The 72,089-nt window shown below is 40.5% G+C and overlaps 1 protein-coding gene and 3 long non-coding RNA genes across 4 annotated transcripts; all 4 read right to left on the bottom strand.

Moving 5' to 3' along the window:
* Window positions 1-20,172: 20,172 nt before the first annotated feature.
* On the bottom strand, window positions 20,173-22,534 carry LOC146735851 (uncharacterized). The gene is made up of 3 exons (XM_085505553.1): window positions 22,160-22,534; window positions 21,723-21,879; window positions 20,173-21,296 (listed from the first exon to the last, which is right to left on the bottom strand). The coding sequence occupies exons 1-3, from the start codon at window positions 22,433-22,435 to the stop codon at window positions 20,173-20,175; spliced, it is 1,557 nt and encodes a 518-aa protein (XP_085361679.1). The 5' UTR covers window positions 22,436-22,534.
* A 1,293-nt stretch (window positions 22,535-23,827) lies between these two features.
* On the bottom strand, window positions 23,828-25,122 carry LOC144349576 (uncharacterized). Its single transcript, XR_013420018.1, has 2 exons — window positions 24,885-25,122; window positions 23,828-24,257 (listed from the first exon to the last, which is right to left on the bottom strand). It is a non-coding gene; the product is annotated as an uncharacterized LOC144349576 (long non-coding RNA).
* Window positions 25,123-27,511: 2,389 nt separating this feature from the next.
* Window positions 27,512-29,152, bottom strand: LOC144349575 (uncharacterized). The gene is made up of 2 exons (XR_013420017.1): window positions 29,087-29,152; window positions 27,512-27,716 (listed from the first exon to the last, which is right to left on the bottom strand). It is a non-coding gene; the product is annotated as an uncharacterized LOC144349575 (long non-coding RNA).
* A 3,003-nt stretch (window positions 29,153-32,155) lies between these two features.
* On the bottom strand, window positions 32,156-35,404 carry LOC146735850 (uncharacterized). Its single transcript, XR_014930880.1, has 3 exons — window positions 35,317-35,404; window positions 33,323-33,381; window positions 32,156-32,373 (listed from the first exon to the last, which is right to left on the bottom strand). It is a non-coding gene; the product is annotated as an uncharacterized LOC146735850 (long non-coding RNA).
* Window positions 35,405-72,089: the final 36,685 nt, after the last annotated feature.

Here is a 72,089-nt window from a genome sequence, read left to right as displayed (position 1 = left end):
ATTTTTGGTCCTATATCATTTAAGTGAATACTATCCTGATGATAGTATTTCTTGGCACTGTACAACTTTCTATGGTTGAAAAAAATATTGTCTTCATTTACTATTTGCGATTGCACTTTCACAGTAACAGGTTTAATCTTTTCATTTAATTTTGGATCTCTTTTAGGTAGGATACCGAAAATGATGACAGTACCTGATTTCTTCATGTCAGATTCAGTATGGTGTACCAAAGTAATGATCTCTTCAGCAACCTGTTGACTTTCTTTGTTGTTTGCAATATCATTACTACTACCCACATGAAAAATTATCTTGTCGTAATTTTCCATGGAGTTTTGTTCAATTATATTTTGCAGTATCAGCAACTGTTGGTGATCTTATCTTGGTGATATTCTGTTAAGGAGTCACCTATCAGTAAGATATTTTTACTTGTTGACTTTGATTGGTATTTGCCTTGAGATTGTTCACTTTTCTTAAAAGTATCTTTTATCTCAAAATTGTGTTCATCTGTAATGTTATTTGCTGGTAGAAGTAATGTCTCCTTGTTGTCACTGGCTATCTCACATCTTTTTTCTGCTTCTTTCAACGTTTCTTTAGATGGTTCTCTTACTTTCTTGAAATCTGTTTGCAGTCCTTCAAGTTGAATATTTAGAGAATCATATTTCTCCTCAAGAATCTTGATTTTATTGATCAAGCTGTCATTGGACACTTTTATTAGGTGTTCGTTTTCTTCTCTCAACTCAGTATTAATTCCCATTATTGTGTTTATTTGTGTTGCTTGTTCCATTGCCACATTCATATACTTATCAGTGTTTATCTCAATTTCTTCTAGCCTTAATGCTAATTTCATTATAACCTCATTAGAGTCGGCTATTCTCTTCTCATCATCATTTACTCAAATATTAACATTCTTACATTTCAATTCAATAGCTGACATCTCATCTTTTTTGTCTCTTATCATGACATCAATAATTTCAACTTTCTGATCATTCAGAATGTCAACAACTTCTGTGTATTTGTCTTCAAGTGTATTTACTGTTGACACTGTATTATTTAATTTAGATTCTAGCTGGCTGAAGTGGTTTTCAAGTGCTTTGTAATGTCCTTGACAAACTTTGCTTACACTCACAGATGGACTATTTGGTGTTGACTCAATCTTTTTCATTAGTAACTCTTCAAAATGTTCCTTCTTCTCTTCCCTGGCTTCTTTTCCACTCTTGCCAACTTTATATGCAGGTTGATTTACTCCTTTGTTGTTAATAGGTGTGATATCAGATTCACACCTTCTGTTAGCCTCAGCTGTAACAGACTCACTTGTTTGTTTTGGTAATGAGTTGCTGGCTGTTGACCTTGCTTCCTCTGAAACTTTATGTTTGAGTAGTGTGAAATCCTTTTCAGTCCATTCCTGAAAATTTGTAGATTGAACTAGAACTCCCCCATTTGAATAAAATTTGATATACAGCATCTGGTTTTCTTTATCCTTTGAGGGATTCAGATGATAGTGAGTCATCCTAGCCACTTCATACTTATTTGGGTTGTCTTCCCATTCAACTGCTACTTTATGTTGTTTTTCATATCCACTGTTGTAATGTTGTTTGCATACAGTGATCCATGCTGAAATCTTTTCCTCTATACATTTGAACTTAACATCACATGGAACTTTGACTCCACCAACTAGCTTATATTCAAAATATAAGGACTCGTTCCTAGGAATATCTTTCATCGGAATGTTAAGTTTCTTACTGTGTTATAAGCTGCATTGTCTGCTGTGTTAAGTTCACCTCCATATTCAAAGTGTGAGAGTCTAAGAGGTTTTGGTATTCTTTTGCTTGGTTCTTCATCTGGTACTCCCTCCATTTTGACTCAGCTGTGTGTTGAATTACTTTTTAGGTCTTCACTGATGATTATATTGTATAGCTTCCTTCCCACCAAACTCTATCCTAAATTTTAGCAGAGCTGATGTAACCACACTGGGGTTGGGGTTGGGGTTGGGGTTAGGGTTAGGGTTAGGTTCATGACAAATGATGCTACTCCAAGTCCCATGTATTACTATGGGAACTCTTAGCTTAGCTTTGTAATTTTTTTGTAATTTACTACTTGATTTTTTTGTGACAGTCACAAATTCGTGTAAAAATGTCAAAGGCCCTTGTCATGTAACATTTTACATGTAATGTGACAACTAAGAAATCCCATAGTAATGCATGGTAGGCACGGACAGCACAATTTGTAATTTGTCTGTAGCTACTTTTCACATTCAAATACACAGCATACAATGTATCAAAATGTTGTAATTTTTGAAGCTAATATTCCACATAGGAATGCATGGGCATGCATGTACGTCTTAGCTGCGGGTAGCAAAAACTTGTAATTTTCTAAAAACGATGTTGTTCATTGGCAAATCATTCTTCATAATTGCGCCCTCACTTTTTAAGTGGCCAATGTGTTTCTTTGTATAAAAATGCTTTAATTTCCAAGTTTTTAGTAAAATATTGTGAAATAGTGGATGCCTAATATGTATGATGAGAGTTGCAATATACACTGCTTCTTGGATACCGTTGAGTCATTGTACTGTGATATGTATTTTTAATATGGGCTTTCCTTCTGGACAATTACATTTGTACATGTATCGATCTTTTTATTCGCATAACCAACAACAAATGGAGTATCTATTTGACATGTTTTTATTGAATGCATAAACTTTTCTTTTATACATGCATGTTGCAATATATAATCAATCGTTTGGTCAATTCATTTGTACAACCATCAGAGAAAATTGTATATATTGCGCATGTTTCCATCTAATCCTCTAATTATTTCTTTTGTACATGAATTTGAGTGTGTACATTCTATTTGATACAATTAATTCAGTTCAAAATAATATATAGGTGTAGTATAGGAATACATCTTTGGTATTCATTTGTTATTCGCCTTGATATATTGCAATCAACAAAAGTTAGCTGAAATATGTTGGTCCATACGCATTGACCATCAACAACATTGCACATTTTCTTTCCTTCGTATGGCAATTCTTCCCCAGACGTTTTCGACATTATAGCACAACAACAAATCATTGTTTTCCACCAACCTTCATGATAAGACCGAATAGATGTTTATGTAATATTGAATCAACCATCGTTTCTGTCAGTATGTATCAAACAACACACAACAAAATCAAATATCGGTCAAACAACATATTTATTTCAATTGAATTATTTCATATAATTATTAATTGTACATTTTCACAAAAAATAGGCTTGATTTATACAATATATACCTGGTCATATGGCAAAGCATACTACAACAGTGAACAGTATATATAACATAATGACATAGTTCTGCCTTGATATTTAATTTGCCAGTTTTTGATAGGTTAGTACAATACATGCCATGTCTCAGGCAATGCATTGTGATTTTATAATTAGTAATAGATAGACATAAATACATATAATGGCAGAGATAGTTTCAGATATATCAGCAGAGACAAATAGTACACATTTTACAAGTGACAATGGGAAAACTGAGTGACAAGTTTAAATTATGAAAATTATCACAATTGTACTAATAATACATTTGTCTACTCCTCAGAAAACCCATCGGTACATAATTAATAAACGATAGTAATAAATAATAATACGGACTGTCTAATCATTTTAAACAAGGGAAAAATAGAAGAACTGACATTAACAAGAAAGTTATACAGCATTTTTTTTATTTTTTACATTTTTTTTGCTACTCCCAGGTAATACGTACATCCATTCCCATGTATTTCTATGGGGAATATTCGCTTAAAAAAATACAAAATTATGATACTGTCTAAACTGTGTATTTGAATGTGAAAGTTATCTTCAGTATATTACAAAATGTCACTACATGTACACATTTTGATGACATGTCACAAGCGATTGTAATGTAACTTTTGTGACAAGCTAAAAAATCATATTGTAATGCATATAGGTTGAGGTTGTACAATTTTGTAATATTCTGAAGATAATATTCCCATTGAAATACACAGTATAGAATGCATCAAATTTTGTAATTTTTGAAGATAATATTTCCTATAGGAATACATGGGTATGCATGGACGTCTAAACGGAGGTAGCAACAATTCGTAAGAATTAAACAAATTATTTGAAAAACATTGCCTCATGTTTCATCCTCTAATAATACCATCATGGTGATGACATTTATAAATTGTGTTGCATTTTATTCTTTTTCAATCGATTGTTATTTGCTGTTATTTATGCCCTCTTTTTTGCTTTTCATCACCTTTATTAAGTGTTGAAGTGGCTTTTTGAAAATTTTGTTTTTCTTTGCAGATTTAGCTTTTAAATGGCATTTCGGACAATTGTATGTTTCTGCTTCCTTTAAGTGCATGAGATTTTACTGTCTCGTGACAAGTCTTCTAACGCGAATATGGCAAACTAAATGACCACAGTGAAGTACTAACATGTTCCTTCCAGTAACTTGCATAGTTCCATCATGCTGATGACATTTATTTTTTGAGTAACGTATATTATTTCCTATTAGCTGGTCTTTTTTCAGCTATGGCTTCTTGTTTGCTTTTCTTCAACTTTATTATACTTGAATGGCATAAACAAATCGCATTGCAAAATCACTAAACATAATAGGATATATATTAGGATAGGTCTATATTTTCTGACTGTGAATTTGTCATCTCCATGATACTTTACACGCATGACAGATCACTTTAAACAATTCGGACATTTTTGTTTACACGCTGCAGTAATCGATTTTAGATTGCTTCTGTTCATCACAATTCTTCGTATGCATGTATAACACATAATATAACCACATTTCATTCCGGCCATTTCTGAACATTTTAGTGAACAATCATGTGTACTGCATTGCATCCTTAACGACATCTTCTTGCTATCTTCTTTCTCCTTAAGCCTGAATGCTTTTGTATTTTCTGCACTCACGTGTAGTTGCATTAACATTCGAAATCTTCTAATTCTGTTTAATCTTTCTTCAACATTTGACACTGACATGCTGCTAATACCAATGTTTGACTAGCTTAGAAGGAAGAACAAATGTGTTGATCATAGATAGTTATAATCATATTCAATAAATATAAATTCAACTTACTTATATATGTCACAAATATTTATGATTGTTTAAATTATATTGCATATCACATATTGCATATGACTTCCTTGAAATATAGATAAAAAATCATTTTGAGATGCAAACAAGGCAAAACACCAAATTATCAATCAACAACAAGATTTGTTGTATCCTGTTTACCCTTTATGCCGAATCCAGCGAAATGATCAACAATGATAGTGACAAATTCATCATTAACAATTGTGAGACAATCCTCAGTTTTCTGAAAACATGTATCCTCATTTATATCAGTTTTGGTACACATTGTTTGTAATTTCCATTTTTTGACTTTGCTTCTTATCCAGCGAGGTATTCTGAGAAAAATCTCCTTGCCAAATGTCAAGCCCTTGGGTCCACAGAAAACACTTGGAGAAAGACGAACTTCATCTGTTTCCAGTGGCATAATATATCGATCCTCATTTGAAATGTAAAGAAAAATTGCTTGCTCTGTATCATCTTTTATTGCTCCTGGTGGAATGAACATTTTGACTGCTGTGCCAGAGAGTAGTAGATGCCTTGCAGAATATACAGCAAACTGAGGGGGTACAAAGTTGGAATAGCCCGGAACTTCAGTAATCTGAATTACTTTTGGACATTTTTTTATAAATAAAGACTGAGTTGCATCGTTAACTGCTGAATGTGTTTGTTTTGATGAATTATGTCCTTCCTCCATCCTGATGAGATGAATAATCTACGCAATAAAACAGAACGAATGATCACATGTTTAACTTAGCATTATGTGATCATCACTTTGTTTGAAAACCAATAAACCAATGAGCCATGTTGTCATTCATTGCCTTACGCACACTATATAAAAGCATCAGATAACTCATCCAATTGCCGGTTAATTGACAAGTAATCAACAACTCATGGGAAGCACATTTTACAATTGTTTCCAAAAAAATATTATTCAAATGAATAAAACACTGAAAATATGCTACAGTTTGTTCTCTCTACATTCATAACCCATTCTGTGCTTTAAGTATGTCAATGTAATTGCATATTAAATGGAAAATGGTATTTACCTTGAGACGTGTCAGAATAGAATTTCTGGAATACAACACATGTTCCTGTAAGGAAGGTCAACGCTATATGTCAATATTTTTTGTATATGAAGCTAGTCTCCTCGTATGTTAACACATGTCATTTGTTGACACATTTCATATATATTTTTGATACAGCTGAAGAGATTACAATATTTTGCTACAATCACATACGCATATTTGAATACAAAATATTAGCATCTTACATATTTATTCTACATCTAAAAAGATTGTACTATTTTGCTACAATCACATTAATGCATTTGAATACAACATATTAGCATTTAACATATTTATAATACAGCCAAAGAAATTACATAATTCTTCTACAATCACATTGATGTATTTGAATACAAAACATTAGCTTCTTGATAAGTAAAGTTTTTATTGTATAATGAACCTGTCACATTTCTTGTAAACATCTCATGGCAAGCACATTTTACGATTATTTCCCAAAAATAACATTCAAATAAATAAAACACTGAAAATATTGTTACAGCCGGTTCTCTCTACATTCATAAGCCATTCTGTGCAATACGTATGTCAATGTAATTGCATATTAAATGGAAAATTGTATTTACCTTGAGACGTGTCAGAACGAGCAGATAATTTCTGGAATACAGCCACAAAAGGTCAACACATGTTCTTGTAAGGAAGGTCAATGCTGCATATCAATAATTTTTGTATATGAAGATAGTCTGCTCGTATGTTAACACATGTAATTTAGTGACATGTAACTCAAATGTGTTAGAATATAATATTTCAGAAACAAAAGCATTAAAGTAATTGTAGCAAAACAATGTAAATATCTTTAGAGATTAAAACTGTCCTTTATCGATTCATTTGATTTTATGTACTATATATTGGAAAGCAGAATCTCTGCCAAATGAGTAAAATAATAAGCATTTTTATTTTTCAATGATACACTCCATAAAACATTGAATAATCTAGTATGAAATATAAAAAAAAGTGACTAGTAACAAAATTGTGAGAGCACATGTCCAATGATGTTGTGAAAATGTAGTTTTCAACAATTAAACCATGAATTATAGGGTTCAGTGTATTCTCTAGGTTCAAGAGACCATTACTGAGCTCAAAGTATGAAAACATATGAAGATTCGAAAGAGAAACTTTGATAAATTCATTGAGTTGGATCTTTTTGACCTTTGGCCTCATTTATCGTATTTCTACGTTTATCATAATAAATCTTTGATATAATAAGTAAAGAATGTTCTCAAGTTGACAAGAACCGTTTTTATATGAACAATTTGTCACTCTCCAATGGTTTAGGATATATTCTTCACTTGCTAAGATTATGCGATACAGTGCACTGAATAGATCTAGTACACAATCAGCATCTACAATATCATTTGAGTGAAAAGTTGATTATGTGTCTCTTATTAGCTAATAATATCTCATATTTGTATATGCAGCCACTTATTTTGAAGATATGTTTATTTCAAACATTGTGCTGTTGTATCATTTAAAATTATTAAACTGCTCTGAAATATTACTATGGTATTGTCACTCTAATTCATGAAATGTTAGGTTTTTTTTCGAAGAAATTGTATTTTCTGTTACGGTATAATACCACGAAGAGCATACATGAAGCTCGCTTAGAGAGTCAAAGTAATGTTTAAAACAGACAAAACAGCAATGTGATCATTAGCTTCATTGATTCTTTTGTTTTTATGCATCATTTACTGAACACTAAAATCTCAGCTCATTGTGCAAAATAATACTCAAATCCAATTCGAAGTGGATTGTCAGTTATCAAAACGCACAATGCTATATAATAAAACCTTAAGATAATACCATCAAATTGAATGATTTAATAAATAATACGTTTACAGTCGTACATTTCATCTGGTCATCTACAATGTTCGTCGGTATCATCCACAAACACTTGAAGGGAGTCTGTGATGTCTTTACCTTCAAATTTTGGGTCACTGTCTTCGTCCAAAAAAATCAAATTCGTCATTTAGCTTCCCCAGCTAACACCTGAAGTTTGAAGTTTGCTGTTCAGTGATTTACTTTCAATGACTCCACCATTAGCGGCTTGGTATTCACAGCAGTTTTTGTTTCCTAAACGGCGACACTCACAAAGGCCCGGTAAAGGATGTTTCCCAAGAAGGCCGACGACGCATTCATTACGGAAGTGGAAAATATAAACAGACCAGAAAAGTTCGACCGAAGTGGCCAGTTCGCGGCAACAAAAAGACACTTCAAAGCCCCTCCTCATAGCCATAATAACAAACCACGTGGGGTTGTTTAGTGTCTGTCAATATTTTTGAACACTATATTTTTATTGGTCGAATTACGAAGAAAGAGTCGTCAATTGAAACAAATTACAGCCTCTTGACAGTGATTGATCACTCTGATCATGAGCGGAAAAGAAAAAAAAGTTGTTATCCGCAATGTACTTGCTGTTGGGATGCCACACTATGGTAGCTCCCATACCGAGATTGCCAGAATCCGCACAATAAAGACGCAGTCGTTGTGACTTTTCGTGGAAAAAAGTGGCAAGTTTAAAACGTGATGCAGCTCGGTTATTGGCGAACATAATGGACTTGAATTTAGCTGCTATCAAAGTCAAACCAAAGTCCGTCGTACCTGCAAAAAGAGTGTATATAAATGTGCTGTAAGACGTACACTTGGGTGAGGCGGGCGGCGTTCTCTTCGAATTCGTCTGAAACTCGCTTTAGACTTATCCAGGTAAAATAAAAACTAAACTTACAGGAACACTACAAAAGGTCCGAAAATAACATGTCAAACAAAAACGGACTCGCCGACTAGCAGATTTACAATATTTTCGTGTTGAAAATTGACTGTACATTTCCCCAAACCCACACTTAAAAAGAACTTACCCGACAGCCGTAATTTAATTTTCTATCGTATTCTGCACAAGTTTGCTCGCGGGAGTCTGATAATCAGTGTCGAAAGGTGTTCTTCTGTCTCTCGAAGACTTTGAAACTCGTGAAATACTTGAGAAAATAAGTTTGCAAACAAAACGGCCCAAAAATAAATACACTATATTGACAAACACTTCAACTGCCTACTGTAGTATTTGTGTTGTCTGCTACCAGTAAACAGAACCGCCTACTTTGCATAATCCCAGCTGTAATGAATGACGTCACCGTTCGTTATCAGCACAGGCCGTCAAAAAACTCCAAACGGTCAAAAATACAGTTTTTTTACAGATATAAATGTCGATTCATGATTTTTCTTGAAAACAACCTTCAAAGTAATTTATTTACTATTAGCCCATATACATTTTGCTGCTAAAACGGTTAACCTTAATTGAAGTTTAAAATCATAAAAGTGCCGATTTCTCGGTGTTCGGTTTCTGGCAATTATCGTTGACCTAATGGCGTTTCAGTGAGTGGCACTACGATGTCGCCATTTAGCTTTTCGTACTCTAATATGTTGGCTTCGTATCCGTATTTACATTTTTGCGAAATTCTATCGCATTTTTTCACAAACCTCGCGCAAACTACCGGTATACACTAACTTTAACACCAAAAAACGTGCTTGAAATTTGTGATTTTTGGAGAGGCAAAAGAATGTAAAAAATAGAAATACGGATTTAAACTTCATGACCCTTGATTCAAAACAGTGTAATGTTTTTGGCTGCATGAATAATCGTAAAGCTGACATTTGAAAATGTATTCCCATTAGTTAATTATCAGTTGCGCCGATTTTTAGAATCACGTGACGCTAAAACAAACACAATGTTCACAAAATATTAATAATAGAAAATTACAAGTCAAGGGCTTTCCAAACATATATAGATTGTATGGTTTCTTGTAAAATTTATTATGAAAATAGGTGTTTACATTTTCCATGCAAAAAACTATGCTATGCTACCTCAATATAAAGGTCAGTCCTCATTAAAAAATGAGAGTTGGAGGGACTTTATGTGTTTTGCTCTTGCACGTTTAGTGAGCTTGTCCCTGATTGTTCGTTCGAGTTTCCACTTAGCCTCTTCCTCTTTAAGCTTATGCGTGTTTTGCCCCATCAAATGTCGCAATAAATGCGACTGTCTTGTCGCATGGTTTGCAAAAATCCTTTCGCCTCTCCTTTGTTTGACCTCGGACTTCTTAGGTTGAATGTTCACATAGTACTACTACTTCCTCTTTTTGCCTCTTTCTACTTTCAACAGAAAATGTAGATCTTTTTTCTGTTTTACTCCTCTGAGTGCCGCCTACCACGTACTTCCTCTTTTGTTCACTCCTTTTTTCTGCCGATAGGAGATGCAGAAATTTGATTTTCTGCTCCACGTTTTTGAATGCCTTCCACATACTCAACAAGTGCATGGCTACCTGCTCCAATCTGGTCTCTTCTGTCACCAAACACATTCAATTCTGTATCATCCCCTGAACTGTCATTATCATCTTCAACTACTTCCTTATTTTGTGGATTGTAGTCTCGATCTTTCTCTCTTTCCTCTTTTTCAGTTTGAGCCCCATTCATCTTTTCCAATGCCCGCGTGTCTTTATATGTGAAACATGGTGGTGAGGATTGCTGTCTTTTCAAGTGAGCATCTAATGATAGGGCTCGTGGATATTTTTTAAACCCACTCATAACGGTTTTGTCTTCTTCAAAGCCTTCACAGAGGGCATACTGGGCGAAACAATTGAGCATATTCAATTATGTGAAGACATTCCGATTGTCAGATTTTTCAAAGAATGCCTTCACACCTGGCCATCGAGCTTCAACAAACACTTTCCATGGATTTACATAATTAATCATAATGTTTGCTAGTTCAACCACTGAAGCTCTTCTTAAGTTTACTATGTGTAACGTCGTAATAATCTTTGTTTGTCCTTAAAAACTTGTTAAATTTCAGTATTTCTCTCTCTGCAGATTCTTTCTCCAGACGATCCATGATGCTGCAAAGTTAAGTACCATTTTGTCAAAGAAAGTATATGAAGTTTTTTGTTGATTCTGCTACCTGCCATTAGTTGAGAGAAAAACAAATTGCAGCATTACCTTTAATTCAGCAAACTGTAGTAAAAATGACCAATTAGAACTGAGATAAATCTGAAAGCAAGCATAACACCTGTTAGTAAATGATAATTAGTGTTTGTCATGAGCAAATACTAGCTATGCACATAGTTGCTTAAATTCCATGACAATACAGGTAGGGTTGAAGCAAAAACATTCTATCTTTCCATTTATCACTAACTAACTAAGTAAGTGTTGATTTTATATTATGAACCCCATGATTCTCAAGGTAAATGATTGTTGTGCCAATGCTTGTTGTATAGGAAGCTAATCTTCATGTCAGGTGCTGGGAATCAGCCACCCTAAATACCAAATAGCAAATCGTTGTCGGCCTAAGAGACAAGAGATCCGTGGTCGGGTATGAGGAGAAACTACACAAGTCCTAGTGCGTATTAAATTAACAAATAAATCAATTTAATCAACAGAATATAGATATCATAACACGTCTTAAATCTATACTTATGCACACAAGTTAAAGCCCCGACTCTACTAAATGTAACCTTTTATAATAACATACAGGAATTTATACGATGTCAGCTCTGGTAATGAATATAGCAGAACAATTAATTTATATAATAGCAGTTCTGGTAACAAGTACAGCAGTACAATGTTCACTCTCTATGACTAGTGGTTACTGTTAACACAATGCAGTGTCACTTAGCTATGTATCACATTCACGGCGAAACAGTTTCAATGCAGATCAAACTCCTAGATTGACGTAGACTCGACGATCCAGAGCATATGATGAGTTCCATACAGGGTAGTCTGGGAACTGTAGTCTTCTTACATCCAGGGAGTCAAGAATACCGGACTTTAAGTCACTGGCTGGTTAGTTGTAAGTCTTTAATCTAATGGACGAGAATTCTTTCACACACTTCACACTCAGCAACGGAGGGTCTAAAGGCCGGTTCCACTGAACCCCACCTCGAGTTATCCCCAGCAACACCACACCACCACGATGGCCACACCCAGTACTCAGCCACGCTGCCTGTGTCAAATTGACACAATACTGCTTTTTGGAAGTACCGAATTTACTTCCACTCGAATAGCAGAAAACTGGCTCAGAGAGCACTAGAGCGTAATACACCAATATATGGATACATCGACTGCCCAGAAAAGCTATGGTTCGGAATTTCTTCTAACCCACTGAGCAGAGTAACCTGACTTGTTGCTTCTTCAAAGTCCAAAACGAAGTGCGCTTCTAACAGCACTACACTGTACTGGCTAAAACAAAGCCCTACTCATTAGCATAACAATGCCTAATACAGCTTCCACCTCAGCTATGTGGGCACCAGTAATTCCAGTGCCACCCATAATATGACACTCCACTAATGTTAACACATGTAATTTCTTGACATGTAACGCAAATGTGTATGAAGATAATATTCCACATACAAATACATTAAAGTGGTTGTCACAAAACAGTGTAAATATCTTTACATATTAAAAATGTCCTATTTCTAGTGTTTCTTTGACCTCACCCTTTCTTCTGGAGTGTGTCTCGTGAGAAAATGAATTGCATATTGCTGATAGAGGTTATGACTATTGACCTCACCCAGTTACATACAGAATATATACATATTTCTTTACATAACTTGAAAAAAGTATTACTGATAAATTAGTTCTGTTTTCAGTATTTAATAGAATAAATTTACCCCTACCATTTTTAACAATCACCAATTTCCGATCTATATGGATTTTTTGATAATTTGTATACAGTATACTATTATTAGTTTTATATTTTTATAATATTTAATTATAATTTGTATAATTATTAAATTTGTATAATATTCCACTTACCAAATTAGACTATATTCGACTAGAATAGTCTATAGTAAAGTAGACTAGAGTATTTATTATAGACCTATTGTGATTATTGAGTCTGGATGAGCAAGAATGAATGAAATGGATATGTCATTACTTGTCGATGAGAGGGAGAATAATCCACTATTATTTCCCTAATTATTACTGTGATATTCGTTTGTATTATTGATTCAATATTATTCAATTGTGTTTCAGTTCTTTCTTATATTGTTATTGTGTTTATTCAATTCAACCGTCTTTATTACATGTTTATCTCGAAGAGAACTAGCACAAATAATGATAGCAGACGCCATTTCAAATGCTATTCTATGGAAAGCCATTACTGTCTTATCCTACTCATTTACATTACATGATAGGCATTCACCATTACATGATAGGAATTCACCATTACATAATAGGCATTCACCATTACATGATAGGCATTCGCCACAACGTAATAGGCATTTATCACAACGTGATAGGCATTTACCACAACGTGATAGGCATTCGCCACAACGTGATAGGCATTTACCACAAGGTGATAGGCATTTACCACGTGATAGGCATTTACCAGTACATGATAGGCATTCGCCACAACGTGATAGGCATTCGCCACAACGCGAAAGGCATTTACCACAATGTGATAGGCATTTACCACAACGTGATAGGCATTTGCCACAACGTGGTAGGCATTTACCACAACGTGATAGGCATTCGCCACAACGTGATAGGCATTTACCACAACGTGATAAGCATTTACCACAACGTGATAGGCATTTACCACAACGTGGTAGGCATTTACCACAACGTGATAGGCATTTACCACAACGTGATAGGCATTTACCACAACGTGATAGGCATTTACCACAACGTGATAGGCATTCACCAGTACATGATAGACATTCGCCACAACGTGATAGGCATTTACCACAACGTGATAGGCATTCACCATTACATGATAGTCATTCACCACAACGTGATAGGCATTCGCCACAATGTGAAAGGCATTTACCACAACGTGATAGGCATTTACCACAACGTGATAGGCATTTACCACAACGTGATAGGCATTTACCACAACGTGATAGGCATTTGCCACAACGTGATAGGCATTTGCCACAACGTGATAGGCATTTACCACAACGTGATAGACATTTGCCACAACGTGGTAGGCATTTACCACAACGTGGTAGGCATTTACCACAACGTGATAGGCATTCGCCACAACGTGATAAGCATTTACCACAACGTGATAGGCATTTACCACAACGTGGTAGGCATTTACCACAACGTGATAGGCATTTACCACAACGTGGTAGGCATTTACCACAAGGTGATAGGCATTTACAACAAGGTGATAGGCATTTACCACAACGTGATAGGCATTCGCCACAACGTGATAGGCATTTGCCACAACGTGATAGGCATTTACCACAACGTGGTAGGCATTTACCACAACGTGATAGGCATTCGCCACAACGTGATAGGCATTCGCCACAACGTGATAAGCATTTGCCACAACATGATAGGCATTCACCATTACATGATAGTCATTCACCACAACGTGATAGGCATTCGCCACAACGTGAAAGGCATTTACCACAACGTGATAGGCATTTACCACAACGTGATAGGCATTTACCACAACGTGATAGGCATTTACCACAACGTGATAGGCATTTACCACAACGTGGTAGGCATAAACGTGAAGCTAACGTCGGTTTATAACTAATACGAAGTTCGCAAACACCATTCAGTCTTTAGAAGTCACTCTCCTCGTAGAGTGACTGTGCTAGGACGTATTCTGCTGTTACATTTATTATTTCCAAGCGTTTTGCGATATCATTTTCTAGAATGAAGCGTTTCCTGTAAATGCTGGAAAACGAAATGGTAAATATTTACCTAAACTACATTGTGTTGACCTTCATAACAATATTCTTCATAATGCAAAACACTAGTCATGGTGAGTTATTTAAATATACGACTCCTAATCGAAAAATATGACCACAGTCCAGAATTTCAGACGGATATTAAGCAACCTAAGAGCATATCAGAAGCATTTACTCTAAAATATAAAAAAAGAACTGCAGTCAAAAGTCAAGAATGCCAGCAAATAGAGGACTCTGTCCCACAATCCTTTGTGCGCGTTATTACGGACACGCGCAAAAAACTGTACCACGCTTGTCAAATCTGGGTCAAATATACAGTACGCTACTATCTTGCCACAGATTGTTTAGCAGTGGAGTCTTCGGTGACCATTGAATTAGCCCGTGATTCATATTTTATGTGTATTAATTTATTCATCAATTTTCGTGACTGACAGTACTGCCCAAATTTTAGTAAAAAAAACGCAACTGGTGAAACGGAAGAGCATCGCCAGGCGATGGACGCAAGGCTCTTTGGCAACGACCGCATAGAGGTCACAACACGCGCTCTATTTTGACACGTTAAATTTGGCTCTTCCGTTTCGCCCCCTCCGGAATGTTCTACTTTCGCAGCCTAATCGCAGGTTTTTCGAAAAACGTCGAAAAAACACAAGAATTAGTAGAAATGTTACTGTTTTGGGTGGATTATTGATGGAGAATAATGTCTTTATTACAAAAATGCTGAGAAACCGTGAGTTGTTGCCTTAGTTATTTTTTTATTGGCGAAAAACTGCGAACTCGGCAAATTTGGTTGCACAACTTCCCTTTATCATATACACCCAGCGACACCGATGCCAGCTGACTGTGTACAAAACTGGTAGGAGGTAATACATTTGGGGCGAAAGTATTCAAAAATCAGTTTTTGAATGTTGCAATGGCAGTGGTGGGCCAGGATTGTTTTCCAATTAGTGACGGCACGACCTACCTGTGAAGTATGAACAAAACCAGCCGAGCCGTTGCTGGTGAAAAGTTACCCCAACTTTAGGGTAAAATTTCTCGGTAATGAAAACAGATATCAAAAATTCAAATAGTAACATTGTGCCCACACTCAAGCTGAGTAGAATGAGTTATGTCTGAAGTGTTTTATCCCAAATTTGTAGGAGGAGATACATTTGGCGCGAAGCTATCCAAAAATCAGTTTTTTGGCTGTTGCTATGGCAACGGTGGACCAAAGCTTTTTTGAGATTTTTCCTAATAACTAGGGTGAAGGTGTGACCTACCGGACAAGTTTGAACGAAATCGGCCAAGCCAAAAAAAATTACAGAAGAAATCATACGTGAAAACACTGGAAATGTACACACACACAGACACACACACAAAACGACAAGCCGGTAGGCTGTTTGACGATCCGCTCCGCTCAAAAACAAGCAACATGTTTTTGGTTGTTTCCATGGTGTGACATAAACGTGAAGCTAACGTCGGCTTATAACTAATACGAAGTTCGCAAACACCATTCAGTCTTTAGAAGGCACTTAGTTTACTACTAGGACCACAGTCAATCTCCTAGTAGTGTGACTGTGCTAGGACGTATTCTGCTGTTACATTTATTATTTCCAACCGTTTTGCGATAGCATTTTCTAGAATGAAGCGTTTCCTGTAAATGCTGGAAAGTGAAATAATGAAATAACGAAATGATAAATATTTACCTAAAGTACAGTGTGTTGACCTTCATAATAATATACTTCATAATGCAAAACACTAGTCACGGTGAGTTATTTAAATATACGACTTCTAATCGAAAAATATGACCACAGTCCAGAATTTCAGACGGATATTAAGCAATGTAAGACCATATCAGAAGCATTTACTCTAAAATATAAAAAAGAACTGCAGTCAAAAGTCAAGAATGCCAGCAAATAAAGAACTCTGTTCCACAATCCTTTGTGCGCGTTATAGCGTAAGTTACAAATGACGTCACAATCAATGATGTCATTGCATAATATTCATGAGGCTATTTACCCGGATGTCACTCGGACAAACAAACCAAAAATATGGCGGCTTCGCAAGCGTTTATACGTATTGCCTTAACTGAAGACGATGTACCAGGAGCAAAACTTTTGCATTCCGACATACTTGAAAATTCCGTGTACAGGTTGAGATGATGGTTGGAATGTCGTGGATTGAAGATTTCCGGCAAAAAACAGGATCTGGTTAATCGGTAAGTAAAAATTTTCGTGAGCGTCTGACGTTACCCCTGGCAGCCGTGCCTCATAACGTAAATATTACTTTGACGTGCATGAAGTGGTGTCGCACTGTCAGCGATCGACGTAATTCATATTTGAAAGTTTTTAATTAGAATCATTTGTCGTTTAGTCGTCTGTCGAATGATGCTTCGTTTATATTGAAAAATTGTATGTGAGTGAAATGAAACTGCTACAGCGAGTTGCGAAAAAAAATATCGTACGATCACGACGGTCGGAACACTTTCACTGACTTGCATGATAATATTGCACGAATGACTGATCGGAAATTAATATTGAGGCCTCTATGATTCACATATTCGTCAAAGTTTGTGTTTCCCCCAGTTTTACTTGCCAGAGGCGAAGTGACCATGGTTAGATCGTTGCAGATTTCGTACTTCCTGTCAGGGTGCTAATGTGGCCTTTTACGACGGCTGACAAGTGTGAAATGTCCTATTAAATGCGTCATTGTTTCGTGTCTTTATGGTGTTTATAGTGTCTGTCCCTTATTAAAAGATTATTATGAAGTTCTGGAAATTCTCAATTTTAAAAATAAGTTTAAGTATTCGGGGATGCTGTGCTGTGATTTGTTTGTTTGGGAGAGGGTGTGTGTAAAATTGTATATTTTATTTTTAATTCTGATTGCTCTATATTCCAGTCAAAATTCCCTGAATTTAAGCAACTATTAACTCAAAAAAATAATTTGAATTGTCAACATTTAATAATTTGTACGATGAATGTTACAGAAAATGATTATTACACACAATAATTTGCATATTATTTTTACCAGTCTTGAGCACAGTAAATATACATGTATTCTAATTTATTTCTGAATTTATGTATTTTTAACAGAATAAACAAATGTATCGAAGCAAATAAAGGCAGTGAAATTAGTATAACAGTGGATAACGGGAAATGGTATGAAATCAAATGCAGGGAGACAATGCAATCAATACCAGCAAGGGACAAAGGGCCACCACTTTTGCCCATCAATGGATGGAAGCCATTTCCTAGTCAGCACATCCCAGGATGTTTTAACAAAGGACACATCTATTATCACTTAGTGGAGTCAGCACAATTTGTGGAGAATGGTATGACATCAGCTATTGAATATGACTGCCAGACATCCAAGCCAATGCGACGAGGTCAACAGTTTTTCAGAAGTGGTAATGTCCAGGATATGAAGGACTGTAAGAGAGATGGTAATTACCATATAAAGGCAAAAGTCCTAGCGTCAAAGACATCTGTCATGTATGCCGTCACCATCACTATTTCTAGCGAATCTGGTTTTGTGCAGGATGCCAGCTGTAATTACAAAGCATCAGCTATGGGTCGCTGTAGCCATGTATCAGCCCTGTTGTATGCTTTGCTTGATTATACCAACAACCATGGCTATGCTCCGCCATCCAGCACAAGCCAGACTTGCAACTGGAACAAAGGCAGACAGAAAAAAAGAAATCCAAAACGTGTAACTGAAGCTAACTACCCATCCAAAGCAAAGAGAAATGTTAGTGATGTTTCAAATTTTGACCCTCGCCCACCATCAATGCAGAATTCTAGACTAAACTCTCAGGACATTAACAAATTTGTAACATTACTGCAATCTGCAAACCAAAAGACGCAGTCAGTTTCCATGTGGCAGACTCTATTATTTATTACATATGAGAACTATGAACTTGATGATACACGTATGGACATATTAAGGAAAAAGAGGACACAGATACTGGAAAACTTGTCAGTACCATCTCATCAGCCATACATGTTGGTAAAGCAGCAAGGTACTGATGAATGGTTCTCCCAGAGATTGTTGCGTATTACTGCGTCAAATTGCAGAGAGATTTACATGGCCAATTCTGATAAAAGAATAATGGATGTCCTCAGAAGAAAGCTATGGGAAAAATCCCCAACAACATTTGCCTTGCAGTATGGAATTGGAAATGAAGATCAGGCCAGAACAGACTTCATCAAGCTGATGGAAGATACTGAATCAAATATGAAAGTCATACCGACTGGTATGTGGGTAAATCCACTTTTTCCAGAACTTGGATGTGATCCAGATGGATTAATATATCAGCCATCTCAACCTAGCAATAAATATGGTGTACTGGAAATAAAATGTCCAAAGGTGCTGGAAGATATTGACCCCAATAAAGCAAAGTCAAAGCTCTCTAAAGAAAAGTGGTCGTCATTATGCTTAAGAGAACATGATGATGGGGTGCTATCCCTGAAAACCTCGCACCAGTACTACTTTCAAATACAGATGCAGATGGGTGTGACTGGATTGTCTTTCGCTTACTTTGTTGTATGATCTAAGAGGGGCATTTTCTATCAGCGAGTGACTTTTGATCATGAGCTATGGGGGAAACTAAAGCCCAGGTTACTACAATTTCATCACAGTTTCATCTGTTCAGAATATTTTGAAATGAGAATTCCACGAGACCTGGAACCAGTACATTTAGAGTAAACTTTATGTATGGACTGAATCTGTAGATTCTGGATTGATTGTTCGTTGCGGCAATGAAATTTGTTGTTTCTGAAAGGTCTGGACTAATTTTTATAAATATTTACAAGATTCAATGTTTTCACCATTTTTTATTTACAGTTTTATTATAAATATTTAAAAAAAAATTATTTACAGTATTTGATAATTAAGGGATGGGTCAATTGAATTTGAATGAGTTGGGAGTATTTATTAAGGCAAGGACAGTTTTGCAATATTGCTCAGCTATTACTGCTAAATTATTTTGTTGTAAATATGCAACATTACATTTACATTGCACCAACAGTAAAAACAACAAATACTTCAATTCAATATTGTGTCATTTTTTATTTACTAATTCTGTCATGACAAAGAAAACTTATTTATTCACTGAAAATAAAGGTACTGATAAATAAAATGCATTTCCCTTGACCTTTGTAGTGTTTTCATAAACACACGACAGATGCAAGTTTACACACAAATAATCTTGATCACAAAATCATATCCATTCCTAATTTTTGTTTATTTCTTGGTAGTTTACAGATCATACAAAGTGAATTTCAAATCTTAAAAAAAATTGGGGGGTAGCCACACTCGTTTCCATGGAAGGTAAATTAGCTAACCAGTGGCTCTTGAAAATTCACAAGACAGCCAACAACAAACATTTGAGAAACTACTGGAGCAAGCGACAATGGAATTGTCCTCTGAAATAATCTGTATTTCTTCAATCTCTCAATTGCCCTCTCTACATGAATTCTGACTTTGGCAATCTGTTTTGTTTCTGCCTCCTCCTGCACAGTAAACCTGTCACGCCCATGAAGAAAAGGAGGTATATTCAAGTCAGCCTTCTTATCAAACAGTACATCCCTAATTGTAAAGCCACGGTCAGCTAGAATAAGATCACCTGGTTCTAATTTGTCTAAAAACCCTGACTCAATTACTATGTTTCTATCTGACGCAGCACCTTCAAATAAATCTGACAGGTAAGTGACTGCCCCATTTGGAGTTATCCCAACTAAAGCTTTAAACGTTGGGTGAGATTTATAAGTACTATACAAATTGCCTTGTTGCTGAAAGTTGGTTGCTGTTTGGACAAAAATCTCTGTACAATCTATGATTGACCTGACATTTTTATACTTTTTGAAACACTTTGGCAAAGACTTCTTCAAAATATCTCGTGAAGGGAAAATAGAATCTTTCAGTGTGCTGAATTGAAGAAACATGCACTGTACCCAAGTTATCACAGTACTAGAGACTTTGCCTTTACTAATTCCAAAACGATAAGCCAAATCTGAATGTAGCAATCCTAAACGAAGTCTAACTAAGGTTAAAAACAACTCGTTCATTGGTACTAATTTCCGTTTTGGACCAGGTGGTTTTGACGGTGATTCCTCATTATGTTTCATTGGTCTGCTCCATAAAGACAATTTGTTTGTTGCTCGACCCAAAAAATCCCACAAACAAAGTAACTGCAACCAAGTAAGCCCAGTATAAAATTTACATTTCACATCATCATCACTGACATCTTCTACAGAGAAATGTTTCTCTTTACTGGAATTGTTTTTCTTACTTTTCAAGTCCATAAGTTCATTTTTTAAGCACAAATTCTCAATTTTGAGAGCAACAATATCAGCATCTTGACTGCGATCTGTCTGTGTTGATGCATCGTTCATTTCTGATATTGATTGAATGCCTATTGAGTTAGTTGGAACAGAATGCTGCCATCGCACGTCACAAGCTATAATAAATACATAAATGAAATGAATTATTTTATGAAAATTTTCTGTTTAAAATGTATTATAATAGAAAAATAATTTACAAACCAGGAACATATTATTGAAACTCTTGCTCGAAAAAACATCAACTATTATCACTAATTATGGGAAACAAAATATCAGACATTCTAGGGGCATAATTAATTTGTGTAAGGGTAATGGGGAGATAGCTGGGAGATTAACTAAACATGCCATTAACTCAATACTGTGATAAAATATGTCTGATCATTTATTTAATTAAATATGAAAAACATTTCATTCAAAAAATCTCAGATTTTAATTTCCACATCTTAATTTTCAGTATTCTGACCCCATCAATTTTTCTTTGTACAACAAACAAAATATTGTTTGCCAAGTAAACTTTTAAGTGGTGACATAAAAATACCTACATGCTGAAGTATCCGAAAACACAATCTCATTTTGAGCAAGATCAAGAAGTGTATCAGCCATCTCGTTGTCAATTCCATCTTCAACAACAGTCTTTCTTTTCCGTGGTGGTGCAGCCTGACGATCCGTGGGTGCCTTTCTCTTCTTCATTTGTTGGACCTATGCCAATATATGGAAAAATGTATAAGCACAACGAAAAACCGTAACGGATATTAAATAAAATTTTAGAGGATTTTTCATACGCGCAATATCTGCAAAACATAATCGTGGTTTCGCGGTGCGTTTAAGGATCCGTGCGTCTTTTTCAGGTCGGTCAGTATATTTATATTTTATTGGTCTGCAAATATACCAGTCGATCTGGCGTACGGAACCTGAAACGCTGCTAGCGAAAACAAGATGGCGGACGAAACTAGTGGTGGGGAAACATATGTGTATTTACCTGCGTCGAAGTGGCTGTGGCTGGAATGGGATCTGGATGTTCAGCTGTAGGCCCCTTTCCACCAATAAAATGCAGCGAACAAATATACGTGTCCTTGGTTATGTTGCTGACCGTAACATTTTCGCGACGACATGCCCTTCCCCATCTTAGGGACTTTTCCATTCCAAGGTGTGGTTTTGGAAACGGGATAAAATACACTCCTTTCATCGATTCTCTATATCCATACCGTGAATCAGAACGGCCCAATCCATAACAACAATGTCGAGTAGCCACCATAGTAAAATTATATTGATATTGTGGAAGAAAAGCGATTAAAAATATCCACAGTAACAGGCGCACAGCTTTGGTTTGTTTGTCCGAATGTGTTTCAATTTGCCGCGCGTGCGTGGTAGCCAATTACGTCATTAGTTATTTTTAGCAAATTGACAAAATTGCAACCAACGCTATTACGGACACGCGCATAAAACTGTACCACGCTTGTCAAATCTGGGTCAAATATACAGTACGCTACTATCTTGCCACAGTGGAGTGTTCGGTGACCATTGAATTAGCCCGTGATTCATATTTTATGTGTATTAATTTATTCATCAATTTTCGTGACTGACAGTACTGCCCAAATTTTAGTCAAAAAACGCAACTGGTGAAACGGAAGAGCATCGCCAGGCGATGGACGCGGACTCTTTAGCAACGACCGCAAAGACGTCAAAATACGCGTTAAATTTGGCTCTTCCTTTTCGCCCCCTCCGGAATGTTCTACTTTCGCAGCCTAATCGCAGTTTTTTCGAAAAAACACAAGAATTAGTAGAAATGTTCCTGTTTTGGGTGGATTATTGATAGAGAATAATGTCTTTATTACAAAAATGCTGAAAAACCGCGAGTTGTTGCCTTAGTTATTATTTTATTGGCGAAAAACTGCGAACTTGGCAAATTTGGTTGCACAACTTCCCTTTATCATATACACCCAGCGACACCGATGCCAGCTGACTGTGTACAAAACTGGTAGGAGGTAATACATTTGGGGCGAAAGTATTCAAAAATCAGTTTTTGGATGTTGCAATGGCAGTGGTGGGCCAGGATTTTTTTCCAATTAGTGACGGCACGACCTACCTGTGAAGTATGAACAAAACCAGCCTAGCCGTTGCTGGTGAAAAGTTACCCCAACTTTTGGGTCAAATTTCTCGGTAATGAAAACAGATATCAAAAATTCAAATAGTAACTTTGTGCCCACACTCAAGCTGAGTAGAATGAGCTATGTCTGAAGTGTTTTATCCCAAATTTGTAGGAGGAGATACATTTGGCGCGAAGCTATCCAAAAATCAAGTTTTTTGACTGTTGCTATGGCAACGGTGGGCTAAAAAAAATTTTTCTTATAACTAGGGTGAAGGTGTGACATAACTGCCAAGTTTGAAAGAAATCGGCCAAGCCAAAAAAATCAAAGAAATCATACGTCAAAACACTGGAAATGTACACACACAGACACACAAAACGACAAAAGTGATTATAAGGGCAATCCTAGCGGAGCGGATCGCCAACAAAAGTGATTATAAGGGCAATCCTAGCGGAGCGGATCGCCAATAATAACATCTTGCATATTCAGAGGACATTGTGAAACTTGGAAACATTACTACTACAATCACTTAGATGTATTAGACAGAGAATATTGGCGCATTATATAGTTTTGATAGAGGTAAATATATTACACTATTTTGCTACAATCAGGATAAAGTATTTGAATCCAAAATATGAGCATTTTACATATTTATGATACATATTTACATAATTCTGCTACAATCACATTTATGTCTTTGAATACAAAATATTAGCATCTTGATAATCAGTACATGTTTTATTGTATGATGAACATGTCACACTTTCTTGTAAAAGTGCCTCTGCAAGCACTTTTAGATTAAAAAAATACAATTCCAATGAAAACAATCTCTGAAAATAATGCCACATCTTCTCTCTCCATTCATAAACCATTCTGTGTTTCTAGTATGGCAATATAAGTCTATATCAAATGGGAAACTATTTACCTTGAGACGAGTCAGAAGGATCTCAACCCTTTTGGAAAACTGTCAGAAAAGGTCAAAAGCTGTTCCTGTAAGAAAGGTCAATGCTACATGTCATTAATTTTTGTATATGAAGATAATATCCTCAAATGTTAACCCATGTAATTTCGTAACATGTAACACAAATGTGTGTGAACATAATATTTCACAAACAATACATTGAAGTGATTGTATCAAAACAGTGTAAATATATTTGCCGACTGCAGATTAGTTTCCTAACTAGCATCAATGGTATATAATTTAGAATGTGTCAAATAAGATTAGATTATAACTATTTTTTGGCTGATCAACATGATTAATGAGCCATTAATAAAGCAGATTAGATGACATTAAGTAATGCCTGCTACAATCATTATGATGAAGGTGGATGAGCAATATTAACATCTTGCATATTTGCATATATGTATGCTGTGACATGTAGCAAGACCTTGTAATGTAATTCAAATTGTAATTTGTGACAGGGTAAGAAGTTCTATTGTAATGCAGGATAAGTTGGGTTAGTAACATTTTGTAATATTCTGAAGTTAACTTCACATTTTAATACACAGTATTGACAGTATCACAATTTGGTAAATTTTGAAGATAATATTCCCATTAAAATACATGGGATGGATGTAGCACAGCTCTTTTAGTATATAAAATATAACACTTCTTACATGTTTTTATTGAATCTGCATCATTATATCTTCCTCTCTTTGAAAATAGTTTGTCCGAACAATAGTTCTATTCGCTCTGCAGCGGATCACAGTTATTATCACTGCAAGAACTAGAACCAGTATAACTCCACATACTAAAATAATTATTTCAGTCACAGTATTTCTCTGCAAATAAAATTTCAGGCAAGTGTGTACTATTAGTACTGAAAGGCAAGTCCGAAATGATAATGTCCAACCACAAGCTTTAAACATCAAGTCTTTAACTGTAGATTTCACCCTTTATTTTGGTAATTTGGAAAAGATCAATGGTATTGCCCTCAGTGATGTAATACCGCAGTTCACCATCATCTTCATCATCATCGAATGCTTGGATGGTTGTGACATGATGTCCAACATCAGCTGATAGTGGTACATATATTTTAGACTCTTCCAAAGGGTATGTGATGAATGGCCAATTATCATTTTGATCAACAATATCGATGTGTACAGTAGCACTATCTGTGTACATTGTGGATCCATGATCACTTACCATGACCAAAAGGTCACAAGAAGTTTCGTTCTCATAGTTGAAGGAAATATTTGTGAAGATTTATCCTGTACTAGAATTAATTCGTAATTGTTGAATCTTCTCTCCATGTAGAGAATATGTTAACCGACTGTTATCAGCAGTATCAAGATCAAAGGCTATAGTTTTTCCAACTGATGTTACAGGAGATAAATTTTCAGAAACTGAGAATGTATACGTTCTTTGGGTGAAAAAAAGGACTGTGGTCATTCTGATCTAAGATATTGAGTTGAACAGCAGTATCACTGCATTGTTGAACAGTTCCGTGATCACATGCATAAATATCAATCCTATAAAGATATTGTATCTCATAATCCAACACTGTTTTAGCAGTGATCTCTCCTGTATCAAAGTTAATTTTAAATTCATGCTTGTAATTCCTTGTTGCATACACGACTTCTCCATTTTTTATCCAAATCGGGGTCAATTGCTTTTACATTGACGATAAAATCACCCACATAATTATTTTCTGGAATGTCTGCAGTATATACTTGTTCGGTGAAAGATGGAGCATTATCATTGATGTCTTCAAGTTTGATAATAAAGAATGCACAAGTTGTTTTAGAGTCTTCACCCATGTCAGTGACTTGCAGAGTTAGATTGTACTCAGGTATGTTTTCACGATCAAGGGTATGTTGAGCAGTGGTAAAATTGTAAAGTTTGTTGATGTAAGCCTATTCTAGCACGAAGTCATCATTTGATCCCATCAGTTGCAGCATCATCTTCCCATTCATTCCACTGTCCTTATCAGAGATGGTTACAAAAGCAACTGTGTAACCTTGCAAAACTGCTTCAGATATTCGGGCATCTGCCGCAGGAGATGAGGTAGAACTCAACTTGATATATGGAAAATTGTCATTAACATCAATGACATCTATTATGACAGTGGCATATTCAGGTATAAATGGTGATGGGCTGGTTGCTTGTAAAACAAATAAAAAATGCTGGTCAGTTTTATAGTCTAAACTTTGTAACGTTTTAATATTACCATTAACTGAATCAACACCAAATAGTTTTCGACTGTGGGATGGTGTTCTGTGAGTTAATGAATAAACTACACTGCCATTCTGCTCGGCATCCAGATCTTCATCATGTAGAGATATCAACTCAACTTCATCGGCCGAATTTTCATAAATTTCACCATAATAGGTATTTTGCTGAAAGACTGGTTTGTAATAATTTGCATCTATTAGACGAATATTAGTGTAAGCCAGTCCACGTCGCATATGGTTTCCAAAGTCACTCGCCATCAGTGTAAGTTTGTAATAACTATTTTTTTTTCACTCTTGAGTGTTTTCAGCACCACTATTTCGGCAACAATGACTTCTTGAACTATACTGAAATATGTGGTGAGGCCAAAAGAAGAGAGATATGTTTTGAATAGGTCATACATTTGTACAGTGTTGTTACCCACATCAGGGTCAAAAGCAAAGAGTGATACAACCGTTGACCCAATGGCAGTTGTTTCTGAAATATCTACCCATATGACATCGTGTAGAAATGTTGGGTTATGATCATTCATGTCTAAAATTTCAATGTTAATTCTAACAAATTCGAAAGACTGGCTTTGAAATGTGATAATTATTTGATAAATGCATAGTTCCTGACTGGCGCAAATTTCTTCTCTGTCAACAGCTTGGTTGGTGATAGGAACAACATCACTTCGGCTAAGTTGTATGAATGATTTGAGACCATTGGATAGTTGAACAAAATTGTGTGAATGACAGTCAAGGTGTAAGTCAACCATTAGGTTTCCAAACTGTATCCTAGGTGGCTGCTCCCCAAAAAATAGAATAGCAGATGTGAACTGGTGAAAGATTAGGGTTAACATAATAAGTGCATTAATTAGATAACATTTGATGTTCATCTTTATTCTCTGCACTGTGTGATGCTGAAAAGTGTCCCTAAAACACATACAAAAAGAAAAAATCGGTCATAACTCATTACATAATGACAGTCATGTAAAAAAAATTAAATCTGCTAAGAAGCTTAGTGCAAGCACATGTCTTACTTTTCAAAACAAATAGCTTTCAAATTAATAAAAAAAATAGTACATGGTAACTAAGATAGAACAAGGCATTTGTTTATTGCTGGTTATGTCTCAGACGACATTTCACCACTAACATGAAAAATATCGACATCAATTATTTCGTGCATAACTTCGGGCAGAAGTACCATTGAGAAGTACCCTTCACAATACCATTTGAGACGTATCAGAATGAGCTCAACCATTTTGGAAAACAGTCACAAAACTTCAACTCGTGTTCCTGTAAGTAAGGTCAATTATTACATATGTACTGCAGTATATTTTGATTCTCCCCTGAAATCAAAATCGGTATTTTCACTCCCCATATGCAAATGAGCTATAAGAATAAACGAAGTAGTTCTATCAGAACTGTAAATTTTTGAAAATTTATCAAAATTACAACATTTTTATCTTGTGCTATATAAACATACTCGGCTGGGCTGGGATGAAATTAAATTTGACAAACGAAATTTCTACTTTTAGGCCGACTATTATTTTCACCCAAACTAATTTGCATATCACCCATGCAATAATGTTTTCTGTATTTTCACGGGCGATATGCAAATGAGTATCATGTACGGCTTGCGAGGCAGTTGTTTAGAATGCGTTTAGTAGTCGTGTGGTACATGTACGGTGGTATCGGAACTCCCTTTTTAGATTTTAACCTTATTTTGTTAATCGAAAAGTTAAAATGAATTTTGATTATTGGTAAAATGTTAAAATACTACCAATTTTAAATATTATGTTGCTGAATGAGAGCCTAACAAGAGTAAAGACGCATGATTTCTCTGAAATCAATGCTAAAAGTGCAACTTGAGTAGCCGAAATGTCATAAAACAATGTCATGGGAATTGTTATATTGTTGTCAGTTGGAAATTGTATTGAATTATTCACTATTTACTACACAAATACTGTTTTTCGATTTGTATTGTTGTCGTTATAGCTGCCGCTACCCTATGCCGCTGGCGCCCGCGTTATAGCGTACTGTTTGATTTGCCTATGAATACAATGGACCGCATGATTGACCAATCAATGCGCGTAATCTAAACTAGGTCAATGTCCTTGCGCGCACCCGTACGTAAGTAAACAAACGCGCATCGGTGACGTGATTGCGATTTTCTCGAATTATGGGAACATATGTAATAATAACAGAAGGGTTCTGTCACAATATTACTTGTCAAAACTATTGGTATATGAAGCTAATCTCCTTTATTAAGATGTGTAAATTCGTGACAAATGTTTTTGATACAACTGAAGAGATTACAATATTTTGCTACAACCACATAAGTGTCTTTGAGTACAAAATATTAGTATCTTACATATTTATTCTACATCTAAAAAGATTACACAATTTTGCTACAATCACATTGATGCATTTGAATGCAAAACATTAGCTTTTTGATAAGTAACATTTTTATTATATGATGAACCTGTCACATTTCTTGTAAACATCTCATGGCAAGCACATTTTACGATTATTTCCAAAAAATAACATTCAAATGAATAAAACACTGAAAATAAAGTTACATCCGGTTCTCTCTACATTCATAAACTATTCTGTGCAATAAGTATGTCAATGGAATTGCATATTAAATGGAAAATTGTATTTACCTCGAGACGTGTCAGAACGAGCAGAGAATTTATGGAATACATTCACAAAGAGTCAACACATGTTCCTGTATGGAAGGTCAATGCTACATGTCAATACTTTTTGTAAAGGAAGCTAGTCTCCTCATATGTTAACACGTGTCGTTTGTTGACACGTCTTATGTATTTTTGATACAGCTGAAAAGATTACAATATTTTGCTACAATCACATAGGTGTATTGGAATACAAAATATTAGCATCTTACATATTTATTCTACATCTAAAAATATTACATAATTTTGCAACAATCATTTTGATGGATTTGAATGCAAAATGTTATAATCTTACATATCCATGATACATCTTAAAAGATTACACAATTCTTCTACAATCACTTTGATGTATTTTAATACAAAACATTAGCTTCCTGATAAGTAAAGTGTTCATTGTATGATGAACTTGTCACATTCAAATGAATAAAACACTTAAAATAATGCTACGGCCGGTTCTCTCTACATTCTTACCCCATTTTGTGTTATAAGTATGTCAATATAATTGCATAGCAAATTGTTTTTACCTCGAGACGTGTCAGAACGAGCAGAGCATTTATGGAATAGAGTCACAAAAGATCAACACATGTTCATGTCAGGAAGGTCAATGCTGCATATCAATACTTTTTGTATATGTACCTAATATCTTCGTATGCTAACACATGTAATGTAGTGACATGTAACACAAATGTGTTAGAAGATAATATTTCAGAAATAAATACAATAAAGTGATTGTAGCAAAACAATGTAAATATCTTTAGCGATTAAAACTGTCCTTACTTGATTTGTTTGTTTTTATGGACTATATATTGATAAATACATTCTCTGCCAATTGAGTAAAATAATAATGAAAACCGATTCAAACTCACCACATATTCTATATAATAAAGCTGTAATATCATCAAATATTTCATAAATTATTTTTCATTGATATTAAATGCCATTTAAAATCAAACATTATATTCTTCAATGAAACACTTCACAAAACATTAAATAAACTAGTATTACATTTTTTTTCATTTAAGATCGGTCGTTTGTTTTTATGGACTATATATTAATAAATACATTCTCTGCCAATTGAGTAAAATAATAATGAAAACCGATTCAAACTCACCACATATTCTATATAATAAAGCTGTAAAATCAAATATTTCATAAATCATTTTTTATTGATATTAAATGCCATTTAAAATCAAACATTATATTCTTCAATGAAACACTTCACAAAACATTGAATAAACTAGTATTAAATTATTTTGTTCATATAAGGTCTCTTTTCATTAAAAAAATTAGAGTTGGAGGTGTATAAATCCTAAAAAAATAAGAATTATAACAAATATGTGACTAGTAACAAAATTGAGAAAATGTAGTTTTCAACAATTAAACCATAAATTATGACGTTCAGTATATTATCTAGGTACCGTTGACCATTATCGAGATCAAAGTATGAATAAATATGAGGGTTAGAAAGAGAAATGTTTATAAATACTTTGAGTTGTATATTTTTGCCCTTGACCTCAAATATCGTATTTCTTCAATATTCCTACATTCAGCATAATAAATCGTCAATATAATGGGTGAAGTATGTTCTCAATATGCCAAGGGTTATTTTATGTGAACAAATTGTCACTCTCCAATGATTTATAATATATTCTTCAATTGCCGAGATCGTGTGAAAAAATGCACTGAATGGGTCTAGTACACAGTCAGCATCTACGATATCATTTCAGTGAAAAGTTGATTATTTGTCTCTAATTAGATATTAATATCACAGATTTGTATATGCAACCCTTTTTTATGAAGATATGTTTATTGTTCTGTAAGTATCATTATTAAATGCTTCAGAATGTAAAAAAATGCTACATCGGGACATGTAACAGAAGTATGTAAGAATATAATATTTTCCATACATATACATTGTAACAACTGTAGCATATAAATGTAATAATTAGCTAGATCTTCATCTAATATTTTCTTACTACTCTTCTTTGCTATGTTGTTATTTTGATACAATTAATTTACATTCAGATGGTTGGTAGGTGCACTATATGACAGTTTTTATGGTCATAGAGAAAAACAATTGATGTGAACCTCCTTTCGTGTGAATTGCTATATTAAGCATACAGATATATAACCCAAATGTGTTGATCAACATGTAACTATAATCATCAGCGAATGGACTATTTATTGGACATGTTTCATTCTCATTGTAAGGTATTGCTTTTCATACCTCTCCTAGTGTAGTTGGATATATACATGGCATGGTTTCTGAAGTACTGTAAAGGGATTAATTATTCACTGTGTTTTAATTTTGCTTATTTCGCTGACTGGAAAATGCGCTAAATTAAAACCCAGCGAATATGTAAAATTTAGCATAGAACACATTATCTAAATGATAAAACCGTGAATTTAAAACCCACCGAATATGCCTGAAATGGTAAATCAGCGAAATTTAAACCCAGTGAAAATTAGTCATTTTACAGTATATAGAATTTATAAATAGTTTCCATGATAGTGCTGCAAATTATTCAATGTCACAACACTCTGGATTAGAAGCAATTATTTGGAATAATTTACATATTAAAACAATGAAAGATTTATATATAACTACAATTTGTCCTATATGTAATCTTATTTGTTGTACGTTTCACCTGTGATAGTGTCGCACAGTCAGATATTTTCTTATTAGAGCAAGTATTTTATATAACTTGTGGCTACACTACTGTATCCAACATAAATAATTGTATAACTAACTATAACACTAACTGTATCTTATATTGTTTAATGTCTTCCGTTATCCAATCTCCAACCAGTAATAAGCAGAATGTGTGTAATCATTGTTGCCATGAGTCAACTATTGATTACTAATAATCACTTATTATATTTAGTTAAAATATTATAAAAATCAATTGTTAATTAACACTAGCTGACATTAAACATGAATCTGCTGGCTCATTCATACTCATGTATCTTCCGACTCTATTGTTTATGAACATGAAAGTGTTCATGAACAACATCTATGTTTTTATGAGGTGATGGATGTTACAACAATCACAAAATGCAATAAACGGTTATTAATGATAACATCAAGAATAACATGAACATATTCAAATTGAAAATGAAAAATCACCATGCGCTACATCTATTTACGTCATGGTACTCACCCATCATATAATTCATCACTAACTTGGAACTGAAATATCCCATGGATGATGTACTATATACATTTGTATTTGATATTCATTCTCTTCGAGATGCTTCTATAATATAGCCAAATAGAAAACATTGCAAAATACAGCATGATACTTGTATAAAAGAAATAACACAATTATATTGAATTGATTACTCAGTTTTCAGATAAATGTATAGTCAATTGCGTTACACATATTTGTCTGTTACATTTCTTATATTCGTTACTAATGTATTTGAATGTAAAATATTGGCATCAATATTGGCATGTAGCAAACATGTGTAAGGAGAAAATATTTTCCATATGTATACATTGAATGAACTGTAGCAATAAATGTAATTTCAGATTATTTTATTTTGATACACTTGTATGCATGCATTTGAAAGTAAAATAATAGCTTCATCCTGACATGTAGCTAAAATGTGTAAGATGATAATATTGCGCAAACCAATATATTAAAGTGATTGTAGCACAACATTGTAAACATGGCTTGACACTGTTATTCGTCAATATATGATAATCGACAAGTCTCTTAAGTAACTGTATATCATTAAGCTTGTTATGAATTAGATTAGATTAAATGATTTCTGCCAGATTAAACATGATGTGAGACAGATTAGACAGCATATGAATATTATAAATTTGAAGATATTAGACAATTCAAAGACCAAATTTAACTGTATTCGCCATAGTAGATTAGGAAAGCGTAAATAATGCCTTTCAAAAACTTTCAAAGAATGAATGAGAAAACAAGGAAAGAGAGTACATTATTTTGCTACAATCGCATTGATGTATTTAAATAAAAAATATTAGCTTCTTGACAAGTAGTTTTCATTGAATGATGAACTTGTCACACTTTTGTAAAAATCCCACTGCAAGAACATGTTTTAGAATATTTCAAAGGAAAAACCATTCAAATGAATAAAACACTGTAAATAATGTTCTAATTGCATTCATAACCCATTCTGAGTTTCAAGTTTTGTAACATAATTACATATCAAACAGGAAATTGCATTTACCTTGAGACGTGTCGAAATGAGTTCAGCCCAAAACAGTTGCAAGAGGTCAACAGCACTTCCTGTAAGAAAGGTCAATACTACATGTTAATACTTGTTGTATATGAAGCTAATCTCCACCAATGTTAACACATAGGGTTAGGGTTAGGGTTAGGGTTAGGGTTTAGGTATTTATTTAAAAGATGAGAGAAATCCCAAACTTGAGGTGGATCTTCTTTTTTTCGGGCCGTGACGTATATATTGTTCATGTTAAAATGATGGTGTGAGGCCGGGGATGTGGCAGTTATGTGAAGTGTGGAGAGGGGAAGTCAGATTAGGGTTAGAGGAGGGTTAGGGTTAGGGCTGGAGTGCGAGGGTAGTGGAGATTAAGGGTCATTAGAGAGTTGAAATTCAATGACTATGGTTTTAGAGGTATTTATTCTCATGGTGAGTAGGTTGGGTAGAGGAATTTGTGTAAGGGGTGTGGATGCTGTGGATGGTGGTGGGGAAGGAATGGTTTGGGTAGGGTAGGGGAGAGATATTAGGAAGGAATAGAGAGAACTCGATCTATAAATGTTGAGGGCTGTGGAGAGGGCGTAGCTGTTAATGTGTTGAAGGGGTGGATGGGAATTATTAAGAAGTCGAGTGAAGTTGGTGAAGGCTGGATGGATGCGTAGGGGAAGTGCATTTCTAAGATAATGTAAGGTTTGGGTGCGTATTGATCCAGTCAGATGGAATGTAGGGTCAGTATTTTGGAGTGGGAGAATTGAAGTGCGGGGAGGAGATAATAAGCAGGGTTTCTATAGCAGTTGCTAAAAGGATAGTCTGGAAATATGTGGGAAATACAGGGTCAAAATTAGATTGGCAGTAATTAATTTTGGTATGCGGAAAGGGAGTGGTGAGTTGGAAGAAGGGATAGGGTTAGAAATATGGGGTGAACAAAATTGGGACGGGTTGAAAGAGATGGGATGGGAAAAAACATAATTGAAGAACAAGACGAGTGGATATATAGGGAGATGAATGAGTGTGAAATTTGGAGGGATATAAAGAGATAAGGGAGCAAAAATTGAGATGGTCTTAGGTGCCTCACCAAAATGAAAAGCCGCCAAAAGGACCTAAGAAGTATATACATCAAAAATTAAAAGGAATACCTTCCTACGAGTTTATCACATGCAAGTGAAGAGGAAGACTACATAGGAGGTATACGAATTTAGAGCAGACGAGTGTCAGCCAAAATAGTGAAGATGTGAAGGATGCACTCATCAGGTTTCCCGGACCGGTTTCGCTCTCCACGAGCTCATCAGCGGGAAGGTACAAACAACAGAACTGAGCACGAAGCTCCCCAGGTTGTGGCAGTGGTCATGAAGGTTGTAGAGGGAAGGGAATAGGGAGAGTGTGTGCAAAATAACAAAATTGGACTTACCTGTAAAACAGGATACAGATGGTGATATGCAATGGAATGATAACGACAAAAAGGGAGTGGTAACGCAAAGCAAATGCAATTAAACAAATATATAAAATGAGTGGAGGAAATAAATAACAAACAAACAAAACAAGTAGAAAGGAAGCGAGCCGAAAATAGAAATAAAAATAATGGTGAAATTTATATTTGTGGAAATTAGGGTAGGTGAATGGAGTAGGGACCAAGTGGTAGATTAGGTATTGAATTGGCTAGGCTGGAATAATTGGAGTAAATAAATAATAAACACAATGGCAGCTTACTGGCAGAGATCAAGTTATGGGATTCGCTGAAAAGTGAACTGAGATTAGAAAATTATTTTCTTGTGCATTTTGGGTGGTAAATTGGTTAGAAATGGATACAGGCATTTTGGAAATAGGTGGGAGATCGCAGAAAATATGGTCGGTAGGGAAGGATAATGGAAAATTTTGAATAAAAAACTGGAGACTCGTAACTATGGCCAAAATGCATGAAACAGTATGAAAATTGGTTGAAATATATTAAGAAGGGGAGTCGGGAGGAGGGCAAAATAAGGGAAAAGTAAAGGTAAAGAACTCACCAAGTTTAAATGTTGGTAGGAACTGGGGACTTTGTGGAATTGGGAGCGTATCAAAATGTGATGTTTACAGGTCAAGTAGCAGGCAGCAAAGAGTGAAGGTGGGGTTATCGAGTCAAAGTGGGCAGGGGCAATGACGTAATTTGAAAGACATGATCAGGGGCTATTACAGGCAGATGATATAATTAAGGGAAGGGTGAGTAAGGGTTATGGGAGGGCACAGGAGTTAAAGAAATTATATAATTTGGGGGTGTTAAGGGGTGGAATTGATAGTGTTGTGAGAGGAAGTGTAAAATAAAAAGAGGGGAAAGGGGAGGGCTGCACAGGTTCAGGCCAATGTAGTGAAAGGGGGAACAGATTTGAGAGGCCTCTTTTGTGGGGAGGGAGGGTCAGGGTACTTTCAAAGTTGTAATTGAGGGAAATTATCATGCACATAGGTACATAGATGGTAGGGTAAATATGGTTTGGAAGGAAGGAGGGAGATTGTGTAGAGATGTTATTGATGACAGGGGTCATTAGAGGGCAAATGGTGTAATTAAGGGATGGGTGAGAGATAGTTATGGGAGGGCAGAGAATTTAAGAAAGTGGTTTAATTTGGGGTGTTGAGGGTTGATATTCATAGTGTTGTAACAGGAATTGTAAAATAAGACGAGGGGTGGAAGGAGGTTGTAAAGGGTTGGGCCAATGTATTGAAAGGGGGAAATAGATTTAGTGTAGGACCAAACGATTTCATATGCAGGATATGAGAGTTGGTCTAATGATTGATGTGGGAGGAGTCTTTTGGGGAGGGAGGGTCAGGGTAGTTCCAAAGTTGTAATTGGGGTATATTAGTATGCACATTAGTACATGGATGGTAGAGTAAATATGGTTTGGAAGGAAGCTTGGAGAATGTGTTGGTTTGTTATTGGTGACAGGGGTCATTAGAGGGCAAATGGTATAATTAGGGGATGGGCGAGAGATAGTTATGGGAGGGCAGAGGGTTTAAGAAAATGGTATAATTTAGGGTGTTGTGGGTGGGGATTAATAGTGGTGTGGCAGGAACTGTGAAATAAGACGAGGAGGATGGGGAGGGCTGTAAAGGGTTGGGCCAATGTATTGAAAGTGAGCAGACTTAGGGTAGGGCCAACAGATTCCATATGCAGGATATGGGGTGGTTTAATGATTGATATGGAAGGACTCTTTTGTGGGGACGGAGGGTCAGGGTAGTGCCAAAGTTGTAATTGGGGTATATTATTATGCACATTAGTACACAGATGATAGAGAAAATATGGTTTGGAAGGAAGGTGGGAGAATGTGTAGGGATGTAACGGATGACAGGGGTTATTATAGGGCAAATAATATAATTAAGGGATGGGTGAGAGATAGTAATGGGAGGGCAGAGGATTTAAGAAAATGGTATAATTTAGGGTGTTGTGGGTTGGGATTAATAGTGGTGTGACAGGAACTGTAAAATAAGACGAGGAGGATGGGGAGGGCTGTAAAGGGTAGGGCCAATGTAGTGAAAGGGGTGGAATATATTTAGGGTAGGGCCAATCGAATGCACGATTTGTTATGAGAATAAAGAGGATGATTTTAAAGGGCAACATGGAAATTGTATAGGGTAAGTAATAAGGGTAGGGCAACAATAAAAGGTGTGGGAATGTAACGAGAGAACGGTAATAATGTTGGACAGTAATGGGGCATCAAAAATGGGAATGAGGGGGACCAGTATATAGTGATATGATGTAGGAAAGTGGTCTCCTAAATGGAACTACTAGATCCCTACTGAACAACGCAGAGGGCCATAGTATTAGGAACGTAGTGTAATGATGAATGTGATAGTAGGGGTACTGTTAAATAAGTCCACCCCAAGGATTCAAATACACACCCAAAAAAGAATGTTACTGAATACTAGGATAACACTCGGGGGAATGGTTAGGTATTTATTTAAAAGATGAGAGAAATCCCAAACTTGAGGTGGATCTTCTTTTTTTCGGGCCGTGACGTATATATTGTTCATGTTAAAATGATGGTGTGAGGGCGGGGATGCGGCAGTTATGTAAAGTGTGGAGAGGGAAAGTCAGATTAGGGTTAGGGGAGGGTTAGGGTTAGGGCTGGAGTGCGATTGTAGTGGAGATTAAGGGTCATTAGAGAGTTGAAATTCAACGACTATGGTTTTAGATGTATTTATGCGCATGGTGAGTAGGTTGGGTAGAGGAATTTGTGTAAGGAGTGTGGATGCTGTTGATGGTGGTGGGGGGGGGAGGAATGGTTTGGGTAGGGTAGGGGAGAGATATTAGGAAAGAATAGAGAGAACTCGATCTATAAATGTTGAGGGCTGTGGAGAGGGCGTAGCTGTTAATGTGTTGAAGGGGTGGATGGGAATTATTAAGAAGTTGAGTGAAGTTGGTGAAGGCTGGATGGATGCGTAGGGGAAGTGCATTTCTAAGATACTGCAAGGTTTGGGTGCGTATTGATCCAGTCAGATGGAATGTAGGGTCAGTATTTTGGAGTGGGAGAATTGAAGTGCGGGGAGGAGAAAATAAGCAGGGTTTCTATAGCATTTGCTAAAAGGATAGTCAGGAAATATGTGGGAAATACAGGGTCAAAATTAGATTGGCAGTAATTAATTTTGGTATGCGGAAAGGGAGTGGTGAGTTGGAAGAAGGGATAGGATTAGGAATATGGGGTGAACAAAATTGGGATGGGATGAAAGAGATGGGATGGGAAAAAAAAAACAAAAAAATAATTGCAGAACAAGACGAGTGGATAGATAGGGAGATGAATGAGTGTGAAATGTGGGGAGGGAGGGTCAGGGTACTTTCAAAGTTGTAATTGAGGGAAATTATCATGCACATAGGTACATAGATGGTAGGGTAAATATGGTTTGGAAGGAAGGAGGGAGATTGTGTAGGGATGTTATTGATGACAGGGGTCATTAGAGGGCAAATGGTGTAATTAAGGGATGGGTGAGAGATAGTTATGGGAGGGCAGAGAATTTAAGAAAGTGGTTTAATTTAGGGTGTTGAGGTTTGGGATTAATAGTGGTGTGACAGGAACTGTAAAATAAGACGAGGAGGATGGGGAGGGCTGTAAAGGGTAGGGCCAATGTAGTGAAAGGGGTGGAATATATTTAGGGTAGGGCCAATCGAATGCACGATTTGTTATGAGAATAAAGAGGAGGACTTTAAAGGGCAACATGGAAATTGTATAGGGGAAGTAATAAGGGTAGGGCAACAATAAAAGGTGTGGGAATGTAACGAGAGAACGGTAATAATGTTGGACAGTAATGGGGCATCAAAAATGGGAATGAGGGGGACCAGTATATAGTGATATGATGTAGGAAAGTGGTCTCCTAAATAGAACTACTAGTTCCCTACTGAACAACGCAGAGGGCCATAGTATTAGGAGCGTAGTGTAATGATGAATGTGATAGTAGGGGTACTGTTAAATAAGTCCACCCCAAGGATTCAAATACACACCCAAAAAAGAATGTTACTGAATACTAGGATAACACTCGGGGGAATGGTTAGGTATTTATTTAAAAGATGAGAGAAATCCCAAACTTGAGGTGGATCTTCTTTTTTTCGGGCCGTGACGTATATATTGTTCATGTTAAAATGATGGTGTGAGGGCGGGGATGCGGCAGTTATGTAAAGTGTGGAGAGGGAAAGTCAGATTAGGGTTAGGGGAGGGTTAGGGTTAGGGCTGGAGTGCGATTGTAGTGGAGATTAAGGGTCATTAGAGAGTTGAAATTCAACGACTATGGTTTTAGAGGTATTTATTCGCATGGTGAGTAGGTTGGGTAGAGGAATTTGTGTAAGGAGTGTGGATGCTGTTGATGGTGGTGGGGGGGAAGGAATGGTTTGGGTAGGGTAGGGGAGAGATATTAGGAAAGAATAGAGAGAACTCGATCTATAAATGTTGAGGGCTGTGGAGAGGGCGTAGCTGTTAATGTGTTGAAGGGGTGGATGGGAATTATTAAGAAGTTGAGTGAAGTTGGTGAAGGCTGGATGGATGCGTAGGGGAAGTGCATTTCTAAGATACTGCAAGGTTTGGGTGCGTATTGATCCAGTCAGATGGAATGTAGGGTCAGTATTTTGGAGTGGGAGAATTGAAGTGCGGGGAGGAGAAAATAAGCAGGGTTTCTATAGCATTTGCTAAAAGGATAGTCTGGAAATATGTGGGAAATACAGGGTCAAAATTAGATTGGCAGTAATTAATTTTGGTATGCGGAAAGGGAGTGGTGAGTTGGAAGAAGGGATAGGGTTAGGAATATGGGGTGAACAAAATTGGGACGGATGAAAGAGATGGGATGGGAAAAAAAAACAAAAAAATAATTGCAGAACAAGACGAGTGGATAGATAGGGAGATGAATGAGTGTGAAATGTGGGGAGGGAGGGTCAGGGTACTTTCAAAGTTGTAATTGAGGGAAATTATCATGCACATAGGTACATAGATGGTAGGGTAAATATGGTTTGGAAGGAATGAGGGAGATTGTGTAGGGATGTTATTGATGACAGGGGTCATTAGAGGGCAAATGGTGTAATTAAGGGATGGATGAGAGATAGTTATGGGAGGGCAGAGAATTTAAGAAAGTGGTTTAATTTGGGGTGTTGAGGGTTGATATTCATAGTGTTGTAACAGGAATTGTAAAATAAGACGAGGGGTGGAAGGAGGTTGTAAAGGGTTGGGCCAATGTATTGAAAGGGGGAAATAGATTTAGTGTAGGACCAAACGATTTCATATGCAGGATATGAGAGTTGGTCTAATGATTGATGTGGGAGGAGTCTTTTGGGGAGGGAGGGTCAGGGTAGTTCCAAAGTTGTAATTGGGGTATATTAGCATGCACATTAGTACATGGATGGTAGAGTAAATATGGTTTGGAAGGAAGCTTGGAGAATGTGTAGGTTTGTTATTGGTGACAGGGGTCATTAGAGGGCAAATGGTATAATTAGGGGATTGGCGAGAGATAGTTATGGGAGGGCAGAGGGTTTAAGAAAATGGTATAATTTAGGGTGTTGTGGGTGGGGATTAATAGTGGTGTGGCAGGAACTGTGAAATAAGACGAGGAGGATGGGGAGGGCTGTAAAGGGTTGGGCCAATGTATTGAAAGGCGGCAGACTTAGGGTAGGGCCAACAGATTCCATATGCAGGATATGGGGTGGTTTAATGATTGATATGGAAGGACTCTTTTGTGGGGACGGAGGGTCAGGGTAGTGCCAAAGTTGTAATTGGGGTATATTATTATGCACATTAGTACATAGATGATAGAGAAAATATGGTTTGGAAGGAAGGTGGGAGAATGTGTAGGGATGTTACGGATGACAGGGGTTATTATAGGGCAAATAATATAATTAAGGGATGGGTGAGAGATAGTTATGGGAGGGCAGAGAATTTAAGAAAGTGGTTTAATTTGGGGTGTTGAGGGTTGATATTCATAGTGTTGTAACAGGAATTGTAAAATAAGACAAGGGGTGGAAGGAGGTTGTAAAGGGTTGGGCCAATGTATTGAAAGGGGGAAATAGATTTAGTGTAGGACCAAACGATTTCATATGCAGGATATGAGAGTTGGTCTAATGATTGATGTGGAAGGAGTCTTTTGGGGAGGGAGGGTCAGGGTAGTTCCAAAGTTGTAATTGGGGTATATTAGTATGCACATTAGTACATGGATGGTAGAGTAAATATGGTTTGGAAGGAAGGTGGGAGAATGTGTAGGGATGTTACGGATGACAGGGGTTATTATAGGGCAAATAATATAATTAAGGGATGGGCGAGAGATAGTTATGGGAGGGCAGAGGGTTTAAGAAAATGGTATAATTTAGGGTGTTGTGGGTTGGGATTAATAGTGGTGTGACAGGAACTGTAAAATAAGACGAGGAGGATGGGGAGGGCTGTAAAGGGTAGGGCCAATGTAGTGAAAGGGGTGGAATATATTTAGGGTAGGGCCAATCGAATGCACGATTTGTTATGAGAATAAAGAGGAGGATTTTAAAGGGCAACATGGAAATTGTATAGGGGAAGTAATAAGGGTAGGGCAACAATAAAAGGTGTGGGAATGTAACAAGAGAACGGTAATAATGTTGGACAGTAATGGGGCATCAAAAATGGGAATGAGGGGGACTAGTATATAGTGATATGATGTAGGAAAGTGGTCTCCTAAATGGAACTACTAGATCCCTACTGAACAACGCAGAGGGCCATAGTATTAGGAGCGTAGTGTAATGATGAATGTGATAGTAGGGGTACTGTTAAATAAGTCCACCCCAAGGATTCAAATACACACCCAAAAAAGAATGTTACTGAATACTAGGATAACACTCGGGGGAATGGTTAGGTATTTATTTAAAAGATGAGAGAAATCCCAAACTTGAGGTGGATCTTCTTTTTTTCGGGCCGTGACGTATATATTGTTCATGTTAAAATGATGGTGTGAGGGCGGGGATGCGGCAGTTATGTAAAGTGTGGAGGGGGAAAGTCAGATTAGGGTTAGGGGAGGGTTAGGGTTAGGGCTGGAGTGCGATTGTAGTGGAGATTAAGGGTCATTAGAGAGTTGAAATTCAACGACTATGGTTTTAGAGGTATTTATTCGCATGGTGAGTAGGTTGGGTAGAGGAATTTGTGTAAGGAGTGTGGATGCAGTTGATGGTGGTGGGGGGAAGGAATTGTTTGGGTAGGGTAGGGGAGAGATATTAGGAAAGAATAGAGAGAACTCGATCTATAAATGTTGAGGGCTGTGGAGAGGGCGTAGCTGTTAATGTGTTGAAGGGGTGGATGGGAATTATTAAGAAGTTGAGTGAAGTTGGTGAAGGCTGGATGGATGCGTAGGGGAAGTGCATTTCTAAGATACTGCAAGGTTTGGGTGCGTATTGATCCAGTCAGATGGAATGTAGGGTCAGTATTTTGGAGTGGGAGAATTGAAGTGCGGGGAGGAGAAAATAAGCAGGGTTTCTATAGCATTTGCTAAAAGGATAGTCTGGAAATATGTGGGAAATACAGGGTCAAAATTAGATTGGCAGTAATTAATTTTGGTATGCGGAAAGGGAGTGGTGAGTTGGAAGAAGGGATAGGGTTAGGAATATGGGGTGAACAAAATTGGGACGGGATGAAAGAGATGGGATGGGAAAAAAACAAAAAAATAATTGCAGAACAAGACGAGTGGATAGATAGGGAGATGAATGAGTGTGAAATGTGGGGAGGGAGGGTCAGGGTACTTTCAAAGTTGTAATTGAGGGAAATTATCATGCACATAGGTACATAGATGGTAGGGTAAATATGGTTTGGAAGGAAGGAGGGAGATTGTGTAGGGATGTTATTGATGACAGGGGACATTAGAGGGCAAATGGTGTAATTAAGGGATGGGTGAGAGATAGTTATGGGAGGGCAGAGAATTTAAGAAAGTGGTTTAATTTGGGGTGTTGAGGGTTGATATTCATAGTGTTGTAACAGGAATTGTAAAATAAGACGAGGGGTGGAAGGAGGTTGTAAAGGGTTGGGCCAATGTATTGAAAGTGGGAAATAGATTTAGTGTAGGACCAAACGATTTCATATGCAGGATATGAGAGTTGGTCTAATGATTGATGTGGGAGGAGTCTTTTGGGGAGGGAGGGTCAGGGTAGTTCCAAAGTTGTAATTGGGGTATATTAGTATGCACATTAGTACATGGATGGTAGAGTAAATATGGTTTGGAAGGAAGCTTGGAGAATGTGTAGGTTTGTTATTGGTGACAGGGGTCATTAGAGGGCAAATGGTATAATTAGGGGATGGGCGAGAGATAGTTATGGGAGGGCAGAGGGTTTAAGAAAATGGTATAATTTAGGGTGTTGTGGGTGGGGATTAATAGTGGTGTGGCAGGAACTGTGAAATAAGACTAGGAGGATGGGGAGGGCTGTAAAGGGTAGGGCCAATGTAGTGAAAGGGGTGGAATATATTTAGGGTAGGGCCAATCGAATGCACGATTTTTTATGAGAATAAAGAGGAGGATTTTAAAGGGCAACATGGAAATTGTATAGGGGAAGTAATAAGGGTAGGGCAACAATAAAAGGTGTGGGAATGTAACGAGAGAACGGTAATAATGTTGGACAGTAATGGGGCATCAAAAATTGGAATGAGGGGGACCAGTATATAGTGATATGATGTAGGAAAGTGGTCTCCTAAATAGAACTACTAGTTCCCTACTGAACAACGCAGAGGGCCATAGTATTAGGAGCGTAGTGTAATGATGAATGTGATAGTAGGGGTACTGTTAAATAAGTCCACCCCAAGGATTCAAATACACACCCAAAAAAGAATGTTACTGAATACTAGGATAACACTCGGGGGAATGGTTAGGTATTTATTTAAAAGATGAGAGAAATCCCAAACTTGAGGTGGATCTTCTTTTTTTCGGGCCGTGACGTATATATTGTTCATGTTAAAATGATGGTGTGAGGGCGGGGATGCGGCAGTTATGTAAAGTGTGGAGGGGGAAAGTCAGATTAGGGTTAGGGGAGGGTTAGGGTTAGGGCTGGAGTGCGATTGTAGTGGAGATTAAGGGTCATTAGAGAGTTGAAATTCAACGACTATGGTTTTAGAGGTATTTATTCGCATGGTGAGTAGGTTGGGTAGAGGAATTTGTGTAAGGAGTGTGGATGCAGTTGATGGTGGTGGGGGGAAGGAATTGTTTGGGTAGGGTAGGGAAGAGATATTAGGAAAGAATAGAGAGAACTCGATTAATAAATGTTGAGGGCTGTGGAGAGGGCGTAGCTGTTAATGTGTTGAAGGGGTGGATGGGAATTATTAAGAAGTTGAGTGAAGTTGGTGAAGGCTGGATGGATGCGTAGGGGAAGTGCATTTCTAAGATACTGCAAGGTTTGGGTGCGTATTGATCCAGTCAGATGGAATGTAGGGTCAGTATTTTGGAGTGGGAGAATTGAAGTGCGGGGAGGAGAAAATAAGCAGGGTTTCTATAGCATTTGCTAAAAGGATAGTCTGGAAATATGTGGGAAATACAGGGTCAAAATTAGATTGGCAGTAATTAATTTTGGTATGCGGAAAGGGAGTGGTGAGTTGGAAGAAGGGATAGGGTTAGGAATATGGGGTGAACAAAATTGGGACGGGATGAAAGAGATGGGATGGGAAAAAAAACAAAAAAATAATTGCAGAACAAGACGAGTGGATAGATAGGGAGATGAATGAGTGTGAAATGTGGGGAGGGAGGGTCAGGGTACTTTCAAAGTTGTAATTGAGGGAAATTATCATGCACATAGGTACATAGATGGTAGGGTAAATATGGTTTGGAAGGAAGGAGGGAGATTGTGTAGGGATGTTATTGATGACAGGGGTCATTAGAGGGCAAATGGTGTAATTAAGGGATGGGTGAGAGATAGTTATGGGAGGGCAGAGAATTTAAGAAAGTGGTTTAATTTGGGGTGTTGAGGGTTGATATTCATAGTGTTGTAACAGGAATTGTAAAATAAGACGAGGGGTGGAAGGAGGTTGTAAAGGGTTGGGCCAATGTATTGAAAGGGGGAAATAGATTTAGTGTAGGACCAAACGATTTCATATGCAGGATATGAGAGTTGGTCTAATGATTGATGTGGGAGGAGTCTTTTGGGGAGGGAGGGTCAGGGTAGTTCCAAAGTTGTAATTGGGGTATATTAGTATGCACATTAGTACATGGATGGTAGAGTAAATATGGTTTGGAAGGAAGCTTGGAGAATGTGTAGGTTTGTTATTGGTGACAGGGGTCATTAGAGGGCAAATGGTATAATTAGGGGATGGGCGAGAGATAGTTATGGGAGGGCAGAGGGTTTAAGAAAATGGTATAATTTAGGGTGTTGTGGGTGGGGATTAATAGTGGTGTGACAGGAACTGTGAAATAAGACGAGGAGGATGGGAAGGGCTGTAAAGGGTTGGACCAATGTATTGAAAGGGGGCAGACTTAGGGTAGGGCCAACAGATTCCATATGCAGGATATGGGGTGGTTTAATGATTGATATGGAAGGACTCTTTTGTGGGGACGGAGGGTCAGGGTAGTGCCAAAGTTGTAATTGGGGTATATTATTATGCACATTAGTACATAGATGTTAGAGAAAATATGGTTTGGAAGGAAGGTGGGAGAATGTGTAGGGATGTTACGGATAACAGGGGTTATTATAGGGCAAATAATATAATTAAGGGATGGGTGAGAGATAGTAATGGGAGGGCAGAGGATTTACGAAAATGGTATAATTTAGGGTGTTGTGGGTTGGGATTAATAGTGGTGTGACAGGAACTGTAAAATAAGACGAGGAGGATGGGGAGGGCTGTAAAGGGTAGGGCCAATGTAGTGAAAGGGGTGGAATATATTTAGGGTAGGGCCAATCGAATGCACGATTTGTTATGAGAATAAAGAGGAGGATTTTAAAGGGCAACATGGAAATTGTATATGGGAAGTAATTAGGTTAGCGTTTAGGGTTAGGGGTTAGGGGTTAGGGGTTAGGGGTTAGGGGTTAGGGTTAGGGGTTAGGGGTTAGGGGTTAGGGGTTAGGGGTTAGGGTTAGGGGTTAGGGTTAGGGTTAGGGTTAGGGTTAGGGTTAGGGTTAGGTATTTATTTAAAAGATGAGGGAAATCCCAAACTTGAGGTGGATCTTTTTTTCGGGCTGTGACGTATATATTGTACATGTTAAGATGATGGTGTGGGGCGGGGATGTGGCAGTTATGTGGAGTGTGAAGAGGGGTTAGGGTTAGGGTTTTATTTAAAAGATGAGAGATCAAAAATTTGAGGTGGATCTCTTTTCTCGGGTAGTGACGTATAAATTGTATACTTTGTACTAGTGGCGTGAGAGGGGATGTGGTGGTAACGTGATATGTGGAGAGGGTAGGATAGGTTAGGGTTAGGTTTAGGGTTTGGGTTAGGGTTAGGGTTAGGGATTTATTTAAAAGATGAGGGAAATCCCAAACTTGAGGTGGATCTTCTTTTTTTCGGGCTGTGACGTATATATTGTACATGTTAAGATGATGGTGTGGGGCGGGGATGTGGCAGTTATGTGTAGTGTGGGGAGGGGTAGGGTTAGGGTTTTGTTTAGAAGATGAGAGAGATCCTAAATTCGAGGTGACGTATAAATTGTATACTTTGTAATAGTGGCGTGAGGGGGGATGTGGCGGTAACGTGAAATGTGGGGAGGGGACGGTAGGTTAAGGTTGAGGTGAGGGTAAGGGGTAGGGTAGGAAAAAATGGTAGAAGGGTGTGAGAAGTGGTAGGGTGGATATGATATGTGGGGTGGATTTAATAAGGGTAAATAGGGATGGGGAATGTGAATAAGGGGAAAAAGGTTGAGATTTATGTAATATTGGAAAAGAAACACCAGGTTTGAGTGAAAGCTTAACATTTATTACAAATTCTAAGAAAATGTGGATGGAACGATAAAAGACAGAATAGTTAAAACTTATTTTGTGGTGTTTTGTCATAATTGATAAAAAATAAATATAAATAAAGTTTTCGATAGTAACAGTAAAAGTATAATACAGTTTTAACATGTACTGAATACAACCACACAAATTTCAAGCTAAAGCTTAGGGGCTGTTAAAAGGTGTATCGTGAGTATTTTCACAATAAATAAAGGCATAAATAAAAAGGTTGATAACAATTTGTTATGATAAAATTTTAGCAAGTGCTATAAAAATGTTTCCAAATAAAGATAAAGCTTTGATAATGTAAAAAGGTTACAAGTGAGTATTTACACAAATGATCAGTAGCATCAGTAAAAAGCTGTAGATAAAAGTTTGGTATATAAATAAAGCTTAGTTTGTATTAAATATACATGTCTTTTCATAAAATGGGGTAAAGTATAGGTGGTTAAAAAGTTTATTGTGAGGTTTTTATAAAAACGGTAAGGGGTTAAATAAGAGTGGTTGATAACACTTAATGTAATATATATACTGGAAATATATAATAAATATATATATTAAAATAAAAGTTGAAATTTTTTATTGAAATTTCTTGGGTTTTGAAATGTTTATATCCAACAGGGAGGGAATTCCACTTGGTTTACTGCTCATTTTTGGTGCTGTTGGCTTCTTCGGTGTTTTCTTGTGATGCTCTTTTGTTGTAGATCTTCTATTGGAAGGTGGTGGGATGGGGAAGAGTTTGTGACGGGGTAATGAATTAATTAGGCTGGGCGAAGGACTGGTAAAAATCGATCTTAAGTCGGGGATTGGGGGAGCTGGGATAGTGCTATTGTGTTCTGACGATGGTGGTGGAAGGAGTGAGGGGTGAGGGGAAATGTTTTTTGTTAGTTTTTTGTTAGGTGATTTGCATATATTTGAGGGGGTGGAGGGTGGAGGGGATGCAGGGGTCTGGGGGGAGGGTTGTGAGGGAGAGTTAATTGGGGATATATCCATGGGGGAGTCATCCAAAAAATCTTCTAAAAATTCGTCCAAATCTAGGGAGGGTGGGGGCGAAAGAGGTTGTTCAAAGTATTTTTCTATATTTATATCGTTCATCTTGGTGGAGCTGGTGGTATAAACGGAAAAGTGGGTTAGTTGTTGGGTGTAATGATAGGGTGGGACAGAGGTTGTGGGGTAAGTGTGAATGGAGTAATAGATGAAGGGTGTGGGAGGTGTGGTATCGATTTTTGTTCTTGCTTATATTACTTGGGGAGAGTTGAGGGGGTGGGGTTATGATTGTGTATTGGGTGGTAGTTAATGCCTGATGGGTAGGTTGTGTTGAGTTTAAGGATAAGGGAGCGTTCAAGGGCTTTGCGTTTAGTGGTGTCCGGAATCATAATAATGGGTGAGATAGTGAAGGAGGGAGTGGTGGGGTGGTTTGGCGAGTCAAAGTGGCAGCTGAGGGTGGATGGTATATGATGTGTGTAGTTGTATCTATGTTGTTGGAGGCGGGTATGAAGAGGATTTGATGTTTCACCAATATATTGTTTGTGACAGGGAAGGCAGGTGATAATGTAGATGACATTTCGTGATTTGCAAGTGAGGGATTGGTCAGCTGGAAGTGTTGTGTTGTTAGCTTGAGAACGAATGGATTGGAGGTTACGGAAGTGGGGGCAACATTTGCAGGTGGAACTAGAATGGAGAGTTGTTTTAGTGGTTGATGATCGAAAGGCGGAACGGGTAAGAATGTCTTTTAAATTGGCGGGGCGACGAAAGGAGGTTAGAGGTGGTGTTGGGAAATTGGTTTCTGTTGCTGGGTCATTTGTAATGATGGGAAAATATTGATGGAGAATGTTGGCCAGGTTAGGAAGAGATGGGGCAAAGGTGGTGATCAATGGTGGGCGGGAGAGAGTTTGTGAGTTGGGGTTGGTGTTAGGTGTTTTATTTTTTGTGAGGCCTATATTGATTTGTTTGGAGATGGTATTTTTATCATGGCCTTGGAGGGAGAGGAAATGGGCTAGGTTTCTGAGGTGGTGGTGGCGGAAGGGTGTGTGGGATACGATACGTTTAATTCTGATAGCTTGACTAAGAGGGATGGAACGAATACAGTGGGTTGGGTGGGCAGAAGAGTTGTGGAGGAACTGATGTGTATCAGTGGGTTTGACATGAAGGTTGAAGAACAGTTTCCCAGTGCTGGGGAAGGAATGGCCAAGGTAGACAATGGTATCAAGGAAAATAATGGATTTGTGGGATGTAGAGTTGGTAAATTTAATGGTAGGGTGGAAGGAATTGAGAGATTGAAAGAAGGGGAAAAGACTGGAGTGTGAGTGGGGCCAAATCATGAAAATGTCATCAATAAAGCGTAACCAGAGGAGGGGTTTAAGGGGGTAGGTTGTTAGGAAGCGGGATTCTAGATCGCCCATGAAAAGGTTGGCAAAGGAGGGGGCCATTTTGGTTCCCATGGCTGTACCATGAGTCTGGTGGAAAGGTTGGTTGTCAAAAAGAAAATAGTTGTTTGATAGAACAAAGTTGGATAAGTTGAGTAGGATGTCAGAAGGGGGTCTTGGGGAGGAAGGGGTGGAGTTATTTAGGGCTTTTGCGATGCATTGAAGGCCTTCTTTTTGGGGAATGTTTGTGTAGAGGCTACAAACGTCTAGTGAGACTAGAATGATATTCGGGTTAAGGGGGGGAAGATTATTAAGAATTTGGATAAAATGGGTGGTGTCTTTGACATGTGAAGGGAGTGAAGCAACAAGAGGTTGCAAGAAATAATCGACGAATTCAGAGATGTGTTCAGTGGGGCAGCCATTTGCGGATAAAATTGGGCGGCCAGGGTTGTTGATTTTATGGATTTTTGGTAAGAGATAGAATTGGGGTGTGCGGGGTGGTTGACATGGGGTGAGGTAGCGACAAGTGGTGCGTGTGATAAACTTTAGCTTGAAGAGAGATTGCAGATAATGTGTAATTTCGTTGGCTAGGAGGGGAGTGGGATCAAATATGAGTGGTTTATAATGTAGACGGTTAGAGAGTTGACGTTGGGCTTCTCGGAGGTTAGGGTTAGGGTTAGGGTCAGGGTTAGGGTCAGGGTTAGGGTTAGGGTCAGGGTTAGGGTCAGGGTTAGGGTTAGGGTCAGGGTCAGGGTTAGGGTCAGGGTCAGGGTTAGGGTCAGGGTCAGGGTTAGGGTTAGGGTCAGGGTTAGGGTCAGGGTTAGGGTTAGGGTTAGGAGATGGGTTAGGGTTAGGGTTAGGGTTAGGGTTAGGACATTTATAATTTAAAGTAGAGAACTCGCCTATACACGCAGCGTAGGGGGAGGGCCTAGGAAAAGTGGCTCGCGATTTATCGGGCTGGAATAAATGCGAGTGGTCACTTGATCGAACTAATGGAACTATTAGGTTTTAGGGGGAGGGCGCGTTGACTATAACGGGAGTTCTCCTGGAAAAGTCTGTTAAGAGTTTTCGTAAGCGGAAATTGTGATGTAGATCAACGTAAATAACAGGGACTGGCTATAGCGAGGTGCGAGACGGTTAGTCAGTCCCTGTTACAATTTGGGACGCTTATCATATACCGCGGCGTAGAGGGCGTCGGTGGTGTTACTGGGGAGTAGACACCTAGGCGATAACTATTTGTACAGTGTGATTGGTAGCGGATGTTCAAAGGGGCGGCGAGGATGGGAAGTGTAAATACCCAGCGAGGTGTCAACCGAAAGGGGAGATAGAACAAAAACTAAACTAAACGGCAAATAGAGGATCGTTTTTATGAGGGCGGGACAGCTGTTGAGCGGCGGTGTTTTTGAACGCAGGTCTAGAAATTTGGCGGGAGTAAATAAACTGAGAAAACCGCGAGGATCTTGTTGAACGGACGTTGCGTGATCGAAAGGGGGTTGGCAAAATTGAAGTCAGAGGAAAAAACGGTCGAAAAAGCGGTAAATTTAGAGATCGAAAGTGTGGGGTAAACGAGAGACTGGTTCGAGAGCGGGCGCGAACCGTCCAAAAAAGAAAAAAAAATGATAAAGTGGCGTAGGACGAACGGAGCGAGCCACTTTGGGGGACAATAATTGATTGGAGTCGAAAGGTATAAGTACCGGGATTGGTAGGGGGACTGGAGAGAGAAAAGTTTGGCGGGAGTTTTGTTAGCGCGGGGAGCGCTAGTTTTGGTTGTAGTTGGAGTTCGGAAAATAAAAAAGGTAGGATCTAAAATAGAGGGACAATTTGCGTGAGTCGAATGGTGTAACTACGTGAATTTAGTGAGGGTGGGATGTAATATAAACGGGAGTTTATTAGCGCGGGGAGCGCTGATTTAGGTTTTAGGATCGAAATTAAAAAAATGTTTGGATAAAAATAGAGGGGGTAATTACTGAGCGAACGTCGGAGTTGTAACAACGGTAATTTAGCGGGAGTTTATTAGCGCGGGGAGCGCTGGTTTTGGTTGCGGTGTAGGTTCGAAAATTGGAGACGGTTCGAAATAAGAGGGGGACAATTTATTTAGCGTGAGTCGAAAAGGTGAGGGGTAAGTTAGAGGGTGGGAGGTGATTTTAGCGGGAGTTTTTTAGCGCGGGCAGCGCTGGTTTTGGTTGTAGTTTAGAGTTCGAAATTCAAAAAGGTAGAGCTAAACGAGGGGACAATTTGATTGTGTGAGTCGAAAAAGTCCGAGAATATATGTGGTTGGCGACAATTTATTTGTTTGATTATTTATTGTGTGTGCGATGTCGGTTTTTAGGGCGGCACGATTTGAGTTAAAACCTAGAAAAATACTCAAAAAGTGTGGGGTTACAATCAAACGACCGGGGGCTTTTTAGGTCAGTATGAAAGGTGAGGCCGACCGGTTTCGTTTCCGCAACTCATCAGGACCTCGGGGGAAAAAGAGTCGAGATTTCTCTCTTCTCTTTTTAGTAGGGGGGAGGGTGTATATGGTGAATGCGTTGTGCGTGTTGCTTGGTGTTGTTTTGGTTTGTCTTGAAAAAGACAGTTTGACAGGGTGCCTCCGGAGAGGCGGTTAGGGTTAGGGTTAGGGTTAGGGTTAGGGTTAGGGTTAGGGTTAGGGTTAGGGTTAGGGTTAGGGTTAGGGTTAGGGTTAGGGTTAGGGTTAGGGTTAGGGTTAGGGTTAGGGTTAGGGTTAGGGTTAGGGTTAGGGTTAGGGGTTAGGGTTAGGGTTAGGGTTAGGGTTAGGGTTAGGAGATTTATAATTTAAAGTAGTGAGAACTCGCCCATTCACGCAGCGTAGGGGGAGGGCCTAGGAAAAGTGGCTCGCGATTTATCGGGCTGGAATAAATGCGAGTGGTCACTTGATCGAACTAATGGAACTATTAGGTTTTAGGGGGAGGGCGCGTTGACTATAACGGGAGTTCTCCTGGAAAAGTCTGTTAAGAGTTTTCGTAAGCGGAAATTGTGATGTAGATCAACGTAAATAACAGGGACTGGCTATAGCGAGGTGCGAGACGGTTAGTCAGTCCCTGTTACAATTTGGGACGCTTATCATGTACCGCGGCGTAGAGGGCGTCGGTGGTGTTACTGGGGAGTAGACACCTAGGCGATAACTATTTGTACAGTGTGATTGGTAGCGGATGTTCAAAGAGGCGGCGAGGATGGGAAGTGTAAATACCCAGCGAGGTGTCAACCGTAAGGGGAGATAGAACAAAAACTAAACTAAACGGCAAATAGAGGATCGTTTTTATGAGGGCGGGACAGCTGTTGAGCGGCGGTGTTTTTGAACGCAGGTCTAGAAATTTGGCGGGAGTAAATAAACTGAGAAAACCGCGAGGATGTTGTTGAACGGACGTTGCGTGATCGAAAGGGGGTTGGCAAAATTGAAGTCAGAGGAAAAAACGGTCGGAAAAGCGGTAAATTTAGAGATCGAAAGTGTGGGGTAAACGAGAGACTGGTTCGAGAGCGGGCGCGAACCGTCCAAAAAAGAAATGATAAAGTGGCGTAGGACGAACGGAGCGAGCCACTTAGGGGGACAATAATTGATTGGAGTCGAAAGGTATAAGTACCGGGATTGGTAGGGGGACTGGAGAGAGAAAAGTTTGGCGGGAGTTTTGTTAGCGCGGGGAGCGCTAGTTTTGGTTGTAGTTGGAGTTCGGAAAATAAAAAAGGTAGGATCTAAAATAGAGGGACAATTTGCGTGAGTCGAATGGTGTAACTACGTGAATTTAGTGAGGGCGGGATGTAATATAAACGGGAGTTTATTAGCGCGGGGAGCGCTGATTTAGGTTTTAGGATCGAAATTAAAAAAATGTTTGGACAAAAATAGAGGGGGTAATTACTGAGCGAACGTCGGAGTTTGTAACAACGGTAGTTTAGCGGGAGTTTATTAGCGCGGGGAGCGCTGGTTTTGGTTGCGGTGTAGGTTCGAAAATTGGAGACGGTTCGAAATAAGAGGGGGGACAATTTATTTAGCGTGAGTCGAAAAGGTGAGGGGTAAGTTAGAGGGTGGGAGGTGATTTTAGCGGGAGTTTTTTAGCGCGGGCAGCGCTGGTTTTGGTTGTAGTTTAGAGTTCGAAATTCAAAAAGGTAGAGCTAAACGAGGGGACAATTTGATTGTGTGAGTCGAAAAAGGCCGAGAATATATGTGGTTGGGGACAATTTATTTGTTTGATTATTTATACGGCAAAAATTACTAACCACAGGTTAGGAGAAAACACCGTATTAAGTTTTCAATTGTGTGTGCGATGTCGGTTTTTATGGCGGCACGATTTGAGTTAAAACCTAGAAAAATACTCAAAAAGTGTGGGGTTACAATCAAACGACCGGGGGCTTTTTAGGTCAGTATGAAAGGTGAGGCCGACCGGTTTCGTTTCCGCAACTCATCAGGACCTCGGGGGAAAAAAAAGGAGTCGAGATTTCTCTCTTCTCACTTTTTTAGGTAGGGGGGAGGGTGTATATGATGTGTCGGGTGCGTGCGTTGTGCGTGTTGCTAGGTGTTGTTGTGGTTTGTCTTGAAAAAGACAGTTTGACAAGGTGTCTTGAAAAAGACAGTTTTTCTACTATCTCCTATACGGGTGATGGCGGTGGGTCAATTTAGAACGGCACGTTTTAAACTTAGGAGGAGTCGGAATTTGTAGCGTCAGGAGCGGTTTTGGTTGGGAGGTACGGATGGACATTAACGGGGTGGGTGGTATCCTTGGTGGAATCAAAGGTTTGGGCGGTTTTGTGTTAATGTCCAGGATCGAAGGTGGTGCCTGAGTGGGGACGGTCAACAAATTTGGAAGTGAGGGTATAGTTTTAGCGGTAACCAAACGGGGAGCGTACGAAACTTTAACCGGGGAAGGCGCAAAAATCAGAAATAGGGGAACGGAGGAGGGGGAGTCGCAAGGAGGGGTGACGATAATCGAGGGGACGATGAGGGAAGGAAGGGTAACGGAAGCCATAGTGTCGGTCGAAAAGGTTGTCGAAATAGGAATTGGAATGCGAAATGTAGCTACGGAGCTAGAAGGTATAGCAGTGAGTTCAGTGGAGACCAGTGAACGTAGTGAAATTTTAGGTTTTAGGGTTAGGTATTTAAAGGCGATGGTGTTAAACGCCTTAGGGGATAGCCAATTGGAGAAAGGGGAGGGTGTTAAACGCTAAAAGAATAGGCTGGGAGGGGTGAGAATTAGGGGGTTTGTTTTAGGGTCCGAAAGAGGAGGGCGGTGTTTAGATTGAAGTATAAGGTCGATAAATAGGGCGCTAACGAGGCGAGAAGATCGGCGGTCGAAATTAAAAGATGAAACGTTAAAGGGAGTTTTTCAGTGGGGTTTGTGTAGGAACATTTGCGCTTTAGTGGGGTGGGAGTTGATACCGAGAGGGTAGGTGGTGCCGAGAAAACGAATTAGTTGTTGTTCCTTAGATTTGCGTGTTTTGGGCGGGACAATTTGCGTTATGGGAGAGATCGAAAATTTGGCGGGGCGGGGATGGTCGGGAAGATTGAAATGGGAGGCGATAGTAGTATCTAGATAGTGTTTAATCGCGTAGCGATGTTGTTGGAGTCTGGCTGACATTTTATGGGAGGTTTCGCCGATATATTGTTTGGAGCAAGTGGAACAGGTGATCAGGTAAATTACGTGGGTGGACGAGCAGTTAAGGGTCGAATTGGCGGGGTAGATCGATTTATTGGATTTAGAGATAATGTTGTCCAGGGATCGGAAATGTGGACAACACTTGCAGGACGGATTGGAGTGGGTCGGTTTAGGTTTAGGTTGGGATAGAAATGTGGACCGGGTTAGGATGTCCTTTAGGTTTTTAGGTCGCCTATACGAGGCCATAGGGATAGTCGGAAAGTGAGGGGCAGTAATTTGGTTGTCGGTAATGAAGTGGGAATAATGTTGGAGGGTTCTACCAATATTTGGTAGGGCCGGAGAATATGTCACGACGAGGGGAGGCCTGGGGGGGTCAGAATTAGTTTGTTTGGCGTTATAAGGGCGGGCTAAAGCATTATTAATTTGGTTTGAAACGGTGGCGGTGTTATGCCCTCTAGCGGTGAGGTAGTGGGCTAGGTCGCGTAAGTGGCGGTTACGGTGCGATGTCTCTGATACTATACGGTTAATACGAAGCGTTTGGCCGATGGCGATGGAGTCGATACAATGTTTAGGGTGGGCGGATTTAGCGTGGAGAAATTGGTGGGAATCGGTGGGCTTAACGAAAAGGTTTGACGAAAGTCGGCCAGTGGAGAGAAAGTTTGGGCCCTTGTAGATGATGGTGTCGAGAAACGGAATGGATCTATGGGACAGGGCGTGGGTGAATTTGATAGTGGGGTGGATCGAATTGAGGCGCGAGAGGAATGACATAAGGTCTTTATGCGGGTGTTGCCAAATAATAAAGATGTCATCGATATAGCGGCGCCAAACGAGAGGTTTAAGGGGAGAGTTTGCGAGGATGGTATTTTCAATGTTGGACATGAAAATGTTGGCGAAAGAGGGCGCCATCCTAGTCCCCATGGCGGTACCGTGTGTTTGGTGGTACGGTTGATTGTCGAAAAGGAAATAGTTTTGCGTGAGGACGAATTTAGCTAGTGTGGTAATAATTTTGGTGGGGGGTCTGTTTGGGGCAGGAGAATTATCGAGGGCCGAGGCGATGGCGCGGAGTCCTTCATTTTGTGGAATGTTGGTGTATAGACTAGAGACATCGACGGTCGCGAAAATGGTATGGGGAGGTAGGTTATCGAGAGAACGGATGATTTCTAAAAAATGGGACGTATCTTTAATATGGGAGGGGAGTGCCGAAACGATAGGTTGTAAAAAGTAGTCGACAAATTCGGATATTCTCTCGGTAGGGCAATTATTGGCCGAAATTATAGGGCGGCCTGGATTATTAGGTTTGTGGATTTTAGGGAGAAGGTAGAATTGGGGGGTTCTAGGGGGATCCGACGGGCAAAGGTAGTTATAGGTATTATTATCGATGATTTTGTCTAAATGAATGGAGAGGAGGAAGCGTTTAATGTGGGCGGCCGAGAGGGGGGTCGGATCGAAAATTAGGGGTTTGTAGTGGAGGCGGTTACTAAGTTGGCGGTTGGCTTCGTTGCGGTAGTCGGATTTATTGAGTATTACGGTGGCAGAGCCTTTATCAGCGCGTTTAATTATGATATCGGGGTTGGATTTTAGTGATTTTAGGGCCGAAATTTCCGAAGGTGTTAGGTTAGACGGGACGGACGGTTTAATAGTACTAAGGATCGATGATTGGATTTTGTCGGTGAACGTTTCGATGGCCGGGTGTGACAGAGGGGGGTTCCACTTACTCGGTAGTTTAAATTTGTGGCGAGTATGAGAGGAGGGGACACCGAAACGTTGGCGAATTCTAAGTCGGCGGCGAAAAGATTTTAGGTCGTTTAGTAGGTCGGCGTGGTTAAGGGTAGGGGTAGGGCAAAAATTAAGTCCTCTGCTGAGGAGCGAGCGTTCACTGGTACGGAGGGGGTGGTCACTAAGATTGATCACAGTTTCCTTCGTTTGTTTTGTACGTTGGTTGGAAATGTAGCGTTTTCTACGCCTCCTACATTTCCGGGTGGAGAAACGGTTAGATTTTTGTGGAGGCGTTTCGGTTTGGGTATATGGAGCGACATTAGGGCTGGCGGGTCGTATGTGTTGCGAGTCGAAAGGGGGGTAGTCGTTTTGGTTGGGGCGGATCGAATGGTTGGACTGGGTGGGTGAGCCCCGTCGTTTTTTTACTGTCGTGGGTGCGTGCGTGTCGAGTTTGTGTACCTCTGCCTTGGTTCGGTGGTGGTATAGCAATCGGACGGGCAGAGGGGGTTTGTCGGGTCGAGAGTGCCGTCGGAGTCGAGCTTAGAGACGTGGGAAAAAGCCTCATGGGCAATTTTAATGATGACGCCGAAATGTGTGAGGTCAGGGTTGATATCGAAAAATTGCCTGATGCAGAGAATGGCGTCGGAGAAACGTTGTTTTTCTATTTTTTTGGCGAAAGCGAATGAGATTTCTCTAAGCTCGTGGGCGAAAGACAGAGAATGGTTTTGCCATTCCTGTATGAAGGCGGGCTCTTGGTCGTGAAAATAGAGCGGGGTGTTGGGGTAAAAATTAGAGGGAAAGTCCTCCATTTGGATCGCGGATTCGAGGCGGTCGGATTGAATTTTAGCGATCCAAAAACGTTGGAGATGGGAACGGAGTGAGGTCGCATCGAATTTGGCTTTGGGGTCGGAAATTAGGTATTCAGGCGGGGAAAAGTTAGGTTGGGAAACCATGTGGAAAATGTGAAGGAGGTCTACGTGTTTGGGGTCGAAACGAAAAGCCGAGGTAGATGGTAGGGGTGAGGTAGCGCGGGCAACGTTATGGGAATCGAAATAGGCGGCCGAAGTAGAAGGTTGGGGCGAGGAGGGAGTATTTGTGGTAGCGCGGGGAGCGCTGTTATGTTCAAAGTAGGAGGCCGAAGTAGAGGGTTTGGGCGAGGGAGTGTTACGTTTTGGGTAGCCGTGATCGAAAGTTGGGGAGAAATGTGGCGCGACCAGATTTGGAGGAGCGGTAAAATTAGGTTTGGGGCGGGTGAGTAATTTGGATGGTGGACAAGAGAGGACGGGCGAGGGAGGTTGATTAGGTGAGGGGGATAATTGTAAGTCGTTTAGAATTTGGAGAGTGGCCATATCAGTCGAATCGATCGAAAGGTTGGGCGATGAACAGCGGCCAGGCGAGGCAAGGGGGCTATTAGGAGGGGAAATCGACGAGTTCGAGGCGTTAGAACTCGAAGGGGACGTCGGTACGTGTGGAGTCATGGTGTGTGGTTGGCGTCGGGTGTAGCGGCGGAGCATGATAAAGCGTAAGCGATTGAAATATGGGGACAAAAATTGGGTAGAAATTGGTAGATAAAAATTAAAGGTTCTTACGTAAAATGTTTAGGATCCAAACGAGGTGTTAGACGGAAGACGTCAGAGTCCAGAATGAAATGATAATAGGACAGTGTTCCAAAAGTAAGGGGCGGGCGACGTGATTGGTTGACAAGTCCGGCTTTGTTAAGAGCACAAATGTCAATCCAACCCGTTGGGGGAGGGGTTATCTACACTGCGGATCCAAGTACGCACCCAAAAGAGAATGTTACCGGATTCCAGGCGGGAGTTGCTCGAGTGGGGACGGTTAGGAGATTTATAATTTAAAGTAGTGAGAACTCGCCCATTCACGCAGCGTAGGGGGAGGGCCTAGGAAAAGTGGCTCGCGATTTATCGGGCTGGAATAAATGCGAGTGGTCACTTGATCGAACTAATGGAACTATTAGGTTTTAGGGGGAGGGCGCGTTGACTATAACGGGAGTTCTCCTGGAAAAGTCTGTTAAGAGTTTTCGTAAGCGGAAATTGTGATGTAGATCAACGTAAATAACAGGGACTGGCTATAGCGAGGTGCGAGACGGTTAGTCAGTCCCTGTTACAATTTGGGACGCTTATCATGTACCGCGGCGTAGAGGGCGTCGGTGGTGTTACTGGGGAGTAGACACCTAGGCGATAACTATTTGTACAGTGTGATTGGTAGCGGATGTTCAAAGAGGCGGCGAGGATGGGAAGTGTAAATACCCAGCGAGGTGTCAACCGTAAGGGGAGATAGAACAAAAACTAAACTAAACGGCAAATAGAGGATCGTTTTTATGAGGGCGGGACAGCTGTTGAGCGGCGGTGTTTTTGAACGCAGGTCTAGAAATTTGGCGGGAGTAAATAAACTGAGAAAACCGCGAGGATGTTGTTGAACGGACGTTGCGTGATCGAAAGGGGGTTGGCAAAATTGAAGTCAGAGGAAAAAACGGTCGGAAAAGCGGTAAATTTAGAGATCGAAAGTGTGGGGTAAACGAGAGACTGGTTCGAGAGCGGGCGCGAACCGTCCAAAAAAGAAATGATAAAGTGGCGTAGGACGAACGGAGCGAGCCACTTAGGGGGACAATAATTGATTGGAGTCGAAAGGTATAAGTACCGGGATTGGTAGGGGGACTGGAGAGAGAAAAGTTTGGCGGGAGTTTTGTTAGCGCGGGGAGCGCTAGTTTTGGTTGTAGTTGGAGTTCGGAAAATAAAAAAGGTAGGATCTAAAATAGAGGGACAATTTGCGTGAGTCGAATGGTGTAACTACGTGAATTTAGTGAGGGCGGGATGTAATATAAACGGGAGTTTATTAGCGCGGGGAGCGCTGATTTAGGTTTTAGGATCGAAATTAAAAAAATGTTTGGACAAAAATAGAGGGGGTAATTACTGAGCGAACGTCGGAGTTTGTAACAACGGTAGTTTAGCGGGAGTTTATTAGCGCGGGGAGCGCTGGTTTTGGTTGCGGTGTAGGTTCGAAAATTGGAGACGGTTCGAAATAAGAGGGGGGACAATTTATTTAGCGTGAGTCGAAAAGGTGAGGGGTAAGTTAGAGGGTGGGAGGTGATTTTAGCGGGAGTTTTTTAGCGCGGGCAGCGCTGGTTTTGGTTGTAGTTTAGAGTTCGAAATTCAAAAAGGTAGAGCTAAACGAGGGGACAATTTGATTGTGTGAGTCGAAAAAGGCCGAGAATATATGTGGTTGGGGACAATTTATTTGTTTGATTATTTATACGGCAAAAATTACTAACCACAGGTTAGGAGAAAACACCGTATTAAGTTTTCAATTGTGTGTGCGATGTCGGTTTTTATGGCGGCACGATTTGAGTTAAAACCTAGAAAAATACTCAAAAAGTGTGGGGTTACAATCAAACGACCGGGGGCTTTTTAGGTCAGTATGAAAGGTGAGGCCGACCGGTTTCGTTTCCGCAACTCATCAGGACCTCGGGGGAAAAAAAAGGAGTCGAGATTTCTCTCTTCTCACTTTTTTAGGTAGGGGGGAGGGTGTATATGATGTGTCGGGTGCGTGCGTTGTGCGTGTTGCTAGGTGTTGTTGTGGTTTGTCTTGAAAAAGACAGTTTGACAAGGTGTCTTGAAAAAGACAGTTTTTCTACTATCTCCTATACGGGTGATGGCGGTGGGTCAATTTAGAACGGCACGTTTTAAACTTAGGAGGAGTCGGAATTTGTAGCGTCAGGAGCGGTTTTGGTTGGGAGGTACGGATGGACATTAACGGGGTGGGTGGTATCCTTGGTGGAATCAAAGGTTTGGGCGGTTTTGTGTTAATGTCCAGGATCGAAGGTGGTGCCTGAGTGGGGACGGTCAACAAATTTGGAAGTGAGGGTATAGTTTTAGCGGTAACCAAACGGGGAGCGTACGAAACTTTAACCGGGGAAGGCGCAAAAATCAGAAATAGGGGAACGGAGGAGGGGGAGTCGCAAGGAGGGGTGACGATAATCGAGGGGACGATGAGGGAAGGAAGGGTAACGGAAGCCATAGTGTCGGTCGAAAAGGTTGTCGAAATAGGAATTGGAATGCGAAATGTAGCTACGGAGCTAGAAGGTATAGCAGTGAGTTCAGTGGAGACCAGTGAACGTAGTGAAATTTTAGGTTTTAGGGTTAGGTATTTAAAGGCGATGGTGTTAAACGCCTTAGGGGATAGCCAATTGGAGAAAGGGGAGGGTGTTAAACGCTAAAAGAATAGGCTGGGAGGGGTGAGAATTAGGGGGTTTGTTTTAGGGTCCGAAAGAGGAGGGCGGTGTTTAGATTGAAGTATAAGGTCGATAAATAGGGCGCTAACGAGGCGAGAAGATCGGCGGTCGAAATTAAAAGATGAAACGTTAAAGGGAGTTTTTCAGTGGGGTTTGTGTAGGAACATTTGCGCTTTAGTGGGGTGGGAGTTGATACCGAGAGGGTAGGTGGTGCCGAGAAAACGAATTAGTTGTTGTTCCTTAGATTTGCGTGTTTTGGGCGGGACAATTTGCGTTATGGGAGAGATCGAAAATTTGGCGGGGCGGGGATGGTCGGGAAGATTGAAATGGGAGGCGATAGTAGTATCTAGATAGTGTTTAATCGCGTAGCGATGTTGTTGGAGTCTGGCTGACATTTTATGGGAGGTTTCGCCGATATATTGTTTGGAGCAAGTGGAACAGGTGATCAGGTAAATTACGTGGGTGGACGAGCAGTTAAGGGTCGAATTGGCGGGGTAGATCGATTTATTGGATTTAGAGATAATGTTGTCCAGGGATCGGAAATGTGGACAACACTTGCAGGACGGATTGGAGTGGGTCGGTTTAGGTTTAGGTTGGGATAGAAATGTGGACCGGGTTAGGATGTCCTTTAGGTTTTTAGGTCGCCTATACGAGGCCATAGGGATAGTCGGAAAGTGAGGGGCAGTAATTTGGTTGTCGGTAATGAAGTGGGAATAATGTTGGAGGGTTCTACCAATATTTGGTAGGGCCGGAGAATATGTCACGACGAGGGGAGGCCTGGGGGGGTCAGAATTAGTTTGTTTGGCGTTATAAGGGCGGGCTAAAGCATTATTAATTTGGTTTGAAACGGTGGCGGTGTTATGCCCTCTAGCGGTGAGGTAGTGGGCTAGGTCGCGTAAGTGGCGGTTACGGTGCGATGTCTCTGATACTATACGGTTAATACGAAGCGTTTGGCCGATGGCGATGGAGTCGATACAATGTTTAGGGTGGGCGGATTTAGCGTGGAGAAATTGGTGGGAATCGGTGGGCTTAACGAAAAGGTTTGACGAAAGTCGGCCAGTGGAGAGAAAGTTTGGGCCCTTGTAGATGATGGTGTCGAGAAACGGAATGGATCTATGGGACAGGGCGTGGGTGAATTTGATAGTGGGGTGGATCGAATTGAGGCGCGAGAGGAATGACATAAGGTCTTTATGCGGGTGTTGCCAAATAATAAAGATGTCATCGATATAGCGGCGCCAAACGAGAGGTTTAAGGGGAGAGTTTGCGAGGATGGTATTTTCAATGTTGGACATGAAAATGTTGGCGAAAGAGGGCGCCATCCTAGTCCCCATGGCGGTACCGTGTGTTTGGTGGTACGGTTGATTGTCGAAAAGGAAATAGTTTTGCGTGAGGACGAATTTAGCTAGTGTGGTAATAATTTTGGTGGGGGGTCTGTTTGGGGCAGGAGAATTATCGAGGGCCGAGGCGATGGCGCGGAGTCCTTCATTTTGTGGAATGTTGGTGTATAGACTAGAGACATCGACGGTCGCGAAAATGGTATGGGGAGGTAGGTTATCGAGAGAACGGATGATTTCTAAAAAATGGGACATATCTTTAATATGGGAGGGGAGTGCCGAAACGATAGGTTGTAAAAAGTAGTCGACAAATTCGGATATTCTCTCGGTAGGGCAATTATTGGCCGAAATTATAGGGCGGCCTGGATTATTAGGTTTGTGGATTTTAGGGAGAAGGTAGAATTGGGGGGTTCTAGGGGGATCCGACGGGCAAAGGTAGTTATAGGTATTATTATCGATGATTTTGTCTAAATGAATGGAGAGGAGGAAGCGTTTAATGTGGGCGGCCGAGAGGGGGGTCGGATCGAAAATTAGGGGTTTGTAGTGGAGGCGGTTACTAAGTTGGCGGTTGGCTTCGTTGCGGTAGTCGGATTTATTGAGTATTACGGTGGCAGAGCCTTTATCAGCGCGTTTAATTATGATATCGGGGTTGGATTTTAGTGATTTTAGGGCCGAAATTTCCGAAGGTGTTAGGTTAGACGGGACGGACGGTTTAATAGTACTAAGGATCGATGATTGGATTTTGTCGGTGAACGTTTCGATGGCCGGGTGTGACAGAGGGGGGTTCCACTTACTCGGTAGTTTAAATTTGTGGCGAGTATGAGAGGAGGGGACACCGAAACGTTGGCGAATTCTAAGTCGGCGGCGAAAAGATTTTAGGTCGTTTAGTAGGTCGGCGTGGTTAAGGGTAGGGGTAGGGCAAAAATTAAGTCCTCTGCTGAGGAGCGAGCGTTCACTGGTACGGAGGGGGTGGTCACTAAGATTGATCACAGTTTCCTTCGTTTGTTTTGTACGTTGGTTGGAAATGTAGCGTTTTCTACGCCTCCTACATTTCCGGGTGGAGAAACGGTTAGATTTTTGTGGAGGCATTTCGGTTTGGGTATATGGAGCGACATTAGGGCTGGCGGGTCGTATGTGTTGCGAGTCGAAAGGGGGGTAGTCGTTTTGGTTGGGGCGGATCGAATGGTTGGACTGGGTGGGTGAGCCCCGTCGTTTTTTGACTGTCGTGGGTGCGTGCGTGTCGAGTTTGTGTACCTCTGCCTTGGTTCGGTGGTGGTATAGCAATCGGACGGGCAGAGGGGGTTTGTCGGGTCGAGAGTGCCGTCGGAGTCGAGCTTAGAGACGTGGGAAAAAGCCTCATGGGCAATTTTAATGATGACGCCGAAATGTGTGAGGTCAGGGTTGATATCGAAAAATTGCCTGATGCAGAGAATGGCGTCGGAGAAACGTTGTTTTTCTATTTTTTTGGCGAAAGCGAATGAGATTTCTCTAAGCTCGTGGGCGAAAGACAGAGAATGGTTTTGCCATTCCTGTATGAAGGCGGGCTCTTGGTCGTGAAAATAGAGCGGGGTGTTGGGGTAAAAATTAGAGGGAAAGTCCTCCATTTGGATCGCGGATTCGAGGCGGTCGGATTGAATTTTAGCGATCCAAAAACGTTGGAGATGGGAACGGAGTGAGGTCGCATCGAATTTGGCTTTGGGGTCGGAAATTAGGTATTCAGGCGGGGAAAAGTTAGGTTGGGAAACCATGTGGAAAATGTGAAGGAGGTCTACGTGTTTGGGGTCGAAACGAAAAGCCGAGGTAGATGGTAGGGGTGAGGTAGCGCGGGCAACGTTATGGGAATCGAAATAGGCGGCCGAAGTAGAAGGTTGGGGCGAGGAGGGAGTATTTGTGGTAGCGCGGGGAGCGCTGTTATGTTCAAAGTAGGAGGCCGAAGTAGAGGGTTTGGGCGAGGGAGTGTTACGTTTTGGGTAGCCGTGATCGAAAGTTGGGGAGAAATGTGGCGCGACCAGATTTGGAGGAGCGGTAAAATTAGGTTTGGGGCGGGTGAGTAATTTGGATGGTGGACAAGAGAGGACGGGCGAGGGAGGTTGATTAGGTGAGGGGGATAATTGTAAGTCGTTTAGAATTTGGAGAGTGGCCATATCAGTCGAATCGATCGAAAGGTTGGGCGATGAACAGCGGCCAGGCGAGGCAAGGGGGCTATTAGGAGGGGAAATCGACGAGTTCGAGGCGTTAGAACTCGAAGGGGACGTCGGTACGTGTGGAGTCATGGTGTGTGGTTGGCGTCGGGTGTAGCGGCGGAGCATGATAAAGCGTAAGCGATTGAAATATGGGGACAAAAATTGGGTAGAAATTGGTAGATAAAAATTAAAGGTTCTTACGTAAAATGTTTAGGATCCAAACGAGGTGTTAGACGGAAGACGTCAGAGTCCAGAATGAAATGATAATAGGACAGTGTTCCAAAAGTAAGGGGCGGGCGACGTGATTGGTTGACAAGTCCGGCTTTGTTAAGAGCACAAATGTCAATCCAACCCGTTGGGGGAGGGGTTATCTACACTGCGGATCCAAGTACGCACCCAAAAGAGAATGTTACCGGATTCCAGGCGGGAGTTGCTCGAGTGGGGACGGTTAGGAGATTTATAATTTAAAGTAGTGAGAACTCGCCCATTCACGCAGCGTAGGGGGAGGGCCTAGGAAAAGTGGCTCGCGATTTATCGGGCTGGAATAAATGCGAGTGGTCACTTGATCGAACTAATGGAACTATTAGGTTTTAGGGGGAGGGCGCGTTGACTATAACGGGAGTTCTCCTGGAAAAGTCTGTTAAGAGTTTTCGTAAGCGGAAATTGTGATGTAGATCAACGTAAATAACAGGGACTGGCTATAGCGAGGTGCGAGACGGTTAGTCAGTCCCTGTTACAATTTGGGACGCTTATCATGTACCGCGGCGTAGAGGGCGTCGGTGGTGTTACTGGGGAGTAGACACCTAGGCGATAACTATTTGTACAGTGTGATTGGTAGCGGATGTTCAAAGAGGCGGCGAGGATGGGAAGTGTAAATACCCAGCGAGGTGTCAACCGTAAGGGGAGATAGAACAAAAACTAAACTAAACGGCAAATAGAGGATCGTTTTTATGAGGGCGGGACAGCTGTTGAGCGGCGGTGTTTTTGAACGCAGGTCTAGAAATTTGGCGGGAGTAAATAAACTGAGAAAACCGCGAGGATGTTGTTGAACGGACGTTGCGTGATCGAAAGGGGGTTGGCAAAATTGAAGTCAGAGGAAAAAACGGTCGGAAAAGCGGTAAATTTAGAGATCGAAAGTGTGGGGTAAACGAGAGACTGGTTCGAGAGCGGGCGCGAACCGTCCAAAAAAGAAATGATAAAGTGGCGTAGGACGAACGGAGCGAGCCACTTAGGGGGACAATAATTGATTGGAGTCGAAAGGTATAAGTACCGGGATTGGTAGGGGGACTGGAGAGAGAAAAGTTTGGCGGGAGTTTTGTTAGCGCGGGGAGCGCTAGTTTTGGTTGTAGTTGGAGTTCGGAAAATAAAAAAGGTAGGATCTAAAATAGAGGGACAATTTGCGTGAGTCGAATGGTGTAACTACGTGAATTTAGTGAGGGCGGGATGTAATATAAACGGGAGTTTATTAGCGCGGGGAGCGCTGATTTAGGTTTTAGGATCGAAATTAAAAAAATGTTTGGACAAAAATAGAGGGGGTAATTACTGAGCGAACGTCGGAGTTTGTAACAACGGTAGTTTAGCGGGAGTTTATTAGCGCGGGGAGCGCTGGTTTTGGTTGCGGTGTAGGTTCGAAAATTGGAGACGGTTCGAAATAAGAGGGGGGACAATTTATTTAGCGTGAGTCGAAAAGGTGAGGGGTAAGTTAGAGGGTGGGAGGTGATTTTAGCGGGAGTTTTTTAGCGCGGGCAGCGCTGGTTTTGGTTGTAGTTTAGAGTTCGAAATTCAAAAAGGTAGAGCTAAACGAGGGGACAATTTGATTGTGTGAGTCGAAAAAGGCCGAGAATATATGTGGTTGGGGACAATTTATTTGTTTGATTATTTATACGGCAAAAATTACTAACCACAGGTTAGGAGAAAACACCGTATTAAGTTTTCAATTGTGTGTGCGATGTCGGTTTTTATGGCGGCACGATTTGAGTTAAAACCTAGAAAAATACTCAAAAAGTGTGGGGTTACAATCAAACGACCGGGGGCTTTTTAGGTCAGTATGAAAGGTGAGGCCGACCGGTTTCGTTTCCGCAACTCATCAGGACCTCGGGGGAAAAAAAAGGAGTCGAGATTTCTCTCTTCTCACTTTTTTAGGTAGGGGGGAGGGTGTATATGATGTGTCGGGTGCGTGCGTTGTGCGTGTTGCTAGGTGTTGTTGTGGTTTGTCTTGAAAAAGACAGTTTGACAAGGTGTCTTGAAAAAGACAGTTTTTCTACTATCTCCTATACGGGTGATGGCGGTGGGTCAATTTAGAACGGCACGTTTTAAACTTAGGAGGAGTCGGAATTTGTAGCGTCAGGAGCGGTTTTGGTTGGGAGGTACGGATGGACATTAACGGGGTGGGTGGTATCCTTGGTGGAATCAAAGGTTTGGGCGGTTTTGTGTTAATGTCCAGGATCGAAGGTGGTGCCTGAGTGGGGACGGTCAACAAATTTGGAAGTGAGGGTATAGTTTTAGCGGTAACCAAACGGGGAGCGTACGAAACTTTAACCGGGGAAGGCGCAAAAATCAGAAATAGGGGAACGGAGGAGGGGGAGTCGCAAGGAGGGGTGACGATAATCGAGGGGACGATGAGGGAAGGAAGGGTAACGGAAGCCATAGTGTCGGTCGAAAAGGTTGTCGAAATAGGAATTGGAATGCGAAATGTAGCTACGGAGCTAGAAGGTATAGCAGTGAGTTCAGTGGAGACCAGTGAACGTAGTGAAATTTTAGGTTTTAGGGTTAGGTATTTAAAGGCGATGGTGTTAAACGCCTTAGGGGATAGCCAATTGGAGAAAGGGGAGGGTGTTAAACGCTAAAAGAATAGGCTGGGAGGGGTGAGAATTAGGGGGTTTGTTTTAGGGTCCGAAAGAGGAGGGCGGTGTTTAGATTGAAGTATAAGGTCGATAAATAGGGCGCTAACGAGGCGAGAAGATCGGCGGTCGAAATTAAAAGATGAAACGTTAAAGGGAGTTTTTCAGTGGGGTTTGTGTAGGAACATTTGCGCTTTAGTGGGGTGGGAGTTGATACCGAGAGGGTAGGTGGTGCCGAGAAAACGAATTAGTTGTTGTTCCTTAGATTTGCGTGTTTTGGGCGGGACAATTTGCGTTATGGGAGAGATCGAAAATTTGGCGGGGCGGGGATGGTCGGGAAGATTGAAATGGGAGGCGATAGTAGTATCTAGATAGTGTTTAATCGCGTAGCGATGTTGTTGGAGTCTGGCTGACATTTTATGGGAGGTTTCGCCGATATATTGTTTGGAGCAAGTGGAACAGGTGATCAGGTAAATTACGTGGGTGGACGAGCAGTTAAGGGTCGAATTGGCGGGGTAGATCGATTTATTGGATTTAGAGATAATGTTGTCCAGGGATCGGAAATGTGGACAACACTTGCAGGACGGATTGGAGTGGGTCGGTTTAGGTTTAGGTTGGGATAGAAATGTGGACCGGGTTAGGATGTCCTTTAGGTTTTTAGGTCGCCTATACGAGGCCATAGGGATAGTCGGAAAGTGAGGGGCAGTAATTTGGTTGTCGGTAATGAAGTGGGAATAATGTTGGAGGGTTCTACCAATATTTGGTAGGGCCGGAGAATATGTCACGACGAGGGGAGGCCTGGGGGGGTCAGAATTAGTTTGTTTGGCGTTATAAGGGCGGGCTAAAGCATTATTAATTTGGTTTGAAACGGTGGCGGTGTTATGCCCTCTAGCGGTGAGGTAGTGGGCTAGGTCGCGTAAGTGGCGGTTACGGTGCGATGTCTCTGATACTATACGGTTAATACGAAGCGTTTGGCCGATGGCGATGGAGTCGATACAATGTTTAGGGTGGGCGGATTTAGCGTGGAGAAATTGGTGGGAATCGGTGGGCTTAACGAAAAGGTTTGACGAAAGTCGGCCAGTGGAGAGAAAGTTTGGGCCCTTGTAGATGATGGTGTCGAGAAACGGAATGGATCTATGGGACAGGGCGTGGGTGAATTTGATAGTGGGGTGGATCGAATTGAGGCGCGAGAGGAATGACATAAGGTCTTTATGCGGGTGTTGCCAAATAATAAAGATGTCATCGATATAGCGGCGCCAAACGAGAGGTTTAAGGGGAGAGTTTGCGAGGATGGTATTTTCAATGTTGGACATGAAAATGTTGGCGAAAGAGGGCGCCATCCTAGTCCCCATGGCGGTACCGTGTGTTTGGTGGTACGGTTGATTGTCGAAAAGGAAATAGTTTTGCGTGAGGACGAATTTAGCTAGTGTGGTAATAATTTTGGTGGGGGGTCTGTTTGGGGCAGGAGAATTATCGAGGGCCGAGGCGATGGCGCGGAGTCCTTCATTTTGTGGAATGTTGGTGTATAGACTAGAGACATCGACGGTCGCGAAAATGGTATGGGGAGGTAGGTTATCGAGAGAACGGATGATTTCTAAAAAATGGGACGTATCTTTAATATGGGAGGGGAGTGCCGAAACGATAGGTTGTAAAAAGTAGTCGACAAATTCGGATATTCTCTCGGTAGGGCAATTATTGGCCGAAATTATAGGGCGGCCTGGATTATTAGGTTTGTGGATTTTAGGGAGAAGGTAGAATTGGGGGGTTCTAGGGGGATCCGACGGGCAAAGGTAGTTATAGGTATTATTATCGATGATTTTGTCTAAATGAATGGAGAGGAGGAAGCGTTTAATGTGGGCGGCCGAGAGGGGGGTCGGATCGAAAATTAGGGGTTTGTAGTGGAGGCGGTTACTAAGTTGGCGGTTGGCTTCGTTGCGGTAGTCGGATTTATTGAGTATTACGGTGGCAGAGCCTTTATCAGCGCGTTTAATTATGATATCGGGGTTGGATTTTAGTGATTTTAGGGCCGAAATTTCCGAAGGTGTTAGGTTAGACGGGACGGACGGTTTAATAGTACTAAGGATCGATGATTGGATTTTGTCGGTGAACGTTTCGATGGCCGGGTGTGACAGAGGGGGGTTCCACTTACTCGGTAGTTTAAATTTGTGGCGAGTATGAGAGGAGGGGACACCGAAACGTTGGCGAATTCTAAGTCGGCGGCGAAAAGATTTTAGGTCGTTTAGTAGGTCGGCGTGGTTAAGGGTAGGGGTAGGGCAAAAATTAAGTCCTCTGCTGAGGAGCGAGCGTTCACTGGTACGGAGGGGGTGGTCACTAAGATTGATCACAGTTTCCTTCGTTTGTTTTGTACGTTGGTTGGAAATGTAGCGTTTTCTACGCCTCCTACATTTCCGGGTGGAGAAACGGTTAGATTTTTGTGGAGGCGTTTCGGTTTGGGTATATGGAGCGACATTAGGGCTGGCGGGTCGTATGTGTTGCGAGTCGAAAGGGGGGTAGTCGTTTTGGTTGGGGCGGATCGAATGGTTGGACTGGGTGGGTGAGCCCCGTCGTTTTTTGACTGTCGTGGGTGCGTGCGTGTCGAGTTTGTGTACCTCTGCCTTGGTTCGGTGGTGGTATAGCAATCGGACGGGCAGAGGGGGTTTGTCGGGTCGAGAGTGCCGTCGGAGTCGAGCTTAGAGACGTGGGAAAAAGCCTCATGGGCAATTTTAATGATGACGCCGAAATGTGTGAGGTCAGGGTTGATATCGAAAAATTGCCTGATGCAGAGAATGGCGTCGGAGAAACGTTGTTTTTCTATTTTTTTGGCGAAAGCGAATGAGATTTCTCTAAGCTCGTGGGCGAAAGACAGAGAATGGTTTTGCCATTCCTGTATGAAGGCGGGCTCTTGGTCGTGAAAATAGAGCGGGGTGTTGGGGTAAAAATTAGAGGGAAAGTCCTCCATTTGGATCGCGGATTCGAGGCGGTCGGATTGAATTTTAGCGATCCAAAAACGTTGGAGATGGGAACGGAGTGAGGTCGCATCGAATTTGGCTTTGGGGTCGGAAATTAGGTATTCAGGCGGGGAAAAGTTAGGTTGGGAAACCATGTGGAAAATGTGAAGGAGGTCTACGTGTTTGGGGTCGAAACGAAAAGCCGAGGTAGATGGTAGGGGTGAGGTAGCGCGGGCAACGTTATGGGAATCGAAATAGGCGGCCGAAGTAGAAGGTTGGGGCGAGGAGGGAGTATTTGTGGTAGCGCGGGGAGCGCTGTTATGTTCAAAGTAGGAGGCCGAAGTAGAGGGTTTGGGCGAGGGAGTGTTACGTTTTGGGTAGCCGTGATCGAAAGTTGGGGAGAAATGTGGCGCGACCAGATTTGGAGGAGCGGTAAAATTAGGTTTGGGGCGGGTGAGTAATTTGGATGGTGGACAAGAGAGGACGGGCGAGGGAGGTTGATTAGGTGAGGGGGATAATTGTAAGTCGTTTAGAATTTGGAGAGTGGCCATATCAGTCGAATCGATCGAAAGGTTGGGCGATGAACAGCGGCCAGGCGAGGCAAGGGGGCTATTAGGAGGGGAAATCGACGAGTTCGAGGCGTTAGAACTCGAAGGGGACGTCGGTACGTGTGGAGTCATGGTGTGTGGTTGGCGTCGGGTGTAGCGGCGGAGCATGATAAAGCGTAAGCGATTGAAATATGGGGACAAAAATTGGGTAGAAATTGGTAGATAAAAATTAAAGGTTCTTACGTAAAATGTTTAGGATCCAAACGAGGTGTTAGACGGAAGACGTCAGAGTCCAGAATGAAATGATAATAGGACAGTGTTCCAAAAGTAAGGGGCGGGCGACGTGATTGGTTGACAAGTCCGGCTTTGTTAAGAGCACAAATGTCAATCCAACCCGTTGGGGGAGGGGTTATCTACACTGCGGATCCAAGTACGCACCCAAAAGAGAATGTTACCGGATTCCAGGCGGGAGTTGCTCGAGTGGGGACGGTTAGGAGATTTATAATTTAAAGTAGTGAGAACTCGCCCATTCACGCAGCGTAGGGGGAGGGCCTAGGAAAAGTGGCTCGCGATTTATCGGGCTGGAATAAATGCGAGTGGTCACTTGATCGAACTAATGGAACTATTAGGTTTTAGGGGAGGGCGCGTTGACTATAACGGGAGTTCTCCTGGAAAAGTCTGTTAAGAGTTTTCGTAAGCGGAAATTGTGATGTAGATCAACGTAAATAACAGGGACTGGCTATAGCGAGGTGCGAGACGGTTAGTCAGTCCCTGTTACAATTTGGGACGCTTATCATGTACCGCGGCGTAGAGGGCGTCGGTGGTGTTACTGGGGAGTAGACACCTAGGCGATAACTATTTGTACAGTGTGATTGGTAGCGGATGTTCAAAGAGGCGGCGAGGATGGGAAGTGTAAATACCCAGCGAGGTGTCAACCGTAAGGGGAGATAGAACAAAAACTAAACTAAACGGCAAATAGAGGATCGTTTTTATGAGGGCGGGACAGCTGTTGAGCGGCGGTGTTTTTGAACGCAGGTCTAGAAATTTGGCGGGAGTAAATAAACTGAGAAAACCGCGAGGATGTTGTTGAACGGACGTTGCGTGATCGAAAGGGGGTTGGCAAAATTGAAGTCAGAGGAAAAAACGGTCGGAAAAGCGGTAAATTTAGAGATCGAAAGTGTGGGGTAAACGAGAGACTGGTTCGAGAGCGGGCGCGAACCGTCCAAAAAAGAAATGATAAAGTGGCGTAGGACGAACGGAGCGAGCCACTTAGGGGGACAATAATTGATTGGAGTCGAAAGGTATAAGTACCGGGATTGGTAGGGGGACTGGAGAGAGAAAAGTTTGGCGGGAGTTTTGTTAGCGCGGGGAGCGCTAGTTTTGGTTGTAGTTGGAGTTCGGAAAATAAAAAAGGTAGGATCTAAAATAGAGGGACAATTTGCGTGAGTCGAATGGTGTAACTACGTGAATTTAGTGAGGGCGGGATGTAATATAAACGGGAGTTTATTAGCGCGGGGAGCGCTGATTTAGGTTTTAGGATCGAAATTAAAAAAATGTTTGGACAAAAATAGAGGGGGTAATTACTGAGCGAACGTCGGAGTTTGTAACAACGGTAGTTTAGCGGGAGTTTATTAGCG

The sequence above is a fragment of the Saccoglossus kowalevskii genome, chromosome 11 (assembly GCF_978046115.1).
Source record: "Saccoglossus kowalevskii chromosome 11, keSacKowa6.1, whole genome shotgun sequence".
NCBI lineage: Eukaryota > Metazoa > Hemichordata > Enteropneusta > Harrimaniidae > Saccoglossus > Saccoglossus kowalevskii.
Note: the sequence above shows the minus strand (reverse complement) of the source record. Positions and strands in the feature narration are given on the sequence as shown.

Coding starts and splice junctions, on each gene's coding strand:
- LOC146735851 (XM_085505553.1), bottom strand. CDS start 22,435: ATGGTGGCTACTCGACATTGTTGTTATGGATTGGGCCGTTCTGATTCA. Junction 21,880..22,159: donor CCACAGCCACTTCGACGCAG/GTAAATACACAT, acceptor ATATTGGCATAG/GTCCAACAAATGAAGAAGAG. Junction 21,297..21,722: donor GTTTTCGGATACTTCAGCAT/GTAGGTATTTTT, acceptor TATTTATTATAG/CTTGTGACGTGCGATGGCAG.